Raw genomic sequence first — 60,948 nt, forward strand, 5'->3', positions numbered from 1 at the left:
GATGGTGCTAAACCACTCATGAAAGTTCCAATCACCTCCCACCAGGCCCCACCTTCAATATTGAGGCTTACAACTGACCATGATATCCAAACCATAGCAATAATCGTTGAAAAACCTTCATTAAATCAGATATTTACAATTTAGATAGTGAAAATTCTTTTAAAACAAGATGGAATTATACTATACATCCTATTTTCACTTAAAAATCTAAGGTAGGTATCTTAGCCATGAGTCCATACAGATCTAACTCATTATTTTCAAATAGCTTCATAGTATTCCATTTTATGGAGGTGCAATAATTTATTTAACACATTTCTTATTGATGAGCATTTAGAACAGTTCCAGTAATTTACTGTTATCAAACAAGGCTGCAATACCTTTGTTCAAATATATTTGTATGGTTTGTCAACAATTCAAAACATGATAAATGCCTAGAACTAGGATTGCTGAGTCAAATGGTAGGTGTATTAATAGCTATTGCTAACTTCCCTTCTAAAAAGTTTATATGAATTTAAACTACTACTAGTAGTATGTACAAGTGTACACATTTCCCCACACTGTCACTCACACTGTGTGTCAGTGACATCTGGCAAGATAGAATAACCTCATGTTGTTTTACTTTGCATCTCTTTAAGTAATAATAAGCTTTAATATGTTTTCAGATGTTTATCATCATTAGTGGTTCTTATTTTATAAATTGCCTCTTCAAATTCTTTGCAAATTTTTACAGGGGTGCTCTTCTTTTTCTTTTTTCTTTTTAACTACTCTTTGTAGATTGAGTATGGGTATGGTTTGGCTGTGTCCCCACCCAAATCTCATCTTGAATTGTAGTTCCCATAATCCACATGTATGTGGGAGGGACCCGGTGAGAGGTAATTGAATCATGGGGGCAGTTTCCCTCTTGCTGTTCTTGTGATAGTGAGTTCTCATGAGATTTGGTAGATTTGTAAGGGGCTTTCCCCCCTTTTGCTTGCACTTCTTTTTGCTGCCGCCATGTGAATAAGGACGTATTTACTTCCTCTTCCACCATGCTTGTAAGTTGCCTGAGGTATCCCCAGCCATGCTGAACTGTGAGTCAATTAAACCTCTTTCCTTTGTAAATTACCCACTGTTGGGTATTTCTCCATAGCAGCATGAGAATGGGCTAATACAGGCATGAACTCAGTATTTTGTATGTGTGTTCATGTTTTTTACAGTATGCTTGCTTTAAATATATTGACAATGTCTTTTATCATGAAGGAGTTTAAACTGTTTATATGATTAGGTCTGTAAGTCTTTTCATTCCTTTTCCTCCCTGGTTTTTGGTGTTATGCCAAGGAAAGCTACTGTTAAAGTAAATTAAAATGAAAACCAAGTGGGAAGAATCCCTGAGCAAACAAAGCCAGTTTGGTCTCAATAAGTGACCTTAACCTTGTTTGATTTGCAAACATAAGTGAAACTTAACTTGTGCTATTTCTTATAAAAGACTGTATTAAAGAATAACAGAACTGAAGCTCAACCAAACAGAAGCAGCCAACTAACTTATAATTATATAACTAGAGAGTTTTCAACAGTATAGACTAAATAAGACAACTGTGTACTGTAACCAATCAAATATTTCTTTGCTTTACTTTTATGTTTGTCATATAAAAAGTCCCCCTTCCATTCCCTTGGCAGAGCTCCCAAACCTCTTCTGGTTTGGAGTTGTCCAATTCATGAACTGCTGTTTGCTCAAATAAACTCTTTTAAAAATTTTGATTGTGACTCAGTTTACCATACCTACACTCAAGATAATAAACAGTGTCCATTCTACTTTTCTACAAAGGAAAATATCCCTTCAGCATATTTTCCTTCTTATGTTTAAATAAATGTATCATGGATTTGTAATCCATTTTGATCATATCTTAAATTCCTACATATACATGAATCTATCTAGATTCAACCTCCTCATTTTACAGATGGAGAAACTCAACATAGGAAGGATTTAGTGACTTCACTCAGGCAGTTAATGGCAGGGCTACAATTAGAACCCAGGACTTTCTCTTTCTTAACCAGGGCTTTTTTCAACTTTACCCCTTTGCCATTAAGTGATTTGTATCATAAATGCCTTCTTATTTCTAGGACATGTATAGCAATATCTAACCCAGTGGTTTTCAGCTGGTATGCCAAAGAAAACTTCTTAGATCTTCTCTCAAACTGGAAGCAATAAATATAATTTTATTTCAGCTACAGTTGAAGACTCATACTGTAAATCAACGTCTGTCAGGCTGGGCACAGTGGCTCATGCCTGTAAAATCCCAGCACTTTGGGAGGCCGAGGCAGGTGGATCACTTGAGGTCAGGAGTTTGAGACCAGCCTGGCCAACATGGTGAAACCCTATCTCTATTAAAAATACAAAAATTAGCCAGGCGTGGTGGCACACACCTGTAGTCCCAGCTACTGGGGAGGCTGAGGCAAGAGAATCGTTTGAACGCAGGAGGCGGAGGTTGCACTGAGCCGAGATTGTGCCACTGCACTCCAGCCTGGGTGACAGAGCGAGACTCCGTCTCAAAATAATAATAATAATAATAAAATCAATGTCTATCAGATGAGTGTGCATGGGATTTACTGTGGAGCAGGCATAACTTCCTGGAAGAAAGAAGTAAGAAGTATAGTGTAACATCATGCTGGTGACAAAGAAAGGCAATGCTTATAATGGTGTTGTATTTTACACTATCTGGAATCACTTTATTACAAATTCAACCAGAAGATCATTAAGTGAATTGTTCATATTAAAACTCTCAAATAGGTAAAGGTTTTGTATGTTATGAATACAATATATCTTTAAAAAGAACTTAGTTTACTGTGGAGTCATTTACCTCAAATGGTAAAACTTAAAAAAATCATTGATTTCCCACACTAGTCATTATTTTCTGAGTGGAGTAATTATCCGAACAAACTTTGAAAAGCTTTTTAAACAATCAGAGAAAAGGTGTTTAATGTCCATAATACAAAAGTAAAATGTGAAATCTATTAGTGTCAGGATAATTGCTATTTTCATCAAGAAAACTGTTAGTAGCTCAATCAACAATGCCTACTCTATGATGATGTTGGGAACATGTAAACATTTGAACTTGTTTACCATCTTTAAAGGAGAAATTAGTGTTTGTGATTTACATTCTGCATGAATTAAGAGGGACTTTAAAAATCTTCCCTTGATAGAGATAAGGTTCTAAAATTAACAAGTAAGGTGGAACTGAGTATAACAAAAAGTGCCATTGAAAGTCCATCAAGTCATTAATGAAATAGAGTGTGGTATACAGCAGAAGCATCCTCTGGCATTGAAATGTCAGAGAGAAGCCCTCTAAAAGAAAATGATATTTATTCAGCGCATTGCCATGAGAATACACATGCCACAGTAAACTAGGTGTGTATTCAAGGAGGTAAAGGAAGGCAAAGATTTTTAAAGGAAAACTGCAGGAGAACTATGTAATTGTTTTGAGAAAATCATCCTTGGCTACAAGGGTCAATAACAAGGGTGATACTGGTCTGAGATTCGACAGACAGTTGCTGGGCAGACGTCCTCACAGAAGTATTTTTTGTGTAAGGCTGCAATGGCGTTTGTGCAAGATTGCAGATTTTGTGGGGTCTTTTGTCCTAGTTTTGTTGTCAGGAATACAAGTGTGAGAACCCTCTCTTCATAGCCTTCCCTGCCCTATTCGTCAGGATTTTTGTTTGTTTTTTTAAACACAAACGACTCCATTTTGATTCTTACAACTTTCACAAGAACAAATATTTATTCAATTGAGGACCAATTGAAGTAGTTGGCTTGTGTTTAGGGGTCAATTACATGAAAAAACCCGTGTTTTCAGGCACGAGATCACTCCAGGTCAGTTGAGGTGCTCACACTCTGAGAGGCATCTGGAAACGGAGACTGAATCAATTGTAGATTTGTGTGTCCCATTTCAAACTCATTCTCATGTTGCAGAATGCAGAGGGTGACTCTTACTATGTATATTGTTATGATTATCATTGCTGTGTCTCATTTTATTTCTTCCTTTGGTTCAGTTAAATATCGGTTTGTTGAAATTCCACTAACACAGATTTTATAAGAATTTTACTTTGAGAATAGGTAAGAAGGCACAGGTAGGACAGTGAGTTTCTAGTAAAACACAGCTAGTGCCGAAGGGCCACTAAATAATGAGTTCAATAAATGCAAATGCTGTTTTAATTTTTATTTTGAGATGGAATCTCACTCTACTGCCCAGGCTGGAGTTCAGTTGCACCATCATAACTCACTGCAGCCTAGCACTCTTGTGCTAAAGTGATCCTCCCACTTCAGCCTCCCGAATAGCTGGGACTGCAGGCATGCACCACCACACTCTGCTATTTAAAAAAATTTTTCTTTGGTAGAGATGAGGTCTCACTATGTTGTCCAGGCTGGTTTTAAACTCCTGGCCTCAAGCAATGTTTCTGCTTCAGCCTCCCAAAGTGCTGGAATTGTAGGCATGAGCCAACACAACCGGCTAGATGCTTTTGTAAAAGGACCAAAATATGACTGTTTTATAGCAGCAATTACATTGCAATTACCATTGACTTTTAAAGACTTGGTTTGATTCTGTTAATCCCTTCAAGCATGTTCCTGAAAGTTTTGGTATTTCAAAGTGGGCTGTAAACAAAAAGAACCTGAAAAATCTCTGCTTTAGATTTATTTTCATTAATTTAAAATTATCTAAATTAATCTGAAATTTTTCCCCCTGATTAAATTGTCTTCCTCACTCAGGAAGAATAGATAATAGAAACAGAGTACCAGCAATAAAGTTATCTGTGGGTTGTGGAGAGAGTATTGGTGCTTGCAGTATATTTGGAAAGAGGCACAATTGGAGAAAAAAAAATGCTAGAGGAAATCTGAGAGTTACTGAAGTCATTTAGATTAGAGAAGAACTCTGCAATTTAAGAACTCCCTGTAAGTTTAGGCCAGATGCAGTGGCTCACACCTGCAATTGCAGCACTTTGGGAGGCCGAGGCGTGCAGGTCACTTGAGGTCTGGAGTTCGAGACCAGCCTGGCCAACATGGTAAAACCCTGCCTCTATTAAAAATATAAAAATTAGCCTGGTGTGCATCAGAGTGAACAGGCAACCTACAGAATGGGAGAAAATTTCTGCAATCTACCCATCTAACAAAGGGGCTAATATCCAGAATCTACAAAGAACTGAAATAAATTTATAAGAAAAAAAAAACCCCATAAAAAAGTGAGCAAAGGATATGAACAGACACTTCTCAAAAGAAGACATTTATGCAGCCAACAGACACATGAAAAAATGCTCATCATAACTGGTCATCAGAGAAATGCAAATCAAAACCACAGTGAGATACCATCTCATGCCAGTTAGAATGGCGATCATTAAAAAGTCAAGAAACAACAGACGCTGGAGAGGATGTGGAGAAACAGGAACGCTTTTGCGCTGTTGGTGGGAGTGTAAACTAGTTCAACCATTGTGGAAGACAGTGTGGCGATTCCTCAAGGATCTAGAACTAGAAATACCATTTGTCCCAGTGATCCCATTACTGGGTATATACCTAAAGGATTATAAATCATGCTACTACAAAGACACATGCACACGTATGTTTATTGCGGCACTATTCACAATAGCAAAGACTTGGAACCAATCCAAATGTCCATCAATGATAGTAATCCCAGCTACTTGGGAGGCTGAGGCACAAGAATAGCTTGTGCCTGAGAGGTGGAGGTTGTAGTGAACCAAGATTGCACCACTGCACTCCAGCCTGGGCAACAGAGCAAGACTCCATCTCAAACAAACAAACAAAAAACAAAAATAACTCCCTGCAAGTTTAAAGAGGATTCTGAAATAAAGAGCAAGACTGTTTGTTGTTCTGTAGAAGAAATAAAGAAGAAACAATTAGATGTTAATGAGTGAAGGTTGGTCTTGCTACTTGGAAGAATTTTTAAGTTCTCATCCTATTCTTCTACTTTCTTTCCCAATACCATTTATTAGTCATAGCATTGTTAAGTTTTTGTGGGTATTTGTAAGCTAAAATATTGTTCCACAAGCTTTGGGAGAGAACTGACATTGGCTCTGAAGGATGTGTTCACATGTGGTTAGTTAGGGAAGGGCAATGGGAGGAGAGATATTTCTTTGGGGTCTTCTCCAGCCACTTAGGAAAGTGACACATGGCTAGTCAATCTTGAAATCCAATGACCAAGAGTCACTGGATAAATTTGGTAAAGCTTATCCATCTCAGAAGTATTTAAAGACTCTGTAAGATAATTCTCTCGCTTTTGAGAGAGATAAGCCATTACATCTAAGAGTGCTCACAGATAGAATCTTTTGAGGAAAGAGTGATGGGACCATGGGGTCTAACTCTGTGCTAGATTCACTTTCCCTTTTGGGGGGTTCCCACTTCAAGGTTGTTTTGGCTTTGGTTGGGGATACCCTCTTATTTAATATTTCAATTCAACCAGTACAAGATGGATTTTTTTTTTTTTTGAGACAGGATCTTGCTCAGTCACCTAGGCTGGAGTACAGTGGAGCAATCACTGTGACCTCGACCTCCTGGGCTCAAGAGATTCTGCTGCCTCTGCCTCTTGAGTAGCTGGGACTATAGGCATGCACCACCATGCCCAGCTATTTTTTTAAAATTTTAATTTCTTTTTGTAGGGACAGGGTCTTGCTATGTTGCCCAGGCTGGTCTTCAACTCCTGACCTTGAGCAATCCTCCTACCTCTGCCTCCCAAAGTGCTGGGACTACAGATGTGAGTCACCACACCTGGCCCAAGATGGAATGTTTAAACAGGACTTTACTAAAGCTCTGGGTCTATGGCAGAAAACCAACAAAGAGAACCTTAAGGAGACAGTCAAATTAAAAGTAGAGTTGACTCATCAGTAGGGTTTCAAGAAAAACAGCCAGTTTTCTTTCAGCCCCACCTTTGTCTTATCCTCCCTAGGAAAACTAAAATAAGCAGATCCCTCTCTCCTACTTTCCAAGGCTCATTTCCCTTTCCCTGTTTGATGACCTGCCTTTTCTCTTGATGACAGACACTATGATGACCTCATTCTCTGGGAAAGACCCTGTACTTTCCCTCATGGAGATGGCCTTTCCCTTGCAGACCTGGCTGGGGCAGCCATGTCAGAGCATATCACCATGCCCCAGACAATCAAATACACTAAGAGGCACACACATTTAGCAACAGGGGGTCATTTCCTTACAGTGTCTTAGAAATCAGATATTTACAAGATTAATTTACAATAACAAGAAGCCCTTGTCTGCAGCTGCAGAATATTTGTGGCCTCTCTCAGAGCCTGGGAGACACACTTGACATAGTGAGGACAGGTCACCTGTATCAACCCTCCCCCAGAATTAGGTTGCTATTAGTTGACTCCAGGGATATCACTTACCTCTATCTGATGAGATGAGCAAGTGGCCTTTATGCAGCTGCCATCACATCACCCTGAAGGCTGAAGTTTAGCTCCAGAGACTAGCAGTGGATGAAAATGGAGAGAGAGAACTAAGGTAAAATAGGGAGCCACATTTCATGGTATTGAAATTGAATATGGAGAGACTGATGGTCTGCCTTCTTTCTTCCAAATTCTTGATGTTCTGTCTTTTTCAGGGACTCTCACTGGATGACTGAAATAAGTGATATGCTTTCTCTACTTTGGAAAAGAGGGACAGCTGGGAGCATGACATTGCTAAACTCTTTCTTTCTGGGAGTGGCCTTGTCATCTCAAAGTAGATGCAGTTTCTCAGAGAAGTCCCAGAAGAGGCAAAGTTCTTCTTGTCCCTATTAGAGAGAACTAAATAATAAGAGAGTTTATTAATAATGTTTCAGATACTTAAAGTTATTATAAATAATTCCCACCACCCCGTTTTGAAGTCGGTACTATTGTTATCTCCATTTTACAGATGATGCAATAGTAGTAGCTCAGAGACTGGTAGTGACTTGTCCAACATCACTCAGGTGAAAAGTGGTGGCATCAGGATTTGAACTCAGACCTGCATGACCCACATCCTTTTCACATCAGGAGCCTGGTTTCAGGAGCTGCAATGCTTTGAATGTGTAACTACTTTGATTTTGGCACCAATTTTTTCACTTTTAGAAGTGCTATTTGGTGTCCGTATTGAGTCAATTACAATTATTATTATTATTTTTTATTTCAGAGCCTTTAGAGAACTGTGTGACAGCTGGGGGAGATGGGTAGGGCAGGGCTGAAAATCTCTGACCCTGAAGATAGAAATATGCTTTTATAGGCACCCAACACCCCTGCTTTAAGGACAGTGAGGTGCTGAGAGGACCAGGAGGATCTTTTCTTGCATTGCTTCTTTAAGTATTTTAGTTGTACAACACACCTGACTGTTTGCCTCCATGCGGGTTATGGAATTCCCTGAGCCACTTTTATAAATTCCCTAGGTCATGAGAACCTATTCTCTTTCTAGAAACCATATTCTACTACTAGAAAGAGAACCATATTCTCTTTCTAGTAGTTCTACATTAGCCCATTACTTAGGAATTCTTGTTCTTAATCTTTCAGAAGCATTTGGAAGGTAACTTCTCTCAACTTTCCTCTTTTACTGTACTCCCAATGGAGAATGAAGGTCTTGACTGATTTGTAGAATCGGGAGAAGGTACACAGTATATGTGAATAAACCTCCCTCCCTCCCTATTTCTCAGGCCAGCCTGACCCTAGGAGGCAGGAATTCTTCCTATGCTCCCGTCTTCGCTGTAGGACCCCCTAACTGGGTTGTGGTCCATGCCTGGCTTCCAAAGGAAGGTCTAGAGGCCCATCTCTAACTGTCTTCACCAACAAGGCTTGATTTGGAGACAGAAAATCTGCTTGCAACAGTCTGCATAACTGTTTTCTGTGCAGTCCCAGACTATCTCATGGGTGTCTGGCTGAAGACTAAAACTCACTGGGTGGGAAATCCGTTGGCCCTGGGTCCGGCTGAAGTTCTGCAATCCACCCTTATAGTAATAGAGCTTAAAATTGATATCTACCAGCCAATTTCTTCATTTTGTTTCTCAACTTGTTCCAAAGCCAGAGTGGGGGATAGATGGGTGGGATTTATCAGCCCTCTGAGACCTCAACAGTGAGTTGTGCACACACTGTGGACTCTCAAGCAATTGTGAAGAGTCTGAATTTGTGAAATGGCCAAATGACGATTATCTGGGAGAGCTGTATGGTATTTTCCCAGTTAACCAAGTGTTACTAAGTAGCCAAGTGGTTCTCAATCCTGGCTGCATGTCAGAATTACCTGGGAATGTTTTTAAAAATTCTGATGACTTGGGCTCATTGCTGGAGGTTCTGACTTACTTCTTCTGGGAATAGTGTTTGAATATAGATTTTAATAAAAACTCCAGGTGAGTCTAAAGTGCAGATAAGAGCTGCTGAAGCCTCCTTATTTAACAGATCAGTGTTTCCCAAAGTATAATGCTTGTAACACTCAGTGTGTGAGTCGGCTTAGATAGCACAAAGTTTGGCTTTGAAAACACTAAAACATATTGTGAAAAAGTTTACCTTTCTAATTTTCTATTAATTCTTCTGATTAGATTAAAAAGAATGTCTCAATATGGTGGTAGTAGATGCCTAACACCTATCTTTTAAAAGACAGTAGATATCAAGTTCACACAATAGTATGTATTGAAAATTATTGATAGTCTTTAATCTTTTTTTACAATTTCTATCTATTTATGGTAGGTGATACTGGCTTTCCATTTATGGTGGGGATATGAAGTTTTCTTTAAAAAATCAGTGGCTCTCCATCTTGGCTTCACATTGAAATCATTTTAGGAGCTTTAAAAAATAATGATACCTGGATTTCATCTTAGGCATTGGGATTTTCAAAAGCCCCCCAAAGGTGTAAAACTGCAGTTTTAAAGTGCGTCAGTTTAGTGCTCCTCAAACTTTAATATGAATTACCTGGAGATCTTGTTAAAATTCAGATTCTGGTTCGGCAGGCTGGGGTGGGCACGGTGATTCTACATTTCTTGCAAGCTCCCAGGTGATGCTGATGCTGCTGATAGGCGGGCCATGATTTGAGGAGCAAGGCCCTTGTGGGACTTGCTTCTGTACTTTAAATATTTTCATAAAGTAAACAATGCTGTCTCAATTTATTTTTTATGGGAGGAGTGCAAATCTTCTTAAAATGGGTATTAGTCTTCTTGTTCAAAAGTCATGGCCAAATAGTTTCAGCACCTTGGACAGAAGCGCAGGCAATTATTTTAAAGGGCTAGTGCCTAAGCTGAAGAAGGAAAAAGAGTTAAAAATCTCTTGTGTATTAAAGCATTTGTAAAATAATGATGTTGAAAATATTATTAAAGATTGTGAAAGAAAGTTTAAAAATAATTATGCCTCTTTTTAAATGCCTACCCTGCTGGTAGACCCTGTATTGTTTTATCTGCCATCTTGCAGGGCTAATGCTCTGCCAGATATCATCAGACATATTAGTTGGGTTATGAAATAGAACCATACAGTATTATGCACTGATGATTTCTGGCTCCTCATTAATTGAACTAGAAGATGGCTTTAGCCTAAATATCAACCTTGGATGATGAAAAGGCTAATGGGACCAAACTGCAAATTCAGGAGAGAGAGTGTGGAATGTCAACAACAGCATGTCAAAGTGGCCTGAAATGAAGTGGCTCTTGGAGTCAGACAGAACTGAACTTGAATGCCAACTCATGAATTACTCACTGTGACCTTGAGTATGTTTAATTTAATCCCCATGAGATTCAGTGTTCTCCTCTGGATAATGGAGGTAACAACACAGTCTTTCAAGAATTGTGAAGATTAAGTGACATAAGAAGATCACATCAGTTTCTTACTTCAAACTTTTCAATGGCTTCCCACCGAATTCCTTTTTAGGGACCACAAAACTCTACATGTGATATGGTTTGGCTCTGTGTCCCCACCCAAATCTCATCTTGTAGCTCCCATAATTCTCATGTGTTGTGGGAGGGATCCAGTGGGAGACAATTGAATTATGGGGGCAGATCTTTCCCATGCTGTTGTCATGATAGTGAATGGGTCCCATCAGATGGTTTTAAAAATGGGAATTGACCTGCACAAGCTCTCTTTTTGCCTGCCACCATCCATGTAAGATGTGACTTGCTCCTCCTTGCCTTCTTCCATGATTGTGAGACTTTCCCAGCTATGTGGAACTGTGAGTTCTCCATTAAACTTCTTTCCTTTGTAAATTGCCCAGTCTCAGGTATGTCTTTATTGGCAGCATGAAAACTGACTAACACAACATGATTCAGCTCCTCCCTATCCCTTCCTTCTTTTGTTCCACACCACTCTACCCCTGGATCACTAGGTTTCAGCAATATTAATCTTCTAATTGTTCCATGAGCACCCAAGGTTATTCCAATCTCAAGGCTTTTGTACTCTCTGACCCCTTTGCCTAGCATGCTCTTTTTATGACTTTCTGCTTTTAATTTGGATTTCAGTTCTGTTGTCACCTTCTCAAATAGACCTTCTTTGACTCATTTATCTATCTAGTGTTATTTCTGCCTGACCTTAGTCACTTACAATTATTTATTTCCAGCACTTATCACTACTTGAAATTATCTTATTTGCTTTCTTATGTACTGTGTTTCTCATTACAGTGTACGTGCTAAAAGGTCAGGGGTCTTATCTATCTTGTTCATTAATGAATCACTATGCCTAGAGTAGATCTTGACACATAGTGTATTTCAATAAATATTAGTCAAATAAATAAATTACTAGAGAAGTGCCTGGGACTTGTTAAATGAGTGCCTACTCTCTTGACTCTTTTCATCTCCATCTCTAAAGGTGTTCAAGGTGACAGCCTGGTCATTGGAGATGCTAAGGAATAATATAAGAAACTTCTGGCCAGGCACGGTGGCTCATGCCTGTAACCCTAGCACTTTGGGAGGCCAAGATGGGTGGATCACTTGAGGCCAGGAGCTTGAGACCAGCCTGGCCAATATGGTGAAACTCTGTCTCTACTTAAAACAAAAACAAAAACAAAAAAAACAGCTGTGCGTGATGGCACGTGTCTGTAGTCCCAGCTACTTGGGAGGCTGAGGCAGGAGAATTGCTTGAACCTGGGAGGCAAAGGTTGCAGTGAGCTGTGGGCTGAGATCACGTCACTGCCCTCTAGCCTAGGCAACAGAGTAAGACTCTGTCAAAAAAAAAAAAAAAAGAAGAATAGAAGAAATTTCTAACCATGAAGATTTCTAACCATGAAAGTTTAAAGCAAGCTTGCAGAGGTATATAATCTTTCTACATTTCTGGGAACTGTACAGAAAGATCATTGGAAAGAGGATCTACTAACATCTAGGTTGTGTAGCTTTGGATGAGGGGCTCTCTTGGGCCTTAGCTTTCTTTTTTGATCTTTGAGTGAAACAGTCTCTAAGATCCTCTGCGACTCTCTAATGGTTCAGTGATAGTAAAAGAAGAATCTAACCTTTGTGGTTATTCTGTGTTTGCTTCCTGTCTCACTTTACTCTTGATCTATTCTTTACTGCCTTATGCCCTGGGGTCTTCCCACTGTGGACTGCACCACCTGCTCTTTTTTTCTGGCTGGCTTCTGTTTGAACTTGGCCAGTGGGCGGCATCAGCATGATATCAGAGGTAAGGAAGAAAGAGGCATTCCTTCTGCTCTGGCATCGTATCTCTGGCTGTGGTGTGGCCTCTTCTTGGTGGAAGTCCCCTCCTACAAGGCTCTAGACCTCACTGAGGTCCACTAACATCCTTTCCTCTCATTGCTTCATTAGGAGAGGTAAAGCTTCCTGTTATCTCTAGTTCCAAGGTACCTCAACAGCTAATGGAAAGCTTCCTCACAGGAAGCTTCACCTCTCATAAGTTCCCCTAATCTTGCTCAAGCCATTGTTAGCAGTTTTTTGGTTAAAGTCATTTCATGAAACCATCTGATTGAGATTTGTTTCCCTGTAAGACTCTGATCGACAACCCATTTTGAAATATATCCAGAAAAGCAGATTCTAAGAACTCCCACTGAAAATCATTTGTGGTGTTAATAGACATTTCTGTAATGATTTCTTCTTTGGGTTTAATCTGGAACCCTCATACTGCAGTTGAAGTCTCACATCCTCTTGTTCCATCTCCAGTGGAGAGAAATGTCATGTTACTGCCATTCTCTCGGTAACAAAGCTCCAAAGACATGGCAACTCCTCATGCAGAGTTGATGAGAAGACATCTTTCTTCCCGGTGGCCTTATTTACTCCTTCTAAATCAGAACATTCCCCCCATCTGCTTTTTTTTTTTCTTTTGGCATGACAGTGACACATTCTGCCAATAAGCCCAGGAAATTCACAGTATCTATTTATCCCGGTAGACACGAGCCTCTTATCCCCCTTGTTGTGTCTGGCAAGTACTTGGGATTAATTGCACACTCTCCGAAGAGGCCGGACTATCACATTTAGCTGAGTGCACTAATAAAAGGATTATTATTTAATGGTTCAACCTCCTTCAACTCTCCTTTGTCCTGCGTCCCTGAATTGGAGAACAAAATTAATGAGGCTGCTGTGGCCATGCCCAAGAGCTTCTGTTTGCCACCCTTTCAGCAAATTCTTTGCTTTTCTGCACTTCCCCCTCAACTTCTAAGTCACTTTTATTCTCCAAGTTGATGCAAAGATGGATTGTGACAATAGTTTGTGGGTGGCTGTCAGAATTGATGGTGGTTTGTGTGGGAAAATGCATAGCAAGTTTGAGAGCTATGGTTAGGATTCCACATAGAGTCAATTAAAAAAAGTTCTACTCACAAGGAAAGGTCAAGCTGAGAGTTTTAATTATGAGGCTGTTATAATATATATCATGCCTGAATGATCTGGGTTTGAAGAGTTGCAAAATTATGCAATGCACCCAACTCTAAAATGGGCATAAAAACAATGTGATGTTTTGGGGGAATGACTTAGAATTTTGCAAAGAAGATAATGAGGTGAAGTGAAAAGGATGGAGTGTTGAGTGACCTGGGTTCCATTCAGGCCCAGATCATTGACCTCTTTGGGACTAGCATCCTCACCTATAAAATGATGTACAATTGGAGGCTTTTTAAAAAACTCTGCTACTAATAATCACTTTATAAGTTACCTACTGGAATTATAATTAGCTCCATTTTATGGAGAGAAAATTGAGACTCAGAGAGAGAGAGAGATTGAGAACATTGCTCAAGTTCACATAGCCAGCAAAGTTATAGCCTGTAATAACTGACTCCAAATCTTGGGTTCCTGACTATAAGAGTTTCTGCATACCTTGAAGACAACTGGAAAAAATTTAAATTATGCACCGTTTTCCAGATGAGGATAGTCCTTAGGAAATCTCCAAGGACTTGCTCAAGGCCATTCATCTAGTAAATGGTGGAGCTGGGACATGAACTCGTGACTGTCTGACATCAAAGCCCAAGCTCTTAGACATGATGCTGGATTTCCAGTTATGATTATTAAAAAATCATCCTTCACTGTCTCAAAGATGTACAGAGGAAGTGATCAGAAGAGAATTCAGATTTATACCCAGTAAACTAACTAAATGAGGATTGTAGGGAGCACAGTTCAGTGGTCTTAAATTCTGAACTATATCTGCTAACCAGGAGACAGATGGAACTCTGGTTTTATTCTAGCACCCAGCACAATGTATAAGAAAGATGTCCGCTTAAATGTTAAATGTTTAAACCAGCATTCTGCAATTTGGAGGATATCATGCTTAGTGAAATGAGTCAGGCACAGAAAGACAAATACTATATGATTTCACTTATATGTGGAATCCAAAAGAGTCAAACTCATAAAAGTAGAGAGTAAAGTGATGGTTACCAGAGGCTGGAAGTAGGTGAGAAGCAGGGAACGGGAGATGTTTGTCAAAGGGCACAAAGTTTGTTAGTTGGAAGAAATAAATTTTGAGATCTATTGCATAGCAAGGTGAGTGGAGTCGGTAACAATGTATGTTTCAAAATAACTAAGATAATAAATTTCAAATTTCTCACCACAAAAAAATGATAAGTGAAGTGACAGATGTGTTAATTTAGCTTGATTTAATTATTCCACATTGTATACATATATCAAAACATCACATTGTATCCCATAAATGTATACAATTATGATTTATCAATTAAAAATAATAGTAATAAAAAATCAGCATACTGCAATTGCTTGAACATAGATGCAAATACCAAACACCAAGTGTGCACCATATTAGAATTTATTATAATACAAACAAGTCCAAACACAATATATAATCTAATTAAGAAAATATGAACATTTGCTTTTTTTCTATGGTAACTTTCTATTCCATTCTCTGAACTGGAATAGCCAACATTAGAGTCTTTTATTCACTTCGGGTAGGCTCCCCATGTTGAACCAGGAGGTACCAAATGTGCAAAGTGATCTTTTCCAATAGCAGGGTGTTTGCAACACACAAGTTCATGCCCACTCCGGTCTGTCTTTTATGGTTTGTCTGTCATTCCCCTCATTTCCTTCCCCATGAGACATTTCAGCCATCAAGTTGTTCAATAAAAAGACACAGCATGGTGGTGCGTATCATCATTGCAATGTCCAACCAAGGACACAAATCATATAGCAAGAGAGAAGCTAGTTAACTGTCTTTGAAAGAGGCACCACAAAAACCCACGATAAGGCAATTGCTTTAGTGCCACCAGCAGCAGCCGTTTACATGACAGGCTTCAAAGTTCAAGGCTTTATTGTCAAAACTGGCCTGAAAGAAAAGGCTTACAAGTTTTTAAAGTTTTAAAGTTAAAAAAACCCATTTCATGATGTCCATAATTATTACTATAAATAATAATAAATTAAAAGTCCTTAGATAGTTTGAAATAAATTTTAAGAGATATGAATCAACCTAACCCAATGGGCATTCATTTGCATTTTAAGCAGAAGACAGCAATTCACTAGAGTGCCTTCGAGAATTGGACCTCTTTTAAATATCATGTAGCAAAATATAAAATATATTCAGAGGAAAAGAGATCACAATACCACGTGGTAGAGCCTCTATCATCGAGAAGTAATAAATTAAAGTGTCTGAGGAAAATGTTCCCTATGCACACCCAGTTTTTAAACATCAACAATTAATTGTTACACACAATTAAAAATATGGAGTAGAGAGCATGGAGAGTCACATACATATTTTCCATCTTATATACATTCTCAAAAAGGAATTGCTTAACCTTTGTAGATATTGCACTTTGACTCATTCAGGTGTAGCTCAAACTAGCATTTTTCAGAGCTACATGTTTAAAAAATAAATAAATAAATATATATATATATATTCAGTATAGGTAGCCTTTGGTCAATGTCCATTCGTAAGGGGGTGTGGTGGCATTGCATCACACACACATTTAATGAACACATGTTCAATTACACGTGCTTGGCAAAAAAGAGACAGAGAGAAATGCAATTTAAGGGAGGTGAGGGAATCTGCTTACCATTCCACTCAATGAGCATACGCCCTGGGGAGCGTGGGAGATGGGAGATCTGTCCCTCAGTCAGACGACTTCCATGAACTTCTTTGAGTGGAAGCATCTTGATGCACCAGGGTGGTCTTGATGTTCTCAGATACATTAGAATCACACAATATGGTCCCTAAATGAGAGCCAATTCTGTCTTGTCATCAACCAGAGAAACAGCAACTTGTTCCAATGCTAGAGAAAAACTTAGCTGTGTTAGGTTTTGAAAGCAATGGAATATAATCTCCAACATGGCTCTTTTTTGAGGATCTTTTGCAAAGGTAACTTCGGCTCTGTAAGGTTTTATCTTTTGCACTGACTTTAGAATCTAATCCTTGGCTCTGATGAGATTCTATTGCAATCCTTTAAAAGGGGTAAGAATTAGGATCTTCAGGACTAATATGACCTAAGTTTGTATTGAGTTAGTATTGAGAGCATTGGCTGAAGTTTAGGGTTTGTGTTGCCATGGGGCCTTTTCTTACCCCATTCATTTATTGCAAATTCCCTTAAAAAAGATAGACATGTCTTCCAACGTAGGGACAAAATGCAGTAAAAATCCAGCCTGAGGAACTAAATATTCCAGGTGGACTGTCTGCCGTTTTTTGGTCACCAAAAATGTCATGCAATTTCAAAGTCATTTTGGCAAATTTATTCCAAAACAGGGATGAATTCGAATACTGGGAATCTGAGAGAGAAGTTAAAAAAAAAGAAAAAAAAGAAACACTAAATAAGACGAATATAATCATGTGTGTGTGTGTGGTGCACACATAAGTAGCAATTTCCAGGGATGCCCCTATTCATTACATCCTAGAAATGTTCTTGCCTTGGACAGGCAAGGGTAGAATAAATAAACACACTTATATTTTATCATTTTACAAAGGATCTGGGTTAAATAGCTTTACCAAGAACTGGCACCACCCTTTTGAGCCATGTGCGTCAAAGGGCAGACGAGGCGTCAGCATGGGCACCTTTTGTGTCTGCGTTTGTGGCGAAATGGCAGCGCCAGCTGGGCTGTGAGACAGAGCTGAGAACACCTCCTCTCATACCCGCAGAGCTGCAGTTCCTGACCCTTGAATATTAAATTCAGTTCGGAAGTCACTTCAAATAAAACAATTTGGTGAGGGCCTCAGCAAGCAAGGAGGCAGGGTTGGCAACTTGACACGTAAAAAGGCTTCTCTAGGAAGCTGGAGTGATACCATAACAAGAAGCAATTTTGAGTAACGGGATCGTATGCAGCTGACACAGGGATGGGTTGAAACAATGGCAAGTGTGGGCTTAATTTTTTGTTTTTCTGGGCTCGAGAATTCCTCCTTTCCCCCTGCGCACCAGGCAGGGTCTTTGTTTTGGAGGAGATAGAGAAAATCTGTACATAATGATAAATAGAAAACTGCCTTTTAGACCCCAGGTTTGAGGTCACAGCTATGCGGGTTTGGAGATTTCCTGAAGAAGCTCTGGCCACAGTTTGGATGGGATCCAATACTCTTCTATTCCCACAGTGTCATTCTGAAGCTAGGAGTGCCAGAGCCAATTCAAGACCACAACCCTCTCTAGGACAAAGGGCACCTTGAAAAAAATCCTGAAATAGTCATTATTGTTAGCTCCTGGGAACAGCAGAGGGAAGTGATGAATGACCTCAGCTCTCGGAAGAAGAGTGCAGGCTCAGCTATGTGCTACTGGGGCTTGGTAAGTCCCATAAATGAAGGGTTCCCAGTGACTGTGGATGGTACCAGGGCGAAATCACAGACTACTTCTCTACTTTGTGTCCTAACTGGTCACAGGATGATGACACAAGCTCCAATGGCATCTTCAAACTGGTAGGAGCTTTTGCTGTCATTGCGACTCTGTGGAATAAATGCATAAGTAAAAACAAGCTTCATGCTCTCCGTTCTTCTCTTCCATCTCTTCTCATCTACCAGTCTGAGAATTGCCCAGTCTGCGGGAGACAGGAAATCGGATTAGCACTCTTAAGGAGAGCTGCTCAGCCATAGGATGGGACACCTTCCCATCTGGAAATGGATTAGACAGAGGCAGTAGTTGCCACACCTATGGAATCACGGGGATACTTTTATAGGTTTTCCATTTTTGTCATACTGGTACACCAGCATCTTGATGCAGTGTGAGTTTGCCGGCGAGATCCAGGGGCTACTTGTTATGGAAAAGTTATGATTGGTGTAGAACTGTACAGGTTGCTTCTGGCACTTGAAGAAAGCCTTGAGCGTGGCGGCTGCCATGGTGCGGAACCGCTTGCTGATGAAGCAGTAGAGGAAGAAGTTGATGGCTGTGTTCAGAAGGGCTAGCATGTTGGCAATGTCGGACATGATGTGCACCAGCCAGCGGTTCTGGATGGGCGCCCCATAGAGGTGGTAAAGAATCATGATGATGCGGGGGGCCCAAAGTGTGGCAAAGATGGAGGTAATGGTGAACAAGATGGCGGTGGTCTTCCCCGTGGAGTAGCCACGGAGACGAAAATTGCTCTTCCTCCTGAGCTTGTACACAATGATTGAGTTCAAGATGAAGAAGATGGAGCAGGGCACCAGGTAGACGGTGAAGCAGTGGATCCAGATGAGGACGTGATGCACAGAGGTGCTGATGTAGTCTTCAGTCCAGATGTTGGGCCACCAGTAATAGGGGATGCTGGTCAGGAAGCAGGTGATGTAAACACTTACAATGACTTTCCGGGTGCGGGCTGGATATGAGACCGTGTGGTACTTGAGCGGGTGGCAGACAGCGATATACCTGTCAATGGTTAACGGTACAGTAATCCATATGGAGGTGTGGATGGATGAGAATTCCAGCACTTCTATGATCTTGTCGGGGACCTGAGGCATCTGCATGTTCAAGATGAAATCTTCCAACAGGAAGTCCACAAACACTATGAAAAAGAGGACCAAGATGTCGGCAGCAGCGAGTGCCAAGAGATAGTTGTAGGAGGACTTCTGCCTTCTTGCCACCAGCTGGGAGAGGATGATCACTGTCAAGATATTTGCTGTGGAGAGAAGAAAAACTGGTTTAGCTCTGAAGCAAAGATGACTTCGTTGGCTCCTATGGGGGCCCTAGGCATATGTTTATTTTGCACTCCCATGGAAGTGAAAATGATTGAATCAATGCTTTTGAGGGACAACCTCAGCATTACAAATAGCACCTCATACAATTAGTGGATACTATTTTAAAGTTATGCTTATATTCTAACACAACCATGAGAGGCGGTGCCTCCATTCTCCTCATCTTAGAAGTGAAACTGGGGCTCTGAGAGCCTCACACAGCCATGAGAGGCGGTGCCGCCATTCTCCTCACACAACCATGAGTGGTGTTGCCGCCATTCTCCTCACACAACAATGAGAGGTGGTGCCACCATTCTCCTCACACAACCGTGAGAGGCGGTGCTGCCATTATCCTCATCTTAGGAATGAAGCTGGGGCTCTGAGAGCCTCACACAACCGTGGGAGGTGGTGTTGCCATTCTCCTCACACAACCATGGAAGGTGGTGTTGCCATTCTCCTCACACAACCATGAGAGGTGATGCCGCCATTCTCTTCACACAACCGTGAGAGGTGGTGCCGCCATTCTCCTCACACAACTGTGAGAGGTGGTGCTGCCATTATCCTCATCTTAGGAATGAAACTGGGGCTCTGAGAGCCTCACACAACCATGAGAGTTGGTGTTGCCATTCTCTTCATCTTAGAAATGAAACTGGGGCTCTGAGAGCTTAAGCAACTTGCTTAGAGCTACACAGTTAATAATTCATGGTGATAGGATCCCCTGATCCCAAATCTCATGCTTTTTCTTTTGTTCAGTTGCATGAAGAATATGGGGCTGAGGTGGCATTTCCTGCTATATGTGTTCAGGAAAGAGACGGGACTATATAACCTCTTAAGAACCTCTTCAGAGCTTGGATTTTAGGATCTTTCCTTTTTAAGTAGATTTAAAATTGGAGGTGCAGAGAAGATCATGACCTTCAGATTAATTTAAAAGTAAATTACATTTGTTTTTGGAATAGGTAATCTACGTACATGCTACATAATCAAAAATAATAGCAAGGAAAAGTACATTTTCCTTCTACTCTTATTCTCCAATCATCAAAGTTCCCCTCCCTCAGGGAAATTACAGTTAATAAATAATCTATGCTTATATATGTCCATATAGTGTGCCTGCATTAGGTTGGTGCAAAAGTAATTGGCAAAAACTGCAATTACTTTTGCACCAACCTAATACATAGTTTTTGCATAAACAGCAGCAATGTTTTATTTTTTATGGGGTCAGATTTGTCTTGAAAATACATCTATATAATTTCTGATCAGTTTAAAAAAAAAAAGTCTCCCTGAATTAAGCATATTTAGAAAGTCATTAGGGACTCACTCTGAAATGATATTCCAATGGATAATATCTAGAAGTCATTCTACACATTTATTTTCATTCATTCTCACAGTCAACCCTGAAATTTGAACACCGATAATGCTATTTTGCAACCTAAGTTCTCAGAAAGCTTACATTCCTTGTCTGAGGTCCAGTGGCAGAGCTAGAATCCAGATCTCTCTCTCAGTCTCTCTCTGTCTCTCTTCCTTTCTTGGTAGCCATTTAAAATGTTATACAATAGTTCACATGTAAAAATTCTTACAATAAACACACCTGCAAAACCTGGTGTGCTCATCACTCAGATTTAATACATTTTAACATTTTGCCATATTTACTTCAGCTCTCTTTAAAGAAAGAAATGACACTATAGATACAGTTGAAGTCTCCTCTGAAGAAGCCCTGTTCTCATTCTTTTCCATCTTCTTTCTCTAGAGGCAACCACCATGCTGCAGGCTGTGTGCAGTGTCCAGTGCCATGTCTGCATATTCTTTCTTTCTTTCTTTTTCAGAGACCCGGTCTTGCTATGTTGCCCAGGCTGGAGTGCAGTGGCTATTCACAGATGCAATCATGGTGCTTTACAGCTTTGAACTCCAGGGCTCAAGTGACCCTTGCACCTTAGCCTCCTAAGTAGCTGGGACTACAGGTGCACATCACTGTGCCCAGCCTTTTGCTTTCTTTTATACTGAAACTGCCATTCTATATACTGCTTTTGTCATTCAACATTGTATTTTTGAGGCCCAGTTTTGTTGCTACGTGAAGATCTAGTTCACTCAATTGAATGACTACATAGCATTTTGCTGTAGGAACTTACTGATTTATTTATTTGTTTATAATTTATTATATTAAATATGTTCATTCATTTAAATTGGTTCCAGGATTTTGCTGTTATAAACCAAAGTTAATATCTTGACATGACTCTCCATGAGAAGTACTTATATATGAAAATTTCTCTGGGGTAATGTATACATGGAAGTGTATTTATTATGTTTTAGAGTATGTGCATCCTCATCTTTAACAGACACTGCTGAATTGCTTTGTAAAATTTTACTAATTTAGATTCCCAATAGCAGAATATGAGAATTCCAGTTGCTCCATATCCTCTCAGTATTATCAGTTTTTTTTTTTAAGTCTATACTGCTCTTGTTCTTGTCCAAATCACTTTGAAATAACATTTTGGAGTGGTGGAGAGTTAAGATACTGATTATATTAATTAGCCAGGATTCAATCCCAGGACCAACATCCATGCTCAAAACCAGTCTGCAATATTGGTACTTATTCCCAGTGGGCTGGGGGTACCATGAAGATATGCTATACTGCACACAATGTAGAGAAAAATGGTGAGTATGTCCTATTTAAGTCACTGCTTCAGAAAAGAGACCCACTAAAGGTCTTTATATTTGTAAACTTGATATTTCAAAACTGCATAAATGCATTCATGCATTATGTACCTATTCTGAGCTGTGCCCTTGAAGGGGATGGTGAACAAAATAGACATGGTCTGTTTAGCCTGCATGGAGCTTAGATTCTGTTAGTCAAGAAAAACATCAGCTGAAGAGCCACGGAAGAAAATGCATTAACTGCAAGCTGTAGTGAACGCTATGAAGGAATGTTTTGGAGTAGGAATCAGAAAAATCTTTACTGAGATTTGGAAGACCAGGAAGAGGTTAAAAGGCAGAAAAGTTGGAAGGAGAAAGTGTTTCAAGCAAAGGAAACAGCATGTGCAAATGTTCTGAGGGGGAGAAGTATGAAGAGTTGGGTTTATTAAGACAAAGAATACTTATATTGAGTTCTGCTTGCTTTGTAAGCATCCTTGCATTTTATAGCTCTCTTTTATTAAACAGCCTTGCTGTGTTCTGTTGAAAAGCATTTCAAGATGTTTTATTCATCCAGAAATTTTTCCAAAAAGTATTTAGCATCTACTTTCTGTGGTCAAATACGTGTGCATAGGCCTAAGGTGGACATACATTGGGTACTCTTGTGGATACACATAAAGTCTGTACTCAGAGAGTGGAGAAACATCATATAAGTGGCTAAGTATTAAAGAGATAAATGAGAACACAGTATATAGGAGCTGCTGGTGAATAGATACAGAAAGAAGGACAAAACTTTGGTGAAGGGTCCTGATTAAAGGCTTGGTTTCCAATCCCTGCTCCTCTGACCTAATCATATATAGTCAGAGCTTCATGGAACCCAAGCTGTAAAGAGGTTGAGTTCTAAAGGTCTATTGAATCAAGGGTATAGGAGCTCAGTTGCTAAGAGTGCGGGATCTGGGGCTGGGCTGCCTGGCTGTTATTACCACCTTGACTTTAGACAAGTTTATTCAGTATTTCTGTGCCTCAGTTCCCTTCTTTATAAAATGGGGTTAATAGTCTCTTCTTACACTGCCAATAAAGAAGTTTCCAAGATTGGGTAATTTACAAAGGAAAGGCGTTTAATTGACTCACAGTTCCACCTGGCTGGGGAGGCGTCACAATCATGGCAAAAGGCTAATGAGGAGCAAAGTCATGTCTTACATGGTGGCCAGCAAGAGCTTGTGCAGGGGAACTCCCCTTTATAAAACCATCAGATCTCATGAGACTTATTCACTATCATGAGAACAGCATGGCAAAGACACGGCCCCATGATTCAACTACCTCCCACTGGGTCCCTCCTATGATACATGGGGATTATGGGAGCTACATTTCAAGATGAGATTTGGGTGGGAACACAGTGAAACCATATCATGTGGTTAATAAGACTATCTACCTCATAGGGTTGTTCTGAGGGTTAAGTGAGATAATTTTAATAAAGTGGTTTAAACAGTGTCTGGCACGTAAGAAGTGTGTAATGGATGGTAGCTATTGACTGAGAGTCCATTCATGCAGCAAATATTAACTGGGCATTGACTATGCCAGGCATTGGATGAGGCTTTGGAGATACAGGTATTAACAAAGTGGACAGGTTCCCTTTTGCCATGGAGTTTATAGTATAATGAGGGAGACAGACAATAAATAAACACACACGCAAATGCACAACAGAATGTCAGATGTGATACTAGGAAGAATAACACCAAGGGATGAGACAAGTTTATGGGGTAGTAACTTTTAGATTAAAAGTGATATTCCGGTCCAATCAAGGATGAAGAGAAGGGAGGCCAGGCACTGTGGCTCACGCCTATAATCCCAGCACTTTAGGAGGCTGAGGGTGGTGGATCGCTTGAGGTCAGGAGCTCCAGACCAGCCTGGCCAACATGGTGAAACCCCACCACTACTAAAAATACAAAAATTAGCCAGGTGTGGTGGTGGGTGCCTATAATCGCAGCTACTCGGAAGGCTGAGGCAGGAGAATCACTTGAACTCGGGAGGTGGAAGTTACAGTGAGCCGAGATCGTACCACTGCACTCCAGCCTGGATTACAGAGTGAGACTGTCTCAGAAAAAAAAAAAAAAAAAAAAAAAAGGGAAAAAAGAAGGGATCTAGGGGTCTGTCATGCAAATATTTGTGGGAAAAGAATTCTAGGCAGTGGGATTGGCAAGTGCAACAGCCTTGTGGTGGGAATCAGCTTCTTATGTTCATAGAACAGAGAGACATGAGAACGATTTCCCATTTTACACATGAGGAAACCAAGGCTTGGATTTTTAGATAATTTGCTCAAAGTCACAAACAGAACAAGTAAGGGAGCCAGAGAAAAATGAAAATGGTGACCCCAGCTCTGTCTGACTTTCTGTCTTGATAGATTCTGCTTTGTTTATTTTTGGTCATAGAAAAGGGTTCTCAGCATAAAGAATGCGTTTCCTGTTCCTTGGGTTGCCCCTGACTTAGAAAAGTGCCATATTTTCTTGCAACCTCTTTTTTCCTTTTTGATGAGACTGAGTTTCGCTCTTGTTGGCCAGGCTAGAGTGCAATGATGCGATCTCGGCTCACTGCAACCTCCACCTCCCAGGTTCAAGCAATTCTCTTGCCTCAGCCTCCTGAGTAGCTGGGATTAGAGGCACGTGCCATCACACCCAGCTAATTTTTTTTTTTTTTTTAAGTAGAGATGGGGTTTCACCATGTTGGCCAGGCTGGTCTCGAACTCCTGACCTCAAGTGATCCACCAGCCTCAGCCTCCCAAAGTGTTGGGATTACAGGCGTGAGCCATCATGCTCAGCCACAACCTTTTTCCTCCCCATCCATTAAACAATGCCCACTTTCCCTTTCACATCCCTGCTTCCCAAGGAGGCAGGATGTATAAATGGCGGGATGTCCCCAGAAAAAGTGCTATATATATACACACACACACATACATACAGGTTTAAGTTCCTGGATAATATATATATACGTGTCTGTGTGTGTGTGTGTGTGTGTGTGTGTGTGTGTATATATATATATATATATATATATATATATTCTATAGAGAGTGACTCTCCCACTTTTTCTTCCTCCCCAGCTGAACCCTGTTTGAAGTGTGGTGCTAAAAATTCTCCATATCGAAGCTCTTTAAAAGTATTCCAACCCCATCTAATTAATGCTTTAAGTCAGGCAAGTCATCAACTCCAAGTGAAATTGCTAGGTATTCATATTTGACATTTCCTTAAGTTTCTAGTGATTGCCTCTCTTGAGAAACTAACCCGCAGACACTGAGTTTCCCATTTCTTTTGTACAGGTAGATTTTCCCCCAAGGCAACATCAAGAACATGTAGGAGATCCCTGGGGTGGGGTGGGAGAAAGAAGTGTGAGCTGAGGAGACCCAGAGGGGAATGGTGCGGTTCCTGTGTATTGATTTTCTGAAAAAGAAATGAAAAGGTAGAGCCTTCAACTCTTAAAAGCTTGACATTTGCTATAACTCCCCATATTTAAAATTTCTTTCATTTCCACAGTGGCACATTTTCCCCAAAGGGAAAGAGTGATGTTGACAGGGTCTGTGTGTATTTATAAGGGGTGAGTAAATGAAGAAACCAAAGTTCTCACTGCCTGAAATTCCATTTCTGAGCTTTCCTGTCAAACTGATCCAAGGATTCCATTGTTGAGGAAACCCAACCAATCCCATCCAAGCAAGCCCCACCGAACTTCACCACCAAAATGTCAATGCTTCTGAAAAGCAAATCCTTTCTGTCAATGGTGTCGTCAGACAGGTTTAAGTTCCTGGATAATAAAAAGCCCATGTTTTGTGACTGCAAAGCTTCTTGGTTATATTCTTGAGGGAATTCATTTCCCGTATTTTGCAGCTTACTGTGCTCAAGCTTGGGAGGATTTTGGGAAGTGGCTGAGAGAACAACACAGGTTTTGTTGTCAGACCACACCACTGAATCGTCTGCTGGCCCAGAGAGAAAGGGTCAAGGTCTTCTAGAGGTATTTTCTGTGTCTGTGATGACTAAGGGGTCCCTGCAGGTTCCTTGGAAGAAGCAGCTGGACTGGGAGTTCTGAGTTTATATCTTTTAGTTCTGCTACATTGCCTTTTTCTTGTCTTTAAAAACTGTTTTTTCAATTACAAAAGTAATACACACTTGTCAAAAATTAAACATTATATCAGTGTCTAATAATAATAGTAATAGAATTTGTCTACTTTTATTGTGTATCCACTGTGCTCAGGGCACTTCTAAGCATCTTACACACAATATCTCACTTAATCTTCACAACTACCCTGTGTAGTGGGTACCATGATTTAAAAGCCCTGAGGTTCAGAGAGGTTAAGTAACTTGTTTGAGATCACACAGCTAGGTGGTGAGCCAGGACAATAAACCAAACTGTTAAATATATAAACTCAGGGGAGTTTATACATTTAATGACTACATTAGAAATTAGAAGGGGAAAGTCTGTCAAAACCCCATCTTCCATGGATAATGTGTCAGCTAGCCTTATAGGTGAAGCCTTGTGTACTATGCCCCCTGGTACACATGCCTCTAGGTAGTCTCCATGCCTTGAGTTGGAGCTGGCCCTGTAATTTACTTTTGACCAATACACTATGGCAGGACTGATACTGCATGACTTCTAAGGTTAGGTCATAAGTGGGTCTTTTGAACACATGCTCTTGGTATGCTCCTTCTTGGAACCCAGTTGCCTTTCTGTAAGAGGCACATGCCACTTAGGCCATGTGTAGGGCCTCTGGTTGAAAGCCTCAGTGAAGCTCATGGCCAATATCCAGCATCCACTGTCACCCATGGGAATGAGCCATCGTGGATATCCAGCTCAATAAAGGTCCCAAGTGGGTGTAGTCCCACTGCTCACTGGCTGCAAATGCATGAGAGACCAGAAGCAAGAACCACCCAGCAGAGCCCAGTCAGCCCAGGAACCATGACAAATAATCGTAAATTGTTGCTTCTAGCCTCTAAGTTTTGGGGTTTGCTATGCTGCAATAGATAACCAGAGGTTTCTTGGCCACTTGGTGTTTATATCTCCAGGATGCTTCTATGCCCACAATAATAGTACAACTAGTAATAATAATTATCCCCACAAAATGAGATTATACAATAATATTGTTGTGCAACTTGATTTTTTTCACTTAGACATGAATAATAGATTTTTCCATATGTCAATGATATTAATGAAATATTCACCTATTGCTGGACATTACTTATTATGACTATTTTTGTTACTACAAGCTTCAAGTTCATAAAGCATTTTTGTGCATTTCTTTTGGATAAATTCCCAAAAGTAGAAATCCTGGTTTAAAGGGTAACACACTTTTCTTCCGTCTTTCCCTTTCTTCCACTTCTCTCGTATTCTCACTCCCTCTCTCCCTCCCTCCTAAAGGCAGCTAAGAGAATTTGTAAGATGGAAAAGAGCTCAAGTTGGAGGCTACAAAAGGATTTAGGTTAGATGTCAAGAAGAACTTTTTTGATTGCAATGGCAGTTATGTGAAGAAGAGCAGGCCACTCTTGAGCACAGTTGCTCAGTCCACAGGGGTCTTAAGAATAGGAAAGAGAATTGCTATTTGGGATCATTAGATTCCTGGCGTGACCTTCTACAAATCCTAGTTCTCTGCATCCTAAATTTCCGAAAAAAGAAGCCACTTACCCCTTTCAGTCACAATCCCCTGTGACTTAAAAGCATCTCTCCCTTTGCTTGAACCAGGGAGGCAGAGGTTGCAGTGAGCTGAGCTGGTGCCACTGCACTCCAGCCTGGGCGACAGAGTGAGACTCTGACCCAGAAAGGAAAGGAAAGGAGAGGAGAGGAGAGGAGAGGAGAGAAGGAGAAAAGAAAAGCATCTCTCTCTGACAAAGTTGCCATCTTTTGCATCAGAAAAGTCAGCGCTTATGTTATGCAGACTCCTGGCATTGTGGACAATTGCAGCGGTGTTATTTTACCTGCTTCTGGGAGGTGCTCCAAGGATGGATTTTTAGGAAGATCAATTTCTAAGACTCCTACATAAGAAGTCAGCAATGCCGTTGTTTAGATCAGCTGAGGGGTAGAGACCGAATTGTATGATGGGGCACTGCCTCTGGTGGCTGCCACCTCCCTCACTGTTACCTGCCCCACTCTGGACCCTGGGATGGAGGAAGGGTAAATAAAAAGATGATGCTGACAAGACTCAGTGGTCAGTCTTTTAGCTTCTGCAGAAGGTGCTGGGAGGTCTCCAGGAGGTTCGGTGTTGAGTGGTCTCCTAGGAGAGAAGCAGGAAAAAGTTCCCCAGGGCTGCTGTCCCACCATATGTTTCCAGTATCAGGCACTGACAGCTGGCCAGTGGCCATCCTTGTTTTCTGTTTTTCCTCTTGCCCCAAGGCAGAAACCTGGGAATGTGGAGCTTTCTTCCTGCAGTTGGTTAGTAGAGGTACGAAGCTGGTTGTAGACTAGTCAGGTGGAGGTTAGGCAGTGGTACCCTCCTACCATGGGAAAGACAACCCCTTGGGAGGATGGCTTTCTGGTTCCCCAAAGGGCTATTTTTATTTTTTTGCTGGCTGACTCTTACCCAAAATATTTGGGTACCTAAGAACCTATCCTAGTTGGGAGCATAGTGGCTAAGAGTACGCTGTCTGGAGGCAGCCAGCCCAGGTTCAAATCCCAAGACAGCCATTTACCAACTGTGTGATGGTGAACAAGTGAGCTGATGTCTCTGAGCCTCAGTTCTTACATCTGTGAAATGGGCATTGTAATAAATAGTACCCACATAGGATATTATGAGGATATATAAAATAATATAGGCACAATAGGCACAGTTCCTGGTACATAGTAAGCACTCAGAAAACATTAGCTATTGTTACTTTTTAACATTTGGCTAGTTCAGTTCAGCAGACAATTACTGAGCATCTCCTAGAGGCGGGAATCTGCACTAGAAGCAAAGATGAGTAGGAGAGAGTCAAGCTCTCAAGGAATCCCAGCAAAGATTCTAGCTTCTCCCCATGGCACATTCCAGGCACTAACAACCCTGTTAACCTATCAGGAAATTCTTCATTGCCTCTACCCTAAGCCCTCTAGTTGCAGCTGTATTCCAAACCTTACCCTCAACTTTGTTTCTCTGCTTGGTGGAGAATAACATTGGTCATTATGTGTAGAATCAAACCCTTAAAAGCCATTATTGCATGATGATTCAGTTGTCTCTTGCATCCTCTGAAATAGCCTTTGTTCTCTTAAAATTTTAGTTCCCATTTTGATAGCTCTTTAATTTTCTTTGTAGCTTCACTATCATCTCCTCTTTATTATTTTTCTTGTGAAGACCTCTTTTTTGTGTTTTTCTTTTTCTTTTTTTAAACTACATTTTAGCACTTGAATGGATCCTTTTCAAAGCTAGAATCAGCATTTTCTGTTTCTTTGTATCTCCCTTTATAAGGGATCATGTTTCATCTTCAGTCTATTGGTAATGGCTGTCTGGGTGCCATGTTGAAAAGTATTCTAACACCATGCCTGGGCTTAGTGGTGCTTTGATGGATTGGTAATGTCTGCCAAGATGGAACACATGTTGTGAATTTGTCATTGGGGTCTTGGGCCCTGGATCCATGGTGCAGCCTCCCTGGCTTCTCCCAGAAATTAGCAAAGCAATGGTTTCCAATGTAGACCAGAACAGTCGAGACCTAGCAAGTCTCCTCCTTGCTGATGAGTAGGCAGCAAGAGATAAGATGGCTGCTATTCCAGGGCAGTCTGACTCAGAGCAATGGAGAAAGGTGAGTCAGCAGCCGGGCTGCAGGGCTGGAGTCAGCCTTGCCAACCAATTGACCTCCTCTTGACAGCAGAATTGGTTCTGGCTTTTTGACCACGGACAGCTTCATTGGGAACCATAATAACTGCCAGACCTCGATCACGAAACCACATCCAAGCCAGCTGACAGACCCAATGGTTTCCAGACTGTATATCTCAGTACCAAAGTTCATTTTCTAATGACTGTCCTATGTTGAGCAGCACCTACTATGTGCTGGGTGGCTTTGCATAGATGAGATGATTTTACATGATTCACTGATGAACATTTATTTTTAAAATTATGCATTTAGTTTTAATGGTATTAGAGGAATGTTATTTCTCCATGTGGGGTAGTGATAAAGACATGCTTATATAATAAGGTCAGTTTATTTTAAAAGTGAGTTGATTAAAATGACAGTGCAGGTAGAATATAGGCTTCTGATCTTCATTTCACAAATGAGGAAACTGGTATTCAGAGAAGGTAAGCCACCTGCTGAAGATGGCACAGCTGGTAAGATGAAGTACCTTGAAAGGACTTGATGGCACTATCTTGGGTCAATTTCATACCAAGTGATGAATGCAGTGGTGTTTTCTCAGTTCTGGGAGTTTGTCACAAAGACAGATGGGGTCAGGGCTTTACAAGAACAAGTCCTGAACATGCAGGTGGCTCTCCAGCAAACAATGAGCAGAGGAGTTACTAGAGAGGAGAGGATACTTAAAACCGGAGACATGCAATTTGGAGCCTGACAGATCCAGATGAGCCTTCTAGATCTGCACTTTTCTAGCTGGTGCTTTTGGACAAGTTGTGTAAACATAATGAGATTTGGATTCCTTACCAATAAAATGGGAGTAAAAATGGTACCTGGTTCAAAGGGATGCTGTGAGGATTAGAAAGAATTGTGCACACAGACCTCTTAGCATGGAGCCTGGCCTGAAGAAACCACTCAATAAGCAGTCATGTTATTAAGGACACATAACAATCAGTCCTGCTAAGGTGATAAATTGAACCAGGCAAAGGCTCAATGAGAGGGAAGAAGCAATGGCAATTCTAGGAACAGTCTTCTGGTATATTTCTTGATTTGTGAGAACTAGCTCAAGAAAAGACCCTATTTCTCAGACTCAATCAATGAAAATGTCCTTAGACTTCCCAAGTTTGTCAGGAGATGCCACACTGTTAGGTTGGGCTCTGATATAGACCCCTATCTGCTCCTGAACAAGCCATCTTCCTTCTTAAGACCTCAGTTTCCATATCTGTAAAATGAGTGAGTTCATAATAGGCAATAATGATAATGACAGCATCGTGGCTCACATCTAGGGAAGATGAGTAGGAGTTTAACAGGCAGATAAGACACAAGAGGGCTCTCCAGGGAGAGTGAATGGCAATGTGCAAAGGTAAAGAGGCGTGAAAGAAGAGATCCCTACTGTTCCCTCAGAACAGCTAATAGCTATTGAGTGCTTATATCGTATTAGGCACTGAGCTCACATCTTCATATACACCAAGTATACTGCCTGTCTATAATATGATATATTACCTACCATTATAATATCAGGCAATACCTAATACCTACTGTGAAACATTTAGTACTTAATCCTTACTAGTAAAGTAGGTGCTATTTTCATCCCCTTATAGATAAAAAAGACTCAGGCTTGAAAGGGTTAGAAAGTTGACTAAAGTTGTATGCAATGGTATCAAATGCCTCTTCCAGGTTTCCCACTCTCCAACACCTGAGCAAGGCTGGTACATTTAACAATAACAGTTCCCTTTATTGAGCACTGACTGTGTTTGGCTCACTTGCCAGAGGTTTCACTTGCACTGTTTTTTTTTTTTTTTTTTTTTTTTTTTTTTTTTTTTTTTTAGACTGAGTCTTGCTCTGTTGCTCAGGCTGGAGAGCAGTGGTGCAATCGCGGCTCGCTGCAACCTCTGCCTCCCAGGGTCAAGCAATTCTCCTGCCTCAGCCTCCTGAGAAGCTGGGATTACAGGCATCTGCCACCACGCTCAGCTAATTTTTATATTTTTAGTAGAGACAGGGTTTCACCATGTTGGCCAGGCTGCTCTCGAACTCCTGACCTCAGGTGATCCACCAGCCTCGGCCTCCCAAAGTGCTGGGATGACAGGTGTGAGAGACTGTGCCTGGCCACTTGCACTGAATTTTATCCTCATACGACATCATGAGATAGCTACTATTAATATCCCTATTTTAAAGACAGGAACACTGAGGCTCAGTGAGGTTAAGGAATTTGCCCAGATCAGACAGAAAGTATGTGCTAGACCCAGGATTCAAAAACAATTTGTTAGACTCTAGAGTGCATTTGATGCACTTGCTTGTCCAGATACCTCGATAATCAGCTCAGGGAACTGACCATTAAATAGAAATGAGCCAGTTGTTTTCTTTTGTAACATATTATTATTAGTTTTAAACAGTGTCCATCAGCTGGCACCTATGAGGCATGAGGGAAGTTGAGAGAAGAATCAATTTCAGAGCAGTCATATGGCCTTTGAGAATGCTCGCCACTCCCAGCCCCTGGGAATCAGTGGGGATAAGGAGATCTGGGGAGCTAATCACCTCCTCGAAATCCAGGGCATACAACTGAGCTCCTGCCCATTGCCCCTTTTCAATAGCGAATGATGCTCCCCACTGGCTGATTCTCCATTGTTTTTGCCCCACGTGCTCAGCTTCTGCCAGTCCTGCCCATCTACTGACTTCCGGCTAGCGACTGCCTTGGCCAGGGGATACTTATTTGTTTTTGCTGTTTTGTGGACCCAGGGGTGAAGGTTATTGGGTGCGAGGGGACCAACAGGAAATCAGAGGCTTCTGTGCTCTTCATCTGGAGTTCGCTGGGGTGTCAGAGGCTAATTGAGGCTCTGCCTTGGTTGTCGCTGTTTGATTAAACATCTTGCGCCAAGCATCATCCATCTGCTTCTCCCAATGGCTGCCAGGGGTAGGTATTTTTAGCTGTGGGCAAATAGCTTATCAATTGTGCATACAAAATGCAGCCAACACAAAGCCATCATTTTCCATTACCCTGCCTCATTCTCCCATGAAGACAAGGACAAAGGAAGAATTAAATAAGATGGGCATTCTCTTATTCATTCAACAAATGTTTACTGAGCTGCTCACTGTGAATCAGGCACTGTTCCAGACACAGAGATGCAGTGATAGACAAACACACAAGTGGTTTGCATCCACAGGGAGCTTACAGTCCATTCTGACTCAGTAGAATTCTGCTCTGCCGCCAACTAGCTCTGTGGCTTGGGTAAGTTTCTCATCTCTCTGAGACTTCTTTTATTCCCATAGCATGTGCTGAGCGTGTATTATGTGCCATTTTCTGTGCTGGGGCTGCAGGTGAGGGATGGCAGATCTATTTCACCCTCTAGTCAGGGAGGCAGACAGGGAAAGAGGCTACATGACCAAGTGGTAAGTGTAAGCCAGGAGGCCGAGACATTTTCTTGGGCACTTGGAGAGGAAGCAGCAATGAGTTCTGGGTTCTGAGTTTGTGGCGAGGGAAGGCTTCAGAGAAACATGCAGGGGGAGATTGAGGAGAACGGCACTCGAGGATCTGGGAATGGTAGGGACTGTGAGTAACACAGTGAAGAAACAGAAGCATTAAAACAAAGAAAAAAATGGCCAGGCTCAGTGGCTCACACCTATAATTCCAGCACTTTGGGAGGCCGAAGTGGGAGAATTTCTTGAGGCCAGGAGTTTGAGACCAGTCTGGGCAACATAGTGAGACCCCATATCTCTATAAAAAGTTAAAAAATCAGCTGAGTGTGGTGGTGCAAGCCTGTATTCTCAGCTACTTGGGAGGCTGAAGCAGGAGGATTACTTGAGCTCAGGAGTTAGAGGCTGCAGTGAGCTATGATCATGCAAAACAAAAATAAAAACAAAACAAACTTTAGTCAGTGACTCAAGCTGTCTTTCTAGTCTTAAAACTTCTCTTCTTAGGGATTTTTTTTTTGTTTTCTTTGAGGTGGAGTCTCGCTTTGTCGCCCAGGCTGGAGTGCAGTGGCACCATCTCGGCTCACTGCAGGCTCCGTCTCCCAGGTTCAAGCGATTCTCCTGCCTCAGCCTCCCAAGTAGCTGGGATTACAGGCACCCACCACCATGCCTGGCTAAATTTTGTATTTTTAATAGAGATAGGGTTTCACTATGTTGGCCAGGCTGGTCTCGAACTCCTGACCTGGGAGGCCTGACCTGGCCTCCCAAAGTGCTGAGATTACAGGCGTGAGCCACTGTGCCCAGCCCTTAGGGATCATTTTTAAGGGACAGCTGACCTGCGTGTCCTGCAGCTAAGGCCATGTATAAACTGCAACCAGTAACTATTGACTTTGCATCCTCTAGCTCCTTCCTCATATTAGGTTTGCATCCAGTGTTTCCAATTTAAAAGAAGAAAAAGCAATAACACGTGACATCAGGGGGGAAAATGAACTAGTCTATATCAAGGTTCCAGAACATGTTTTATGGTTCATTTACATACCCAGGGTTCCATGGCAGCAGGTGTCATGAAAGCTGACCACAATTTTAATGATCACCACTTTAAGGATTTAGAAGGTATATCAGGGGCTCCTAGTGTCGTCTCAGAAAGACAGGTGGCAGAGTACAGATTCTGGAGCCAGGTTGCTGGGTTTCAAACTTGCCCCTGCAGCCTTCTAGCTGTGTGACCTTGAGCAATTTACTTAACCTCTCTGGGCCTTCAGTTTGCTCATCTATGAAAAGTATGCTGATATAGCACCTATCACAGGTTTTCATGAGGATTAAATAAATTAATACAGGGAAAGTGCCCGGTGCTAGGCATGCTATACACTTTTTATCATCTTTACTATTAGACAGGGTAAAAGTTTGGAAGGGCAGGAAGTGTGTCTGCTTTGCTGATTATTATTAATATATTGCCAAGCTCTTACATAGTTCCTGGCATACAGTAGGTTCTCAATAAATACCTGTTGAATGAATAAATGAATGAATAACTATGAATATAGATTAACTTAACATTGCAGAGAAGCAAAAGGCTGGTTAACAGTTTTGAATGTACTTAGGGTTTACTGCAGAAAATGAATCAGGTGATGTAATCCAGGGTAATTGGAAATTAATTTGGTGTTCAGTGTGTGGGAGAGATCTTTTTGGGACCATTAGCTGCCTGAGAAGAGGGTTTGTGCCAGAATCTTCCACATAAATCCAATTCAGTTCAACATAAATTTAGTGATGCCCAACCATGTACCAGAGCCTGGGTCAGGCTCCCAGAGTACAAGATCTGTTCCTTAGGCTCAAGGTGCTGAGAACTTACTAAATAGATCATCCCAAGGCGGCATGAGGCATCATTTCAAAATCCCTGTTCCTTTCAATGGCACCGCGTTAGATTTTGCAAACTCAAATGATGACAGGGCCTGGGCAGGAAATATAAATGTGTGGGCATGCCATGTGGGCACCTCTGGTGAGCAGGATATCGCATGCCCCATTGCAGGAGGGTGGTCACCATTTAGCTCCACTTGGTAGTTTCCCATGAGAGAATGACAGCCAACTGTGGTCAGGTCTTCCAGTGTTTCAGGAGAGGCTTGCAAGCAACACAGTTACACACCCCATCCCAATACACAGTGTGGTCCATGGGTTGCAGGTTTGAGACCTCTGCTTTACCAGCCAACATCCAAAATCTTTGCACAACCCACAAGGTACCTCCTGCACCATCAGCTCCCTTCTGCAACCCCTGCAAATGCACCTTGCCACTTCATTTTAGGAGCCATTGCCTGAACGTGCAACACACTTTCCTACCTCCATAGCATTGCATGGGCTATTTCTTCTGCCTGAAATACCTTCCCCACCCACAATCCTTTGCCTAGAAGACTTTAGTTTTAAAGCCTTCTCTGATCTCAATGCATTGAGTTAAGCACCTCACTGGCCAGAGTATTTAACACATTTTTATGATGCTATTCTTCAAGATCTTTATCACCCATTCACTGGGAGCCCCTGGAAAGCAGGGACTGTATCTCTTTACTCTAAACCTTGAGGACTTATCACAGGGCTGTCAAAGAGTATGCACTCCATCAATGTTTGTGGGATGAAAGAGGGATGGATGGATGGATGAACGGATGGATAGATGGATGGATGGACTCCCCAAGGCTCTCTCTGTGTGACATCCATCTGTTTGCTGTCATTTTCATGGTGTTCCCTTATATGTGTGATGACTGATCACACCCCTTTCCTCTGCTTTTTTCTCTCTAAATCCAGTGTCTATGTAGCTTCTTGGGCACTCCTTTCTGTTACCTTCTATAATAGCTATTGAATCAAATTCCCCATTTACTGACTTGGGCGTAACACTTAAGTCAGTTTTCTCATCTGTGCAATGGGGACATCTTTCCAAAGCGCTGTTAAGAAGACTGAGTAATTTAATGTGCGAAATCATCTGTACCATGCTTGGCATGGAGTAGATGCTCAGAAATAGAATTCATTTCCCTATTGAATGTGATTGACAGTTTCACTCTTAGAACACTTTTCCCTTGCTGAAATGAGGAAAGATTAAGAGCTCCAAGAGTGAAACCAGACTTCATGGGGTTGAATTCCAGGTTTGCTGATTCCTAGTCTTGTGACTGTGGCTAGGTTACTTAAACACTCCATGCCTCAATGTTCTTTATCTGTAAAGTGGGGATAGTAATGCCTATCTTATATGATTCTTGTGGGAATTAAATACATTAACACAAATAAAGTGCTTAGAAGAGCACCTGGCACATGGTGATGCTCAAATGTTATTTTGGTTGTTCACCAACCCAACCTAAGTGAGGAGCATTTTGCATTTTCATCAAGCCCACTCAGGCCAGCTTCCTTCGCTTTCTTTCCATTGCAAATAGTGACTCCCTAATGTGTTCAGGCACCTTGCCACAGGTTGCAGATGTCAGTAAACCTGAAGAACCAGTTTCTGCCCTCCTGGAGGCTCTAGCCTGGCAGAGAAGCCAGATAGATACTCAGAGAGAAGCTCCATGATGGAATAAGACAGTAAGCTATGGGAGCACTTAGGAAGAGGGAAGAAATCTAATATAGAGGATCATGGAAGGCTTCCTGGAGGAAGCAGCATGTGTGCAGTGATGGGAGCGGGGAATAGGAGCCAATCGAGTGACTGGGAAGCAAAGCATCCCAATAGGAGGGAACGAAATGTGCAAAGGCCAAGAAGCAAGAGACAGGATGGCTGTTGAGCAGGTAGAAGTTCAGCATAGAATAGAGGTCACAGACCGACTGCTTGTGGGGTGCATTCTTTGCAGGGTTGGGTGGGGCTAGGAGACAGATGCATCTGTAAGATTTCTGAATTAGTTGCTGTATTTATAAACTGGAGTATTTCATATCCAGTCCTGGATTTGAGCTTCTTGTGAAAATCAGAAGGGAAGGCCATGCTAGACTCACATTTCCACCTATGGCTTCCGTCCAGTTCACATCCCCACGAGGCTTCTCTCTTTTATGTCATCTGCTCACCCTCACCCAAGAGAGAGTAGGGAGGGAGGCCTGGTTGGAGACAAGGTAGAGAAGTAACAGTCCCTGATTTCAATGGCTTTGCAGCCCTATTTGAGTTGGATCTGTTGGGAGGCAATAGGGAGTCATTGAGGGGCATCAAACATTAAGGGGTTTTACTAACAAGAAACTTATTATTTGCCAAGTGCAGTGGCTCATGCCTGTAATCCCAGCACTTTGGGAGGCTGAGGTGGGCAGATAGCTTGAGTCCAGGAGTTCAAGACCAGCCTGGGCAACACGGGGAGACTCCATCTCTACAAAAATACAAAAAAATTAGCCAGGTGCAGTGTCAAGTGCCTGCTGTCCCAGCTACTTGGGAGTCTGAGGTGGGTGTATTGTTCGAGCCCAAGAGGTCAAGGCTGCAGTGAGTGGAGATCGTGCCACTGCTCACCAGCCTGGGCAACAGAGCAAGACCCTGTTTCAAAAAAAAAAAAAAAAAAAAGAAAGAAAGAAGAAGGAAATAAAGAAAGAAACTTATTATTTTTCCCCCAAACCACAGACATCCCTGAAGGTACACAAGGTGGGAGGTGAAGAACAGAGGATTCTGTATACCTCAGTGAAACTCTCAAATAGGGATTGGTATGTGAGCTTTTTCATTTATAAAATTTTACAAGAGACAGCAGAAATGCTGAGAGGTAACAACCTCCCACACAATGCACACCCTCCTCCGCGTCTTGGGTTAGCAGAGGGAAGGTCCCACGGGATCTGGATGTCCAAGAACATTAGAAAATTCTTTGGTGCAAATGGCCCAGCTGCCCGCTCCCCAAGGCTACCTCCCTAATGGACATTCTGTTCCACCATGGGACCCGCGTTCTCTTGGCAGATGCAGGGTTGAAGTGGCAGCATCTGTACCAGGAGACGTGGACAGGCAGGGAACAGGCCATGCCCAGAGGACAATGTCTAATTACCCAGGGGCCTCGGGAAGCAATTTTCTGTGGTTGGAGAAATTGTTTTTTGTACCTCCAGCCCAAGCACACTGCCAAATGACATGTAGGTCAAGGAGGCGTAATTATATGGAAATGGAAATGGTTTTATGTTTGGGAACTTCTAAAAACCCACCTCTGCACCCTGGGAGGAGGCACAGAGAAAGTGGCTTCCAACCTGCTCCAGCTGAGTTCAGCGGGTGAAGGTAGTTTGCTTCCTCATGACTCTGGAGGAGTTTGCTTCTTTTCTGGTTTCAGGACACGTGCCTGCATGTCACAGAGAAAAAGAAGCAATGCCTTCTCGGCTCAGTGGTAACGAACGTGGGCGCTGGATCCAGAGCTGATACATACTTGCTGTGTGATGTTGGGCAAGTTACCTACCTTCTCTGTGCCTCTGTTTCCTCACCTCTAAAACGAGACTAGTATCGGGGTACATAATAAGCACCACTGGAATCTTGGCCCCTTTGCCAGTCTCCATCCCATTTTACTCACCCCTCCTGCCCACCATATGTGGGCTGAAAGAAACCACTGTCTTTGAAGCTCCCTAAACAAACCACACTCACTCCAGCCTCTGGGCCTTTGCCTACGCAGTTCTCTCCTCTTCTAACACGTCCCCCATCCACTCTGTCTGGATGACTCTTGTCCATCATTCATGAACCAGCTTGTCCAGCCACTAGTGATGATAGGTTAATGCCCCCAGCCTTTGCCTGTAATCTTGCCTATGACAAAACACACTAACTTCCTTTTTCCTCTGCGATACCGTTTCCAAGACAGGACAGAGAAAGCGTCAGTAGAAAAAGCCAGCAGTTTTCTGCCCCACCTTAGAAATAAGAGAACATGGAAATCATAATAGCAGAAGCAGCAATCATAGTGATGCTGCTGCTGCTGCTGCTGAGACACGATTCTATAACTTTTTCTTCCAGAAGGGAAGTAATCTTTATAATAAAAAATAATAGCGGCTGGGCGCGGTGGCTCACGCCTGTAATCCCAGCACTTTGGGAGGCCGAGGTGGGCGGATCACGAGGTCAGGAGATCCAGACCATCCTGGCTAACACGGTGAAACCCCGCCTCTCCTAAAAATACAACAAATTAGCCGGGCGTGGTGGCGGGCACCAGTAGTCCCAGCCACTCGGGAGGCTGAGGCAGGAGAATGGCGTGAACCGGGGAGGCGGAGCTTGGGAGATCGCGCCACTGCACTCAAGCCTGGGTGACAGAGCAAGACTCCATCTCAAAAAAAAAAAAAAAAGCTTCCATTTAACAATCTCTTATTATAAGCTAGAAATGGGAATAAGTGTTTTTAAAAATTATTAATTTTAAGTTCCAGAGTACATGTGCAGGATGTGCAGGTGTGTTACGTAGATAAATGGTGCGTCACGGTGGTTTGCTGTACCTATCAATCCATCACCTAGGTATTAAGCCCAGTATGCATTAGCTGTTTTTCCCAAAGCTCTCTCTCCCTCAAGTGTTTTATAAGCAATAGTCATTGCAGCTCCTCTTGCTTTGAAGGTAGATGTTAATGGACTCTATTTAGAAGGGGATTTAGGATTGGGTTTAGAGACTTGCCCAAGGTTACATAGCTGGTAAGTTAAGAGCTGAAATTTGAAGCCAAGTCTGCTCAACTCTAACGGATCACTTGTTAGACTTCTATAAGAGGGGGCATGGGGAACATTGTTTTCGCTGACACCCAAATCAGATGCAGGACAGAACTTGTGCCCACTGGCCTGCTGGTCTACCCCTGACATGGGCATCATTGTTGGGTGCTCCCTACTCAAAGGTGCCCAGATCTTCCTAGCTGCCCCAGGAGGAAGAGGATCTTCCCTGCCTGCCCAGGGTTTCCTTGAATAAATAGGACACTCCTTGGATGGGCAAGGATGGGTTTCTTTCTTGGCAGAGGGAGCCGCAAGTGAAAAATCAAGGAAGTGTGAAAGCATGCTGTGTTTGCAGAACTGTAAAACGACAGGCTTGGCTGGTGTGTGGACTGCAGGGAAATGAGGGATGAGAATTCAAGAATCCAATGTGATAACCTCAGTGAAATTGCTTTGCAAACTCCCAAGGTTGTTATGGGGACCTAAGGAGATAACGCATGTGAAGTGGTTTTGCAGAGTGGATAAGCATTAGACAAATGTTAATTATCACGAGATATTTCAGAGGTATCCTGATGGGTATCAAGAGCGAGATAGCAGAAAATTAAAATATCTGCTAATTTCTCTTGAATCCGCATTCTCAAAAGCATTCATAGATGAAGAATTCTAATTTCATTGCTCTCATCTTCTTTTTTTTTTCAGATGAATAGATTGTAATAGATTTCAGAAGCTAATAAAAATTTAGCCAATTTCCTGGTCATTATCAATTACACAACCAGGTTTTGAGACGTGGAGTAATATTTTGTTGCCTGCCTGTAAGATCACATCCAGAAAATTCTTCATCAAACTACCTCTCAGATGCATTCTGTCTTGTTTCTTTGTGTGGTCATCCTGACTCTGGGGGCTTTGGGAGGGCAGATGTGTGTCAGTCTTGTTTAGGGCCACATTCTTAGTCCCTCGCACAGTACCTGACACACAGTAGGAACTTGACAAATATTTGTCTAAGGCAGCATCTGAGTCTAGATGTCATCATTTTATACTTGAGTCACTGCAGGGGCTTCTTAGCTCTGTGTTACCAAAGTCATTCTGTTTGTGCTGAAAAACTCAGTATGTGTTCCTTATTCTAGTAAAATACTATTGGTAAAATTAACTAATCCCAAATACTAATGCTGCTAGTAAAGAATCCAAACCTGCAGGTTAGCCAAAGTCATCAGGTAGGAAACTAAAATAAGAGGTGTAGAAATTGGAGAAGGCATAATTGTTCTTATCAGTTTTTTTTTCCAGACAATATAATCGCGTGCTTAGAAAACCCAAGAAAATTAACTGAAAAGTTATTAGAGCCAGCAAGAGCATCATCAAGAGGACCAAAGCCCAGACGTATCAGTAATGGCTAGTTAGAATATAGAATGGGAAGAAGATTCCATTTTACAATGTTCTTTTTTTTTTAACTTTTATTTTAAGTTCAGGGGTACATCATGTGCAGGTTTGTTACATAGGTAAACTTGTCATGGAGGGTTTCTTGTACAGATTTCCTTCCTTCCTTCCTTCCTTCCTTCCTTCCTTCCTTCCTTCCTTCCTTCCTTCCTCCCTCTTCCTTTCTTTCCTTCTTTTTTCTTTTTTTTTTTTTGGCAGAGTTTTGCTCTGTCACCCAGGCTGCAGTGCAGTAGTGCGATCTTGGCTCACTGCAGCCTCGACCTCCCAGGTTCCAGTGATTCTCGTGCCTCTGCTTCCCAAGTAGCTGGGACTACAGGTGCACACCATCATGCCAGGCTAATTTTTGTATTTTTAGTAGAGATGGGGTTTTGCCATGTTGGCTAGGCTGGTCTCGAACTCCTGGCCTCAAGTGATCCACCCACCTCAGCTTCCCAAAGTGCTGGGATTACAGGTGTGAACCACTGTGCCCAGCCCCAGATTATTTCATCACCCAGGTATTAAGCCTAGTATCTATTAGTTATTTTTTTTCTGATCCCCTACCTCCTCCCACCCTCCACCCTCTGATAGGCCCCAGTGTGTGTTGTTCCCTTGTATGTGTCAATGTGTTCTCATCATTTAGCTTTCACTTAGAAGCGTGAACATGCAGTATTTGGTTTTCTGTTCCTGTGTTAGTTTGCTAAGGATGATGGTCTTTTCTTTGCAGGGACATGGATAGAGCTGAAGGCCATTATCTTTAGCAAACTAACACAGGAAGATTTACAACATTATTAATGCCCATAACCAAGGCAGGCTACATTTGGAGCAGAGGTGGGGAGAATGGTCTCCTTTCCAACTCTGGGCTGTGCACTCTGTCTCCTGGGTCCCCAGACAGCTCTACATATGTCCGGAGTCTCACAAGATCTCCCACACAACTGTTCTGCCAATTTCTGGCTCTTTCCAGTGTAAAAAACAGAGCTCAAACCTAGTCCACCCGATGGAGAATTAGATGCCACCCTCATTAACAATTTCAACTTCCTCTCAGAAAAAACAGTTACTACCTGGTTTGTGCAGATGTATCTTTATCTCCAACATGGACAGCCTTTACCATTCTATCTCCCAGAAGTGGATGTCTCAACCCCACATCTCCATTTCAGAAGACAGAGATGACTGCTTTCATGGAAATACTCACTTGACTGAGCTTAGAACCAGAGAACTTCCTTCCCAAAAACACTATTAAAATCCTCACCTCTTGCCGCTGTTCAGCAGATGGGAGCATAGGCTCTAGCACCTGCTGCCTGGGTCTGAAGCTTGGCTTTGAGCCATTTAGTAATTTGCCATGTGCCTCAGTTTTCTCATCTGTAGAATTGGGTAATAGCATCTACTTCATAGGGTTAGAAGGATTAAATTAGTTAATTCAGGTAATGTGTTTAAAACAGTATCTAACATGTAGTAGGAACTCAATGTTAATTGTAACTATGGTAAATGACTATTAGTTTAGTGTCTATCATAAAGAAGTCAGCAATCTTACTATCCATGTTTCAGCCATGGATACTGTGAAATGAGGGGATGTGGTGGTGGAAAGGCATGAATGCAGTATTTGGCTACTGACTTGGGGCTATGCCATCATGCTGTCAACCCCACCCTTTCCCCAGCACTGCTCCCCAACCCAAGACTGGGGTTGATGAGCTTCCATTTTTGTTCCATGGTATGCTGGGCTTTCTTTTTGCACGTCACACATCAATTTTCACAGTAATGTGATTTACTTCTGCATCTCTCCAACTAGACTCTGCCCTTCCTGAGGGTAGGAACCCAGATTTATTTTCCTTTATGGCACAAGTAGCTATCACAATTTATAAACGAAAGAACAATGGAAGGTCCCAGTAGGATTCAGAGGGGTAACTTCATTTTGGAGGTCATTCCTGCCTTTGACAGCTTTGTGTCTATATGGGAATGATAAGCCCTGGGTTTGAGATCCAAGAATGTAGCTTCGGTTTTCAGTCCTGCCTACCAGTAGTAGCTTGGGAGAGTCTCTTAACTCTTCTGAGCTTTCAGTTTCATAATGGATGAGCTCTTTGTAAATTTTAATTCACTTTGCACATTGGTCAGCACTTTATTAACATTAATGGTTATAATTGATGACTCTTTTTAAGCATTAGGAATAGAGTCTGGCACATAATAGGTGGTCAATAAACATTCACTACGTGAACTGGATTTGGAATTCTAAGTACTCGACTGAAATTGAGCCCACTTAAGGCTGAGAAAGCAAACCTTGGAAGGAAGGATCTGGAAGAGGAGAAATTTTTTTCAGGGGGATTGTTTCATCACAATATTCTTTTTAAGGAAGAGGGAACTCAATTTCCATTTTGTAAGTTAGGTGTGGGGTGTAGAGGAAATTCACCTACCTGTCCTTGATTAAAAATAATCTCAAGTAATTAAAACATCTACTTGGGGAGAGGGTAATGGGGATGATGTCGGGAGAATCTTCAATCAGGAAGGAAGACACAGTTCCTTGAAACAGCTGCAAAGACCATGCTGGGAGAATGAACAAGGCAGAGTGGTCTGTAGACACAGCATTTTTCTTGTCCTGTGCCCTGAATACCAATGTCTGCAGTGGGCCCAATGGCAAGCACAGAACATAAGCAGTGACGTGCAGGCCGGTCGCATCTCAGCTCTGCTGCTCACTGGCTGAATTACCTTGGGCAGGCCACTTTACTTCTCGAAGTCTTAGTTTCCCCATATGCCAAACGAGCATGATGGAAGTATCAATCTCACAGGCACTGCTGTAAAGATTAAATAAGGCAACATGGAGCAACATTTTGGTCTAGTGCTTGGCTCAGAGTAAGTACTCAAATGGTAATGGTGGTGATGATGATGATGAAGATAGTTATGATCAAGACATTGTCTTCAGTATTCTTGGAGGCTAGTATGAAGATTACATTTATGGGATTAAGAAGGTAGTCATCTATCCATCTATACCATCCATCCATCCATCCATCCATCCATCCATCCATCCGTCCATCCATCCATCCCTTCCTCCCTCCCTCCCTTCCTCCATCCATCCTTCCATCCATCCCTCCACCCATCCCTCCCTCCACTTATAAATCCACCCATCCATCCATCCAATACCTACCAGGCCCCCTACCATGTGCCAAGGCCCACCAGAGGACCCTGGAGTCAAGAGTTGACTTAGACTCCATGCCTACCGTCAAGAGTACACAGTCTAATTCAGCATCTTTTCAATGTTCCTATGCAGAGATAAGCACTTCCTCCAGTCCCCACAGGAATTTAAATGCCCTCACCCCTCACCACCCTCACCTCATTGTAGAACTAGTCTAATTTTATTATGATGATCAATTTTCCTTTCTACCTAACTACAGCGTGACTTCTTTTAGGGCAAAAGCCATTTCATGTGCATCTCTGTCTTTCCCTGCATCATTATCCCCTGTAGTCCCTGGCACAAAGTAGGGCCTCATGAAATGAAACCTGGTCCTTGATAATGCAGCCTAAAGGGCCCAGGGGAGGATCTACTAGGAAAGCCTTGTCAGTTTTTAAAAAAGGAACTCTTCTATTGGTTAAATGCCTACTATGTGCCAAGCACTCTATGTTTATTACATTACATATTCCCTTCAATAAGATGGGCACTCATCCTTATTTTATGGATATGTAGAGGTTCAGAGGATTTAACTATACCCAGCAAGAAACTCCAGGTGGAACTCAAATCCAGGTCTTACAGCCCTTCTTTCTTGCAGGAAAGGCATTTAGAATGGCTGGAGAGGAGATAAGACAAATAATGTGATGGTGTAAATGGATGTGGAGTGTGTGTGTGTGTGTGTGTGTGTGTATTGTATACATAGTCAAATTTGAGGAAGGCGTGAACATAGCAAACTCAAATTCCTACAGGGGCAAGGCAGGGAACAGAACCGAGAGAAACAGATTAGGTGTAAGAAAAATCTTTGTGTTGGTGGAGGGAATAGGGAGAGGCAGAGCCATCCTTCTCTGGCCTGAAGGTCTGTTTTGAGAAGATCCAAGAAGCAACCACCTTTTTCTTCCCTCTTCTGCGAGCTATGTCTGCCATTTTCAAGATGTCCTTGGAATCTCCACCTTGGACTTGGGGTCATTATTCCCTTTTCCCTGCTAGACACTATGTTATCAGTACTGAATGCAGTCACAGTGACGATGTCCCTCCGTCACGCTGGCCAGAACTCAATCCCTTTTATTTGTCAAACGACAGTGCTGAAGGTGACCTTTTTCTTCTTGTTTGCGTCTGTCGGACAGCAGCCCAGCCCAGGCCCTTGTTTTCTCTCTGTTCAGGATTCTTACAGCTGACAGCTAGGTCATTAGCAGGATTCGCCCACTGCTACGACTGGGAGGATCACTCTCCACTGTGCCGCGGGCGCTTCCCACAGCCCTCGAGAGCCCGGCACAGACGTCCTTGGTGTCTGAGAACATCATTATCCTGCTCATTTCTCTGGGCTGTCTATATTTTATGTGGAGTCTGAAGGTGATGGTGGCTGGGGTGGGAGGAGGATGAGAGAGGGTGGATGTGAACATGACCTCTGAGCCGCACTCCTATTGGGTGCCAGGCCCTGTTCTGGGCACCCTGGTGATGATCCTCTCTCTGCCCAGCACCCGTTAGAACCTCCCTCTCTTTGCTAAGCCCCTCTCATCTCTACCATTTACTCTTTTCATAGCAGCCAGAGAGACTTTTGGAAAACCCAAATTGGATCATGTCAACCCTTCAAAGGGCTCCTGTGCCTTCTTGCAGCATGTAAGAAGTCAAATCTCAATTCCCCACCATCACCCACCTAGCCCAGCCTGTGCCTATCTCTTCCCCATCATCTCCTTCCCCTTCTCCCACTTTTTCATTTTACTCTAACCTCACTGGTCTTTCATGCCAGCTGATTCTGGGTTACCCTGGCTGTTCCCTCTGCCTGCTATGTCCTTCCCTCTACGCCTACCCTGGCTGATTCCACCTCATTATTTAGGTCTCTGCTCAAACATCACCACTTTGGAACACCCTTTCTTGACCACCCAACCTAATGGAGCTCCCTGTCACCTTACCTCATATGGTCTCCATGGCACATGTCAGTATCTGAAATGGTTTTGTGTGTGCATTGGCTTCCCTGCCTGCTGCTTGTCTCCTTACTCACGCAGGGACTTCTTCGTATTTTTCTTTGCTTTCTCCCACTGCCTAGAAGAGTGCTTGGCACATGACAGGGGCTCATGGATATGAGCTAAGTGAACACAGTTGATCTTATCACCCTCATTCCCAGATGAGGAAACTGAGGCTCGAAGAAGGGGAAATTACCTGCTCACAGTCTTGCAGCTAACAACGTTGCAGCACTGAACTCAAGCCTAGGTGTGCCCCATCCCTAAACCATTGTTGCCTCCATGACGTCCTCTGCCGGGAAGAAGGGGTGTTCTGGAAGGGTCGTGGGTGCAGAGGGAGGACACAAGGTGGAACCACGGTCTGTGAGGGTCAGGAGTGTGGGTCCCTGATTCCTTTAAGGGATGCCCACCCCGACCCTCCTTATGACTCCAACCCTCTTGTGCTCTCTCTCCAACCACTGCCCATTCCACCACATTCCAGGGAAGACACTGCTTTCTTTCAGGAGGCAGATGATGGTTCTTGTCAGCAGCTCTGTGGAGCTGAACTGTGGTGAGGCTGGAATGCTAAAAGTTAAAAGCTGCAGCGAGAACAGAACCATGGCCATTCTACACCTTTGGCTGCAGGGTGTGTGTGTGTGTGTGTGTGCGCGTGTGTGTGTGTGGTGTATGTGTGCATCTGTGTGTCTATATGCGTATCTCTGTGTGTGGTGTGTATCTGCATGTATGTCTCTGTGTGTGCATCTCTATGTGTGCACGTTGATGTGTACTTTTGTGTGTCTATATGTGTGTGTGTCTCTGCATGTGATGTGTGTCTGCATGTGTGTCTGTGTGGGTCTGCATCTGTGTGTCTGTGTATGCACGCCTGTGTGTGTGTCTGTGTGTCTGGGTAGAGTCCCCCAGTTGAAATGATGAGGCTGATCGCTTGCTTTGCACTTAGCTGAAAATAGGAAATGTCTGTGGCTGAAAAGCAATTCCCCCAGCTCTACCCATGTTTGCCAAACAAGTGGGGAAAGAAAAGAAGTCATTAGTGGACACATCAGTTCATACTCTGTAGAATGTATTGTCCCAACTCAGGGTCAATTTACCTGCTTTTATAAGGTGCTGGCCTCCTGTTTCACTCTGCTTGCATCTGGCACCTTGCATCCCCCTTCTCCTTTTTTGGTCACTCCAGACACTCTGACCCTCTTGCTGTCGTGATATGTGTGTACCAGTCCCCTCCTGCCTCAGGGTTATGGCACAGCCTGCTCCCTTTGCCCCCTCCGTTCCACTCTTTCCTTCCATGTCCTTCAGATTTCGATCACTCCTTCTTGAGGGGAGCTTTCCTTGAGTTCTCTTGTCTGGGTCAATTTCTTGAGTGATAAGCTCTCACAGCACCAAGTAGCTCTCTTTCATGACTTTTTCCCAGTTGAACTTTTACACTTATTTGGGTTTCTGATCATGCTGGTCTTTCCTGTGTGTGTGTGTGTGTGTGTGTTGTGTGTAAATGCCACAAGGGCAAAAAAATTGGTCTTTTTTTGTTCACCACGTACCTAGCATGGTGCCTGGTACCTAGCAATGCCAGGCCCAGAATGGATGGATGGATGGATGTGTGGATGGATGGATGGATGGATGGATGGATGGCTGTGTGGACAGATGGATGGACAGATGCATGGACATATGGATGGATAGATGCGTGGATGGATGGATGGGTGGATGGATAGATGAATCAATGGGTGGATGGATGGATGGATAGATGGATAGGTGGATGGATAGATGAATGGATGGGGGGATGGATGGATGGATGGATGTGTGGGCGGATGTATGTATGTATGTGTTACTGGATGGCTGGATAAATGAATCAATGAATGCAGGTGCATTGTCTGATTGTGCTCTCTGATTTCTCTTCTCATCCTTTTTGCCATGGGGCAAAATGAAAGCACTCATTTGAGGTTAAAATTCCTAGCTTCCTCTAAATGCAGTCCAGCAGGTCATGACCATCACTTAAGAAAAGCACAAGCCATTCTGCTTCCACTTTATAGAAAAACAAAGATCCTGGGTCACTCATACAGTAAAATTCCCTCCCTTTGAATTGTACTAGGATCCAAGGTAGTCACCTCCTCCCCACACCTGACCCTACCATCTTTACATTTCCCTTGGTAGAGGTGGAGGCTGATCACTTGCTTTGCACTGCTGCACTGCTGCAATGGCCAAATTGCAGCAATGGCCAAAGCACACTGGATTTGGAATCCCAGAGATTTGGGGTCAAGGCCCAGCTCTGCTGCTAATTAGCTATGTATGCATCCCTGGGGAATTTCCTTTCCCTCTAAGCCTCAGTTTTTCCATCAAGGGCATTGTAGGCCAGGTGCAGGGTCTTGTGCCTGTAATCCCAGAGCTTTGGGAGACTGAAGCAGGAGGATTACTTAAGGCCAGGAGTTTGAGATCAGCCTGGGCAACATAGTGAGACCCCATCTCTAAATTAAATATACTTTTAAAAAAGGACATTGTATTAGAACAGTGTTCCCCAGACTTTAGTGACTGTCCTACTGCAAAGGATTGAATGTGTTCCCCACTGAACTTGTATTTTGAAGTCCTAACCCCCAATGTGATGGGACTAGGAAATGGGGTTTTTGGGAATTGATTAGGTCCTGAGATGGAGCCCTCATAAATGGAATTAGCGACTTTATAAAAGGGACTCCAGAGGGCTGTCTTCCTCTCTTTCTCCCGTGAGAGGATACAACAAGACAGGAATCTGCAACCTGGAAGAGGGCCCTTCCCAGAGCCTGATTTCTCTGGCACCCTGATCTCAGACTTGAGGGGAAAGAAAAGAAGTCACTAGTTTATAAAGCCACTAATTTATAAAGCCTTCAGAACTGTGAGATGTAAATTTCTGTGGTACATAAGCCCCCTAGTCTATGGTACTTTGTTACAGCAGCCCAAACAGACCAAGACACCCACCAACTTTGTGATTTTTGCTGCATTCTTGTGTCACGAGTACTATCATTTATTTAGCATTTTGTTTGAAAGTGATTTGCCTTTTTTTCCTTAAATTTATACTTTATATAATCGTGCTGCCCAATATAAATGTGAGTCATATATACAATTAAAATTTTCCTAGTAGTCACGTTAATAAAGTAAAAAGAAGCAGGAGAAGATAATTTTAACAATATATTTTATTTAACTATATACATCAAAAATGTAATTTATGTAAACTATTGATGAGATATTTAACTTTTTTTCATGCTAAATCTTCAAAATCTGCTGTGTATTTCATGCTTCCAGCACACATATCCCTATGGATGACAAATTTTCATCGGAAGTCTCTGACCTCTATTTAGATGTCATAAAATGTGTAATTGAAAGAGTAGATTCACATACTCAAGTTGTTCCAAGTATACAGTTATTTTCTACTAACTGAATTGAGTATGTGATTTTAGTTGTAAATTAATTGAAATGAAATGAAATAAAAAATTCAGTTCCACAGTTGCACTAGTCAAATATCAAATGCTCAGTAGCTACATGCAGCTAGTGGTTATTCTATTGGACGGCACGTGTATATAACCACCCCAGATCACAAATCAGCCTCCCTTCCCTGTTGTAAACAGGAGGTAGTCTTAAATAGAAATACAATGACCATACAAGAGTCACATTAAACTCCAGCTAGGTGCTGCTGCCTGCCAAGGTCTGGGCCCAAGGCCTGCTCTGTGTCTATTCAAAAGAGAGATTTAAACTGAGTGCAGTGGCATGTGCCTGTAGTCCTAGCTACTCAGGAGGCTGAGATGGGAGGATCCCTTGAGCCCAGGAGTTCAAGGCTGCAGTGAGCTATGAGTGAGCACTTCACTGCACTTCAGCCTGGGCGATAGAGTGAGCCCCTGTCTAAAAAATAAAAGAGGGAGATTTACCACATATTTAAAAAGGTGTTAAACATACACTAGCACCAAGCTGAAACTTTCCCTTTGATGGAATCAGAAGGATTAAGACAGCTGAAAAGAGATTCAATGCTACAGACTTGTACCACCTAAAATAATCCTATATACCAACAAAACAAACCAAAAATATCTAGGCAATCGTTCTGAGCTCTAAAATCTCTCAGCCTCTTTTTCCTTTACTCCTTTTGCTTCCTCCTAAGAGACTGTTAGCAGTGTGATTTTGTGAAAAGTGAACTGAGACTTGGGAAAAGTAAGTTCTGGTTAAGACTCTGCTATTCTGTATTAGTACGTTCTCACACTGCTATAAAGACATACCTGAGACTAGGTAATTTATAAAGGAAAGAGATTTAATTGACTCACAGTTCCACATGGCTGGGGAGGCCTCAGGAAACTTACAATCATGGTGGAAGGTGAAGGGGAAGAAAAGACCTGCTTCACATGGTGGCAGGAAAGAGAGAGCTAGCAAAAGCAGGGAAAACTGCCTTATAAAATCATTGGATCTCATGAGAACTCACTTTCTATCCTGAGAAAAGATTAAGCACCCCTTAATCTAATAATTTTCCACCAGGTCACTCCCTAATCCCTTGGGGATTGCAATTCAAGATGAGATTTGGATGGAGACACAAAACTCAACCATATCACACTCCTAGCTCTGCAGATTCCTGATTTCGTAAAACGGGGATGTTTGGACTCATAGAAAACACAGCAGCCATTACTGCTTATACCTGTAATCCCAGTACTTTGGGAAGCCGAGGTGGGTGGATCACTTGAGACCAGGAGCTCAAGACCAGCCTGGCCAACATGGTGAAACCCTGTCTCTACTAAAAACACAAAAAATTAGCTGGGGATGGTGGCTGTAATTCCAGCTACTCGGGAGGCTGAGGCAGGAGAATCACTTGAACCTGGGAGGTGGAGCTTTCAGTGAGCTGAAATTGCACCACTGCACTCCACACTCCAGCCTGGGCGACACACTGGGACTCTGCCTCAAACAACAACAACAAAAGTTAAATAAGTTAATGCATTTGAAGTGTTTTTAAGCATTCTTAGCACATAGTAATGGCTAGTACCAGACATTGTGCCCCAGGCAACCCTGAATTATCTCATTTCAGCTACACCATGAACCCTGTGAAAAAGGGATTCTTATACCCATTCTGCAGATAGGAACACTGAGGCTCAGAAAGGGTGAAGCCACTTGCCAGAGCCCCATTAACAGGAAACAACAAGGTGGGAATTTGAACCCAGGTCTGGGGACTACAGAGCCTACATCCTGATCCACCATGCTGGCAGGTTCTAAGGACACTTCCTGTTCCAAAACAAAATGGTGGATTTGTGTTTCAACATGTTGTTAGCATGCAATGTGTGGTATCTTTTGGAGCTCTTTATTCCAGCTTATCCCAAATCCCTGGTTTCATGGGTTGGCATGCTTTTCCACTTTAGCCACATATTTCTCTGTGTCTCCATCCCTGTTTTTCCTCGATCCTCCCTCTAGATTCTTCTTTTTTTTTCTCCACCTGCTGTGACCCCATTGGTGTTTTTTGGTGCTTGTTGCAGCTTTCCCAACCCCTGAGTTTGTGAATTGGCAGCGTGCTGGGCCATATCAAGCCTGCAGATATGTTTGGTTTGGCTCACAAAGTGCTGGCTCACATAGTGTTTTTGAAATTTTTGAATTAGTTGCCAACATGTGAAACAACGGACATTTCATATAAAAATCTGGATTTCTAGATTTTTTGAACAACTTGGCAACACTGAACCACCGGCTGGAAAGCTGAGTGGCAGTGGCACTATGTAGCTCCCTCAGTCCCTATCTTTCCTGTTGTGGTCACTCCCACTTCTCTCGACCTGGTCTGAATGTTGGTTATCATTGAGGAGCGTTTGCTGCTGTTTTCTTACATGAAAGCTGAGAAGCAGTACTGAATACTGCCCTGTCATTTCTTCACTGTGTGACCTTGGGGAAGTGTCTCAAAGTTCTCACCTGAAAAATGGGTATAATACATGCCTCAAAGAATCGTCAAAGAATCATAAGTTAAATGAGGCCAGGCGCAGTGGCTCACACCTGTAATCCCAGCACTTTGGGAAGCTGAGATGGGTGGATCATTTGAGGCTAGGAGTTTGCGAACAGCCTGGCCAAAATGGTAAGACCCCATCTCTACCAAAAACACAAAAAAATGAGCAGGGCATGGTGGTGCACGGCTGTAATTCCAGCTGCCCGGGAGGCTGAGGCAGAAGAATCGCTTGAACCTGGGAGATGGAGCTTGCAGTGAGCTGAAATCGCACCACTGCACTCCACACTCCTGCACGGGCGACACAGTGAGACTATCTCAAAAAAAAAAAAAAAGTTAAATAAGTTAATGCGTTTGAAGTGTTTTGAAGAATGCTTAGTACATAGTAAGCACTATAAGTGTGTTAGCAATTATTAAGAGAAATAGTTTGTTTTTTTGTTTTGTACATCTGTCTCTATAACTGAGAAAAAATAGAGATGAGGAGAGCCACAGCCTTTCAGAAAAACAGCAGAGAAGCATGATTCTTTGGGTAAGTGAAGCATTTCTTAAAAACTAGACTACTTTGTTCATTTACATTATCTGACTGCTCCGTTTAAATATTTGAATTCAAGACACCTGGCCACTATCATTTCATGGTGCCCTCTGCAGGGCTGGCATTGGCTATCACCATTTGCCAATATGTTTCAGATCCACATGGAGGTTCAGTGGCAGGACCTTTTCTGTTCGTGATTCTGACTGCATTATCCAGGACAACCTTGCTGGTGGTGTTTGTCGGTCTCTGCCAGCTGTAGCTGAAGGCCATTTCATGTTCTGCACTGATATTATTTCTAGGAGTTTCACTGAATCACAGGCAACTCTTTTAGGGGGACAAATTCCCTAGGCTTATGATGGAATTGATTGCTTAATCCATTGGATCATTCTCTTGTAGTTTGCCAGGGCATGTTGTTTCATTTCCACTTTGAGTGAAATTGTGGATTCATGGAAAAGACCTATGCACAGAGTGATGTGTGGCTACAGGCCATTTATAAGGCTTGAGCACGTGGACATGTTAGACAATAAAACAATGCGAGTTACTGTTTGCCGAGCTCCTACAATGTGCGAGGCACTGTGAGAAGCCTTTGCATATTTTATTTCTAATCGTCACAGCAACCAATCCAGGGCACAGAAGGTTAATAGCATTTATTGAACTCTTACTCTATGTGAGAGTGAACACGTGCCGAGAATAGTGCTAAGCATTCTTGTAATTTCATTTAATCCTCAAAATAGCCCAGTGAGAGAAGTACTGTTATTCCATCTCACAGCTGAAGAAACTGAGGCTCAGAGAAGGTGAGAAATTTGCCCATGGTCACAGATTAGCAGTCAGGGGCACAGGATTCAAACCCAGTCAGTTTGACTTCAGAGACCACTAGGCTTAACTGCTAAACTCAACTGCCCCACTTTCTTGCAGATGGGAAAACCGGGGCTCAGAGAGGTGAAGTGTTATACCTGCGATCACACAGCAAACATGGTTTAGATACAGAATTTAAATCCACATCCAGTTCCAAAGCAATGTATTTTACACTCAACCTCACAAAGCAAAACTAACATGATCATTACAGAAACTAAGCAGGAGTGAAAACTACAAAAATGCTGTACTGGATCCCAGCCCAAAGCCAGCCCAGGCAGCCTCCAGCATAGCTACATCATTGGTCTATGCTCATGTCCCGTCCATGGGGCCATGTCTCCAACTACAGCAACACAGCAGAACCTGGCTCTCCTGGGCCTTTGAGAGACCCATTAATAATAACTCAGCCAAGGTCACACAGTGAGTTATTGCCAGAGCAAACCTGGAATGATGAAGTGCTCTTTTTCTCACTGCTATAACAGGAGTCCTATGGTCAAATGTGCCTAAGGATGAGTCATGCAGTATACAAAGGTCAATTAGGCACGCCATTAGGGACTATTCAGAATTGGAGTGCTGGCCGGGCACAGTGGCTCTTGCCTGTAATCCCAGCACTTTGGGAGGCTGAGGTGGGTGGATCAGCTGAGGTCGGGAGTTTGAGACCAGCCTGACCAATGTGGAGAAACCCCGTCTCTACTAAAAATACAAAATTAGCCAGGCGTGGTGGCGCATGCCTGTAATCCCAGCTACTTGGGAGGCTGAGGAAGAAGAATCGCTTGAATCCAGGAGGCAGAGGTTGCGATGAGCCGAGATTGCACCATTGCACTCCAGCCTGGGCAACTAGAGCAAAACTCCATCTCAAAAAAAAAAAAAAGCACTGGAGTGCCTATGTGCTTTTGAAAGGGGCAGTCAACCAAGAAACTATGATTCAAATACACAATAGAATGCAATACAGCTGTATAAAAGAATGAGAAAGCCATCGTGGATGATTAATATATTAAGTGGAGAAAGAGTAAATGTGGGACAGTGTGTATAATGTGCTCATTTTGGGGACAGTGAAAAAAAAGGGAGAGTTGAAATCCATAATTGATATTTTCTCAGATATGCATGAAGATACCCTGAAAGAATACCTAAGGAACTAAAATACTAATAACAGTGGTTACCTCTGTGATGGTGGGTTTGAGAAGTGGTGAACAGGAGAAAGTGATGGAAGGGAGACTTTCCGATGTGTGCCTTTTTATATTTTTAGGCTTTGAGTCACATGAATATCATTATCTATTTAATGCAAAAAAAAAAAAAAAAAAAGAAGAAAGGAAAAATAAAATAAAGCAAGCAGCTATTCCTCAGCTCCAGAAAATTGCTGTCTTGTGGGCATGTGAATCTAATGTGAATTCTTCTGGTGTTTTTAAGGGAACTTGGAAATCTATTTTTTAAAATTTCCAGTTTTAAATTTCAAATTATTCACTGGTAGTATATAAAAATACAATAGGTTTTTACATACTAACCATGTATCCTGCAAACACGCTGAACTCATTTATTAGTTCTTAGGGGTTTTTTTGGTGTGGAGTCTTTGTGATTTTCTAGGAAGGCCATTGTATCATCTGTGAACCGAAACTACTGAATTCCTTCCTTTCTGTATAAATTTTATTTCTTTTTCTTGCCTTATTGCACTGGCTAGGACTTCTTCCAGTATGATGTTTAATAGGAGTGGTGAGAGCAGTCATCCTTGCCTTGTTCTAGATCTTAGGGAAAAAGCATTCAGTTTTTTCATCATTAAGTGTGTTGTAAGACATAAGTTATTTATAGATGCCCTTTATCAAGTTAAAGAAGTTATTTTTCTTTTCCTAGTTTGATGAGTTTTTATCACAAATCGATGTTAAATTTTGTCAAGTGCTTTTTCTGCATCTATTGAGATGGATCACACGCCTTAAAATTTTTTTTTTTTTTTAGTTTGTTAATATGATGAGTTATACTGAGTGATTTTCACAAGTTGAACCAGTGTTGTATTCCTGGGATAAACTCAAGTTGATTCTGACATGTTATTCCTCTTATATATTGCTGGATTAGATTTGCTAATATTTTGTTGATGATTTTTGTGTCTATGTTCATGAGGAACATTGGGTTGTAGTTTTCTTTTTTTGTAATATCTTTGTCCAGTTTTGATAAAGCTGGCGTCACAAAATGAGTTGGGATTTTTTCCTAATTTTTAAATGATGAAAAAATAACTTATAGAGTGCTTACCATATTCCAGGCATTGTGCTTAGTGCTTAGCCCATTTAATCTTCACAGCAACCTTATGAACTGTAGACTATTCTTATAATCACCCCCAGTTTAAAGTTGGAGAAACTGAGGCACAGACTGGTTAAAGTCACTTGCCCAAGGTCATATAACTTGTAAGCAGCACAGCCAGGACTCAGACCCCAGAGGTCCAGCTCCAGAGTGTGTCCTTTTAACCTGTTTATTCCATTTTCTCTCATTAAAGATGTTTACAAGGTAAAGAAAACATATTTGCAGGCCTCAGTCCAGCTGACAGATCACCAGTTTTCTACTTCTAGTTGACAACAATGGTAACTACCATGCATCAGGCTTATTTACTATCTGCCAGGCTACAGACTCATCATCTGCCTTCATCTTGCACCAACTCTCAAAGGCACATGTTACAGATGTTATCATTCTCACTTGGCAGTGGTGGAAATGCACCCTTCTGCTGGGCGGCATGCAGTTTCAAGCTATCATCTCTTTCCTCACCTTGTCTTTCTGCACATCCACGGCACTCTTTAGAAGGTAATTTTTTTAAAAATCTCTCAAATCTCAGTTTAATTTCACACTGCTCCTTCCTTATCAAGCTGGCCCACCCATCCTCCCTCTCACTGTCTTCCCCCAGGGGCTCAAGTTCATCATTTTCTCCTGCATTGCTGTCTCTTTTGTACTGTCTCATTCCAGTTGGTCCAATGAGTGTCCCGAATCCTTGCTTTTTGGCTCTGCTGACTTATTTTGTGTGTCTCGAGAAGTGAGAAACGTCTTGCTTACTTAAAAAGGAGGAGGAAAGGGGGAAAGAGATGGAGTTTTAGGAATAGGTGGGACACCGATTTTCTCCACAGAGCACAGAAAGGAGGGACAGAGGTTAGTTCAAACAACTGCCTGGCATTAATGAAGGTGAAGCCATACAACAAAATTGCACTGTTTGCCTTATTGCACTGTTTAATAAGGCAGCATGTTTGCATGCTGGCTTGACTGTGCGACAGTAGATAAGATGCTTCGTTTTTCTGAGTCTCAGTTTGTTCATTGTAAAATGAGTTCAAAGACAGGTATAGGTCGCAGAGGTGTGGCAGGGATTAAGTGTAATAATATAGGTTACAGAGATCCAGTGTGGAGAAGGCACTGAGTGAGGAATAAGTGCTTTTCTTGGACAAGGCACTGTGCTAAGCCATTTTTACATAGATGATCTTATTTCATATATACCACCTGTGTGGGTAAGAGGTACTACTGTTGCCCCCATTTTGCAGATGGGGAAAATTATGATGAAGAGAGGTGAAGAGTTCTTAAGTGGCAAAGCTGTACCCATATTTCACATTAGAATTCCTTCGATCCTACACCAACCAGTTAAAAATTAGACTGTCTGGGGCAATCCCCTAGCTCTTCCTCCCAACCTAGAGACGGAAGGTAGTCAGAGACATCCACCACTTTCCTGTGATACTAGCTCTGCTGTTGCTAAACATTCAGGCGCTCCCCATCCATCCCTCAGTTCCCACCCATGTCTCCAACAACTACTGCGAGAATTTGGGAAACTTGGGGTGAGTCCACTGCCAGGAATAGTGATTCAATTAAAATCTCAGTTTTCAACAATATGAGCAAGAGCTGTGGTCTGTTACTCCACACCCAGCAAAGCTGCGTCTCCCAGTCAGTGGTGGAGTAATGAGAGTTTGCTAATTGCTGGTGGCCGGGGAAGGGAGGTGATGGGGAAGGCTGGTGGCTGGGGAAGGGACCATTGTGGTGAGCTCAACACGTGGAGTTACATGCTGACCTGAATGCTTTCTTCTGTGTATCTCAGTCCCTCCTCTGGTCACTGGTGGGGCTGAGCAAGCAGACCCCCCACCTTACAACTTGATCGGCTTCATGATATCTATGACCACAGCAGTGCAGTGTCAATCAATGAATGTCAGGCACCAAGGCAAGCGTTTCGCTTGTGCCATCATCTGCAGCAACATCCTTACTTCTCAACACCACTCCAGGGGATAGCTACCCTCATAATTCCCATTTTACTGTTGCGGAAACTGAGGCACAGAGACATGAAAAGCTTGCAACCTCACCCCAGCAGAACCTGGATTAACATTCACTCTTCATTGCCAGGACATGCTTGTCTCCCCTTATGGTTTTAAGAGAATGACTTAAAGAATTCACCTTTGAACCAGCCTTGTGGGCTGTTAACAAAACTGCTAGCAGACCAAGACTTTTGGATAAGCCTGGCCTCCCCAGTCATTCTTCTTTAGGTTGCTTGGTCCTTACGCATCCATCTGCTGTCTTTGGAATCATGCGCTTGCATTTGGGAGCTCCTGGAACTCAGAGACTGCATCCTAAGAGTCTTTGTGTCCTTTTGACACCCAGTTAATACTTGGCATACCACAGTGGCCAAAACTATTAGTTGAGGGTATGAAGACATCAACAACAGCTAAATCCTAATCCTAGCTTCATCCTTTTAAGTTCCCAAACTCTGGGCTAAGCCTGTGGCTAGCATAGTGCCTGACATACAGTAGATGTCAATGCTGTGTGTCAGGAAGGCCCTAGCTGACATAGGAGTTGGGATGTGAAGGTGCGAGGTACCTTGGCTTCCACCTTGAGGTCTTTGAAGGCCTAATTTTTCCTCATTTTCTCCATCCTCTTGTCCCTGCTTTGAACTCTTGAAGGGTCAACCTCTGCTTGTCTTTGTCTCTGTCCCTTAAATGGTTTCATTAGAAAAGCCTGGGATAGTGAGTGAGTGGCTACCTCACTCAGTAGAGGAGGTGCAAGGGTGGGTGGATTGTTGGGGGGACATTCTGACGGGAAGGCTGAGGGGGAAAGAGGTTCTGACACTTTTCCAGTTCAGCAAGCATCATCAAATAACCAACCTTCTCAAAAACTCATTTCCCAAAACAGTGCTCTGGGGAGAGAAGCTCTGAAGGGCTGAATGGGGGAGGTGGAACCTGGACTAAAATCAATCCCAGCTCAAGGTAATTACAGGACATGTGCTACCACCCCGGCAGGGCAAGTCAGAGGCTGAGCTGCTCTCCTAGGGCAGCCGTGGCGATTAGTTAGGAATAAAAGCCTCATCACTGGCTTGGGGAGAGAGGCTCACACATTAGTAAACTTGCGCTTTCTCATGCCTGCCAAATTTGGGAGGGGGGATTTATTGAAACAATCTCATCAGGGGCCCTGACTGCCAAGTTGAATGTTTGGGAAAGGAAATCTCAGCCAGGCTCTCAGAAATCCAGCTCCCAAGTTCCCAGGATCGCAAGATGCTAAGGTTCGCAGACTAAGAGATGACTAGGGAGATGATGCTAAGATTTCAGGCTGTACACTGGATTTTTTTTCTCTCTTTCTCTCTGCTTCTTTCAGTCCCTCTCTCCTCTCTGCATGCAAGTAATCTTTAGGAATCTATTTGTCACCGAGACTGCCTGCAAGGAGGGTCCACCCAAAGCTGGAGCCCCAGGAAAAAAGCTTTCTCTCTCTCTCGCTCTCTCTCGCACACAGCCCAGGCAAGCACTCCCTCCTTCTCGGCAGCTCAGCTCTCTTCAGGAATTCAGGACAAGTCTCAGCCACACTTTGGAAAGGACATTAAGATGTGGGACAAGCCAGACATCCACAGCAGCCGTGAGCTGCCCAGGGTGGGTAGACCTGGAGGCCAAGCCAGGGGGCCAGGCATGTCCTCATGGAGACTGTGACCCCCTGAGGTGGCAGCCACCGCAGGCTGCCCTGTGTGTCTCTGCACCCTTGCCCTGGCCAGGGCATGGTCCCAGAGCCAACCCTTGATTCTCCTTAGCCAGCTGAGAGACCCTTTTCTTGCTAGGCATTCTTTCTCCATTCCAGTGTCCCCCGAGCAAGAGAGTGCTCAATGTCAGGGTCTCCAGCTTCATCTCGTGTCAGGCGGGGACACGCAGAGGGGCAGAGGTGCCCCAAGTGGGGTGGACGTGCAGGGGCCACGGGAGAAGGGAAGCCTCCACGAAGCCTTCTGTCCAGAACATGCAGTCAAGCCAAACACACACAAAGCCCTCTACGCCCCCACCCCATGAAAGCCGCCCCCTCCAGACGCGCGCACAAATGCACCTTCGAATCCATGCTCACATGCCCAGCCCATCGCCCGCCGTCACAGTCATCACACACACACACACACACACACACACACACACACACACGCTCGCGCGCGCGCGCGCACACACACGGTCCCCAGCTAGGGCACAGCAACTTCCTTTCCCCCCGTGTGGAAATATCCATAGTTGCCCTTAAAGCTTAAACTTTTTCCGAGGGGGCGCCAGGGAACGCACGGGGGAGGACGGCGGATTCTGGGTAGGGTTGCCCGGCACTTGGGGTTCCTGGCTTCCCTCCCTCTCCCCCACGCCCCTCACCTGGTAAACCGAGGCACAGCAAGAGGCTGTAGTAGACCACGGGCACGAAACCCAAGCCGCAGGCCGAGCCGGGGGACCACCAAGACAGCGAGCTGTTGGCTGCGAGGTGGGCGTGCGTGTGCTCCATGAGCGCGCCCCTCGCTCCCCTTGCCGCTTCGCGCCCGGCCTGCCAGCCCGACTCTGGTCGCCGGCTCGGTGGTGGCGGCGGCGGAGGCAGCAGCAGCTGGAGCAGCAGCGCCTCTCTCCCCGCAGGACTGGCTCCTACTCTTGGCCGTGATCCCCTCTGCTCGCTCCGCACCTGCCCGCCTGGAGTCTTGGCTCAGCCCTCCCGCAGGGCGCGGGGCGCAGGGTGCGGGGCGCGCTGCGCGGGGCCTCGGGAGGGGCTCCCGGAGCCCGTCTGTGCGCCTCCCACCTCGGACCGGCTCCACTCCCGCCTCAAAGCCGGGGGGCTGGGACGCCGCTCCCCGCAGCCAATCAGCGGCTGCCTGGAAGCGGAGTGTGTGTGGGGTGGGAGGGATGCGGAAGAGGAGGGGGTCCCAGCCGCCTCGCTTGGCTCCACTTTCAGGGGAGAAGATGCAGTTAGACCTGGGAACCCCGAAGGAAGACCGGAGTGGAAAACAGGCTACCCCCAATCTCCAACCCCGAGGGAGGGGCGTGGTGTGGGTAGGATCTGCCTCTCCCGCAGCGGCTCCTCACTCCTCCAGCGTGTCCTCAGT

At 43.1% G+C, this 60,948-nt stretch overlaps 1 protein-coding gene across 1 annotated transcript; it reads right to left on the reverse strand.

Annotated features, from left to right (window-relative positions):
• Nucleotides 1–15,093: 15,093 nt before the first annotated feature.
• GPR139 (G protein-coupled receptor 139) lies at nt 15,094–60,633 on the reverse strand. Its single transcript, XM_001148556.6, has 2 exons — nt 60,233–60,633; nt 15,094–19,397 (listed from the first exon to the last, which is right to left on the reverse strand). Exons 1-2 carry the CDS (start codon nt 60,357–60,359, stop codon nt 18,463–18,465), a joined length of 1,062 nt encoding a protein of 353 aa, XP_001148556.1. The 5' UTR covers nt 60,360–60,633; the 3' UTR covers nt 15,094–18,462.
• Nucleotides 60,634–60,948: the final 315 nt, after the last annotated feature.

Source organism: Pan troglodytes, chromosome 18, assembly GCF_028858775.2.
Source record: "Pan troglodytes isolate AG18354 chromosome 18, NHGRI_mPanTro3-v2.0_pri, whole genome shotgun sequence".
Classification (NCBI taxonomy): domain Eukaryota; kingdom Metazoa; phylum Chordata; class Mammalia; order Primates; family Hominidae; genus Pan; species Pan troglodytes.

What these genes read in the sequence shown, in the direction of transcription:
- GPR139 (XM_001148556.6), bottom strand. Translation starts at nt 60,359, where the DNA reads ATGGAGCACACGCACGCCCACCTCGCAGCCAACAGCTCGCTGTCTTGG. An exon ending in GCTGTGCCTCGGTTTACCAG is followed by an intron (nt 19,398 to 60,232) that starts GTGAGGGGCGTG and finishes TTCTCTCCACAG; the next exon opens with CAAATATCTTGACAGTGATC.